Source organism: Cajanus cajan, chromosome 10, assembly GCF_000230855.2.
Source record: "Cajanus cajan strain Asha chromosome 10, NIPB_CcT2T_4, whole genome shotgun sequence".
NCBI classification, from domain to species: Eukaryota; Viridiplantae; Streptophyta; class Magnoliopsida; order Fabales; family Fabaceae; genus Cajanus; species Cajanus cajan.
In genome coordinates this window covers 36,738,061-36,810,149 of record NC_138526.1, presented here as the reverse complement: position 1 = coordinate 36,810,149, position 72,089 = coordinate 36,738,061, and the positions used below count along the sequence as shown (strand labels likewise).

At 35.9% G+C, this 72,089-nt stretch overlaps 5 protein-coding genes across 12 annotated transcripts; 2 read left to right on the top strand and 3 right to left on the bottom strand.

The window, feature by feature from the left end:
* Positions 1-1,034: 1,034 nt before the first annotated feature.
* LOC109797186 (putative glucose-6-phosphate 1-epimerase) lies at positions 1,035-4,156 on the bottom strand. Its single transcript, XM_083064966.1, is given in 9 exon segments — positions 1,035-1,509; positions 1,730-1,829; positions 2,052-2,118; positions 2,120-2,146; positions 2,447-2,581; positions 2,770-2,933; positions 3,010-3,066; positions 3,664-3,738; positions 4,007-4,156. Coding segments are annotated over 9 exon segments (969 nt in total). The 5' UTR covers positions 4,142-4,156; the 3' UTR covers positions 1,035-1,300.
* A 3,636-nt stretch (positions 4,157-7,792) lies between these two features.
* On the top strand, positions 7,793-10,203 carry LOC145952848 (uncharacterized). The gene is made up of 3 exons (XM_083065897.1): positions 7,793-8,752; positions 8,826-8,897; positions 8,973-10,203. The coding sequence occupies exons 1-3, from the start codon at positions 7,982-7,984 to the stop codon at positions 8,991-8,993; spliced, it is 864 nt and encodes a 287-aa protein (XP_082922023.1). The 5' UTR covers positions 7,793-7,981; the 3' UTR covers positions 8,994-10,203.
* A 7,191-nt stretch (positions 10,204-17,394) lies between these two features.
* On the top strand, positions 17,395-25,008 carry LOC109811951 (exosome complex component RRP41 homolog). Of its 8 annotated transcripts, none has more exons than XM_083064965.1 (15): positions 17,396-17,569; positions 17,682-17,774; positions 20,159-20,234; positions 20,541-20,595; positions 21,483-21,565; positions 22,079-22,125; positions 22,206-22,266; positions 22,440-22,478; positions 22,588-22,655; positions 23,370-23,448; positions 23,538-23,574; positions 23,722-23,840; positions 23,969-24,052; positions 24,582-24,671; positions 24,767-25,008. In XM_083064965.1, exons 5-15 carry the CDS (start codon positions 21,512-21,514, stop codon positions 24,812-24,814), a joined length of 726 nt encoding a protein of 241 aa, XP_082921091.1. In that variant the 5' UTR covers positions 17,396-17,569; positions 17,682-17,774; positions 20,159-20,234; positions 20,541-20,595; positions 21,483-21,511; the 3' UTR covers positions 24,815-25,008. The 8 variants fall into 8 exon arrangements, with proteins under 8 accessions (XP_082921090.1, XP_082921089.1, XP_082921091.1 ...); XM_083064962.1 differs by having other exon boundaries at positions 20,150-20,234; XM_083064964.1 differs by lacking the exon at positions 20,541-20,595 and having other exon boundaries at positions 17,395-17,569; positions 20,150-20,234.
* Positions 25,009-29,363: 4,355 nt separating this feature from the next.
* On the bottom strand, positions 29,364-34,819 carry LOC109811927 (protein GRAVITROPIC IN THE LIGHT 1). The gene is made up of 3 exons (XM_020375772.3): positions 34,543-34,819; positions 33,995-34,164; positions 29,364-31,182 (listed from the first exon to the last, which is right to left on the bottom strand). Exon 3 carries the CDS (start codon positions 31,150-31,152, stop codon positions 29,746-29,748), a length of 1,407 nt encoding a protein of 468 aa, XP_020231361.1. The 5' UTR covers positions 31,153-31,182; positions 33,995-34,164; positions 34,543-34,819; the 3' UTR covers positions 29,364-29,745.
* Positions 34,820-61,943: 27,124 nt separating this feature from the next.
* Positions 61,944-62,291, bottom strand: LOC145952475 (uncharacterized). Its single transcript, XM_083064834.1, has one exon. The coding sequence runs from the start codon at positions 62,289-62,291 to the stop codon at positions 61,944-61,946; it is 348 nt and encodes a 115-aa protein (XP_082920960.1).
* Positions 62,292-72,089: the final 9,798 nt, after the last annotated feature.

Genomic DNA, 72,089 nt, shown 5'->3' with positions numbered 1-72,089 from the left:
TTTTGGAGAAACGGGTACGCCAAAATTCGATAAAGAAAGCTCTGTTGTTTAATAGTTGTGTTGTAGTTGAGTCTTGATTTAATACGGTAGTTAAACTCATTAGCGTACCAAATAATCTCCTGAATTTTTCTATCCCTAACAATTATCGACTTCGATTTTTATATAACAATGATTTAAATATAAAAAATATATATATTTGGAAAAATTTTCAAAATGTTTTCTTGATTTGTTTTTGGATCAATTGTAGGTTCATTAAGTCAACATTATAACCTAAATTGTAAATGTTGATTGCTAAAAATGGCTATTAATAATTAATTCCAAAACTTTTTTCAATCAATTTTGAAGAATAAGCTTTTTATTGATGATGGTTATTTTTTTTTAAGAATAATACTTAATGAAAAATATCATAACCAAGTATTATATATATAAAACAAAGAATTTACGTAATAAGTTTGGTTTAGGAAATATGGATAGATAATGATATAATAAGAATATGAATGAATACATAATTTTAACTAGTTAAAATAAACCACTAGTGAATAATTAAAAATAATAATTACAAGAATGTAGATGAAATGAAATATGAAGATGGCATCAGTCATCTCTTCCCAACTTTAACCGTTTGATGCCTATCCCACGTGGTCCCGCCTCTGTCAACAATTGCAAAGCACGAGAATGCTAATGTTTCTTTTACGTACTTCTTTTCAAAACACTTTATTGAACAAATATAAGAAATTAATTAGATATCATCGACAATATAAGAAAAATCCTCGATATCATTCAATTGTAGATCTCACGTATGATATAATTATTTAACTTTTGTAATTAATTAATAGTGTAAGATTTTACACGGTGATAATATCAAATTAATCTCTAAATAATTATGTGAAAAATACCTAAAATTCACCTTTATAATACATGCATTGCTCACATTAATGTTCATTAACCACTCGTTTCAATGTCTCTCATGAAACGTCGATCATCATGTTCCAAATTAGCCTTTCAAAGAATATTGGCAAATTGGAACATGAAAGTAAAAGTTATCCATGCCGTGGAACATCATAAAATTCATGCGAAAAAGCAACTTGGCATCTACAAAACACAAAATCTAAGGCTTCAAAAGAAGGAGAATCCATAGCAGAAATGAACCAACTAACATTTGATAGCCATTCTCACAAAAACATAGGCCTCTCTAAAGCACTATTTCTAGCCACAGAAAACCTAAAGAACACTATTTCTACAACTTAATGCTACAGTGGATGTAGCATAGCATAATCTGAGACCGATTTTGTACAATTCCTCAAAGACCACTTCTGTCAAGACCCAGCCGGTCACTGCAAAAACTCGATGGCACAACCGATAGCTGCAGCCGCCCCGTCCATTCCTCTCCCGGCTTCAACCTCACCGGTTTCTCAATTACCGCCCCATCAACACAAAGCATCTGTTTATACTCCTCATCACCAAAGTCCACCATCGCCTTTGATTTCTTCTCCCATGGATTCCACACAGCTGAACACATCAAAAGGACTGCAATTCAATTTTCTATCACATATATATAGTGCTGCTGATTGCAGGAACTAGACATATATTGCAAACCACCTTTTGTCGTGATTTTTTTTATCAGTATACCAAGGGATTGATTACAACAACTCACACACACCACTTATCAATTGAGCTAAATCTCCTTAGTTCTCCTTTTGTCATATGTTTCTGAACAACTTCTACTTACCAACATCAGGGAGACCTTCCTTCCTAATAACAAATGTCCTTTTCCTCTCATGATCTAGCACTGCAATTATGTTTGGAGAGCCAAGATAAACTCCATCCACCTGCCACCAAGGAATGATGAATTTTCAAAACCTCTTTGTTCATAGTCTTCATCATGTCAAAACCTAAAGACTACAGTGAATTTGATATGTGATTGACAAAACTGCATAGGCATAGGCCTAGGCTAGATATAATGTGCTATAGTTACCACAATCTCAAGCAAAAGCTTAAATTGCATCATGGAACTATAAATAATATCTATCTGTTGTAAACATGAATATTACCTCAGATTCAAATGTTATCGCATCTCCTTGTTCTGTAAATCGTTCTTTTTGAAAAAGGTTGTCTATGTGTTTCCAGACCTTCAATCCTTATCTCACTACACAACATTGTTAATATGAGTACTGATTACTTGTTCTAAAACAAACAAAAGAAGGATAGCTCAATTATAAAAAATTATCCTTATAATATATGCAGAAAATACATTTCAGAACAATAAACCAAGTATTTGTCTCCAATAAATCCTGAAGAACGAAACATCATTACTGCTAAAAAAAAAACTTCAATTAAGTGTTCCAGAAGTCAATTTACAATGTAAAAGAAAAAAATGAGGTTGGGCATCATCCCACGGGCTTAGGAAAGGGAATGAAGGACAAGTATAAGAAAGAATTATCCAGACCTAATGTCAGAAACCAATAAGTATGTGTGATGTGCGAATGAGAAACTAAATGGCTTGCCATTTATATTCCTCACTCTAGATATCAAACTCAGGTCCCCATCTGTCGAAAGAGCCACCCGGAGACGGAATTCAAAACTGGTAAAATTAAGCAATCGTTAGCTTACCACTGCTTGAAATTTACTTCAAAACACACAAGAAAGTGATATCAAGTGCATATGTCAGATTCAAACGATCAAAACCGCATGCGGATATCCATGTGATTCTATCACACCGAGCTAATAGGCTAAGTGAATGATAATCCATGGTGGCATTCAAGTTCATACCTATGTGGCCAGCACTTGATATCTTCTTCAGATGACTTTAGTAGCAGGTCAATGAAGGATTTCCCACTGGAATCATTTGCATGCAGAGGAGGAGGATTATCATCAATTGTCCACATTCTATTTCTCGCAAAACCATGCTGCTCCGATGATCCACAATTTCCAAACTGTTTAAACAAGTTCAGCCAAGATATGTGAGTTATGTATGTTACAATTTATTGAAAATGAACAAAGTAGTTTTACCTGTGGAAAACATGCAGGAATTCCTCCTCGTATTGCTTTTGGAGCCTTGAAAATTGCCTACAATCAACTGAAAATATAAGACAAAAGAGTAAGTTATGACTACTTACCTCTTTACAGAGCAAAATTGATTAAAGTTCTATATTTCTACAAAATTATCATCTGTGAACCAAGGTACCAAAAAGGAAACTTGCTCTTATTGTTATAAATCAACATCATCAGTAAGTAAGTTGGATATCCCATCAGAGTTTTCACTGAACAAGTATTCAACTTTCAAGAGCATAAGAGCACTACATATCTGCTAACTAATAGTAAAATGAGTGAAATTGTTCACCCACTCCCCATAAAAATAAGTGCAACATTAATCAATGCACTCTTTCTTCCCTATTTGTCTTTTGCATTGATATGATTGATGAGCAACATAGAATGTTACGATTGATCAACATCCGAACTCTATCTGAATTTATTGATTATCTGAGCCAATGCCCTTCACATACTACCTTCAATATAATGCTATTTATCCCAAAATGAACTCATTTCAGAAAACAGGATTATGAAACGTTGACACATATTTTCCTTATCCGCACTGACATATAACAAATCCATATACTTTGAGAAAAATAATTAATTATTTTTAATCAAAATTAAAAGACATACCTTGCTGCTTGTGAATAGAAGTTCTTCCCCCTGCTCATTCCGCTAGGAAGTGACCTGCGCCCCATGTAAGCTTACCTAATTTCAAGGGGAAAAAAAAACAGTTAATCCCAATACTGCTAGAACTTAAATTATATACTCTAACTAGAAATGACTTTAAGAACTGTGTTCTCCTTATCATGGATTGGCATCAGATGTTATAATAAATGATAAAATCATAATTTTATCCCGAGTCTCGCTAACCAGTGTCTTTAGAACACTGATTATGGAATCAATATGTAGAAAGTTTTCATTGAAACTATAAATGTTAAAATGGATGCAAATACTGCAATCAACAAGTTCTCACCCGTGCTGAAGCACCCCTTGGGGTCCGAAGCACAATTTGATCAATTCCATTCCAGTCCTTTGTAATTTCCGGGGGGTGTATTGGTTTAGGATTTCGTAGGATTTTAAAAGACTTTTTTTGAGTAAAAAAGTCCATTGGTATTCAATCAGGATTTTATGTCACTTAAAAACAATCCAGTGGTATTCAATCTGGATTTTCAGGATTTTTTAAAGAGTCCATTAAAATCCACTGGTATTCATTTGAGATTTTTTACAACTTAAAAACAATCCATTGATATTCAAAAATTTAAGGATTTTAAAGGATTGTTGTGTGAGAGGGATTTTGAAAGACTTTCTAGTGTTATCTATAAATACCAGATTCATAAAACAATCCCATCCAAACCCATCGGATTTTGAAGGATTGTTTGAAATGATTTTTCAAGTGTTTTAAGAATTTTCAAGTGAGTTTTTCATCTTTTTTTTCTATGCTCCTGTCTTCTCCATTTTTTCTCTACTAATAATACTACACTATTGTTCATTGCTCATATATAATACTATTCTCATATCATTCTCCTATTTTGTGAAACTCTAATATGTAAATAATAGTGTCATTGACTTGTTTTATTTTTCTGTTCGTTCTCTTTAATTGACTTACTTTATTTTATTCTATGTAGTTGAATTTGTTCCTTTATATAACACAAAAAAATACTTGAAATTTTAACTTTTAAGTGGTAATTTTTTTTATGACACACGTTAAGAAAAGAAAAAGGTGAAAGATGAAATTGATATCATAATCTCAACAATATATATATATATATATATATAAAAGATGAATTTGTTAGGGTTTTTGTGAGTAGAATGAGATAAAAATGGATCTTAGTAGGGGAAGAACCCTCTTAGCATAAAAATTGCGAATTCTCTCTTTCCCTTGAATTTGTTACTCTTATCCCTCCTCTTTTTATGACTCAACAATTATTTTATTTTTTTTACTATGAATTTTTCTTTTTTATTTTTATATTATGAAATTAAGATTTTTTATATTTTAAAAAAAGAAAATTAACATAAGACATTGCAATATCTAATTTTTTAGGGTTTAGGATTTATGCCTTCATTAACTTATTTTTTAAAAAAGAAAATATTGTTAAAATATTTGTTAGAATAATTTATATTTATAAATATCGTTAAAAATTATCATATATATATATATATATATATATATATATTCTCTATATCTAAATACTTCTATTTATATAAAAAAAATTATATATCTAAATATTTTTTCAGTATCGAATATACTAATTTTTTTATATAAAAAATTATCTTATGTTTCTATATTTTCGTTTTTACATTTTTTTTTATAATAACTGAGGTATTTGATCCATTTGGATAGCAAAAATATATTTGATCTTGTATGATGGTGTGCTTCTAAAAATAATAATATAATTTTATTGATTTTGTCTATTATCCGTAATTATTTATATAACTATTTTTTAACATATATTGTTTTAGTAATTCAAATGGGAGATTCACAAGGAAATAATAAAGAAAAATGAAAAGAGAAAGAAAACTATGAAGCTTGGATTAAGGATGATTCCGATGAATTGTTACAATTGATAGTGGATGCTATAAAAAGATGATAGAATATTATAGAGAATTATTATTATTATTTATCTAGACATTATTTTTTTTATTTATTATTTTTATCTTTGATAGTGGATGCTACATCTGTAAGTAACTTTGTAATTTCCTATATTTTTCGATGTAAGTTTGTACAGTAGAAACAATGTACAACCAAAATTAAGAAAAATATTATATTATTTTTATTTTCTGGCAGACTTTTGCTTGATTAATGTAAGCATAAAGTTGAAATACAATAAGCCACATTTAAGGAAGAGAGGTGGAAATATTAGATGGAAGACTTGTGAAAAAAGGAAATCAAATTCACGTGGTGGGCACTGTACATGGGCTAAAATTAAAATCATAATAGGCTCATTGAATTGAACAAACTAAAATAGTTCAGAATTGGACTGAGACTGGGCCTGGAGGCCCGTGTTGAATCATTTACATTTTTATTCTCTAACGGTATGAAAACTGTGAAACCCTAAACCCCCAAATTGAGCCGAATACCCGTAACTTTAAGGGGGAACAAATTTCTATCACATTGATACGTGACGTGACGGAAACAAGGACTTCTTTTTAATAGATATAGATAGTAATAAAACTAAGTCAGTGGAACAGTTGGTCCATGTTTACCACCTAGACCTATCTATGGTGTTCTCCACCGCATCTAATTTAATAATTATTTATTTTAAAATGTTGGTGTGTAAATCTAAATTTATTAGATTCTTTTCTTGGATACAAAAACACTATTGTAGTAACATATGACGCTAACAATTAATATATATATATATAGAGGAAGGTTCAAATGATACCGATGTAATTTTTATTAAGTGTTACACCGCTTAATAACTTTAAATTAAATGTGAATTTTGTAAATTCAACCGTTAGACTGAAAATTCATATTACTTTACATGTATATATCAAATTTTGTTAAAATTGAACAACTTGAGGTAATTAAAATGTTCATATTTTAGTATATTTTAAAATAAATATATTACGTCAATTTTATTTTATAAGAATGAACTATCAAATCATCTTGAATTAATATAAAATTTTGTATATATGATCAAAGAGTAAAGAACTTTCAATCTAACAGTTGAATTTACAAAATTAATTTATAATTTAAAGTTATTGAGCGGTGTAACATTTAATAAAAGTTACTGGTATTGTTTGAACTCTCCTCGTATGTGTGTATATATATATATATATATATATATATATATATATATATATTGGGTGAATATAGTGGCTTTTTGACCTCAGTAAATTAAAAAAAATAAAAATACACGAAATAAATTAAAAAAAAAACTAATTACTGAAATAGGTGATTTTGGACAGGTAAGCATACACGTGGCACTGAAAACGCCTGGGGTGGACGTTTTTTAGAAAACGCCTCCACCCCAGGCGCCATCTATGCTGATGTGGCACGGTGAAGAGAAAACGCTGGGGGGAGGCGTGTTGTACACGTGGCAGAAGATTGTTGATGGCGCCTCCCCCCCAGGCGCCATGTAAGCTGACGGTAAAAAGAAAACGCTGGGGGAGGAGGCGTGTTGTACACGTGGCAGAAGATTGTTGATGGCGCCTCCCCCCCAGGCGCCATGTGTAGAGGATGGTACACACTGAAAGCGCCTCCCCTCCAGGCGTTTTGCCATGTCTGGGTGCACAGCTCAGTACAAATTTACAAAAACGCCTGAGGGCCAGGCGCTATCAAATTAGTTAAATGTATTGGGTTGCACAAGATTCATTTGTTCGGTTTGTGGTCCAACGTATTTTTTATTTGGTGGTCCAGGTGCTTCAAGTAAGTAAGGGTTTTTAAATATTTGTAAATTTAAAATTTAAATTTTATATGTTCTATGTATGTATCATTGTTAGGTTTGTATAGTAGAGTGGTATAAAAATTAAAAGATAATTTTTTTTTTAGTTTGAAGTTGAAAACGAGAATGAAACACGTGGAACGGGCCGTTCTGAGAAAGCACGTATTCAGAACGGGCCGTTCTCTTTTTAGCATAGGGTGTTCTGAATGAAAATTTTACCTATGATTAGTTCCCTGAGAACGGGCCATTGTAAATTCATAACGGCCCGTTCTGAAATCAGAACGGGACGTTGTGAATTCAGAACGGTCTGTTCTGAAATCACAACGGGTCGTTCTGAAGTCAAAACGGGCCGTTTTGAAATTCAGAAAGGCCCGTTCTGGAATTAGAACGGGCCGTTCCAGTGGCCCAATTAAAATTTTTTTAAATGAAAAAGCTATTTAATTTGATTTTTATAATTGAATATATGTATTTATTGCAATGTTAAAAGTTGTGATATTATATTGAATATTTGAAACCGGGACAGCATAAGAGTAATATTTAATTTGATTTGTATTTGATTAGGAATGTCTCGTAGAGGTATTGATTACGTACCTGATAGTGATGAAGAAGTAGACATTGTTCCATCAAATGAAGTATGGACAGATGAACAATTTTTGGCGTCAATGAGAAGTGCAATGGCAGCAAGACAGGCTGAAGAGGCTCAAGAACAGGAGCCATTGTCTCCGTTGTCACCCCCTACACCAAAACTTGGGGATGATGACGAAGAGACATCGAGTACACGTGACATTGGTCGTGTTATTCCTAGACCAGCTGGTTTGGTCCAAGCTACAATGAGGAACAGGGAAGCTGAAAATCCGTTGCCAACACAAGAGTTTTTGGCTGATCTTAATGGACCTGCGATGTTGGTGTTCAACTCTAACCCGTGGCGCTATGCTATGCATTATGTGAAATCTAGAGGTTTGTTTAGCATATTAAGTTTGATGTGTGTAAATTTAATGATGCAAATAATGTTAACTATAATTTGTATTTTTTTAACAATAGGTCTACCTGAAGTGACTTCATTGATTAATATCGACCACAATTTACAAAGAGTCCTAACAGTTGTTGCTTTTGTGGAGTCTATGACCCCAACTAGACAGGGAAATTATACTATTAATTTAAAGGTATGGTTAGTGAATTTGTTATACATTAAAAGAAAACATTTTGTAATTAATTGTAAATATTTATTTCAGGACCCAACTGCAACGATTGGTGCAAGCTTACATTACAAAGTTAAGCAACACCGACAATATGGGGAAGACATTGTTGTGGGGTGTGTGTTAATTCTGAAACAGGTAAAATTTGTTGTATAAAATGAAATTATATGTTATTTATGTGTTGAATTGAATTTGTTTGTTTTTTGTTTAGGTTGTCGTGTTTGCCCCCAGGCGTTTCCGTGATCCTTACTTCCTCAATATAACTAAAAATAATATAAAACGGGTGAGTAGTATTAGTTAAATAAAATTTATTTTGTAAGTAATATTGTTTAACAAATGTATGTTAAATTTTTTTCAGGTTATTCCGAAGGATATTTGATTTGATGACAAAAAGTATTTGTAATTTAGTTTTAGGTTTATTGTTAATTCGAATGGTTGTAATGTAAATTTTATTGTGAATTGCAATATTTAAATTTGGATAATATTGTTATTAAATATTCGTGAAAAAATAATTTATTTATTAAATATTTATTGTGCACTTTAGTTATATGTATTTGTTGTTGTTGTTTTATAATTTTGTAATGAACAAAAAAATTGTTAAATTATGCACTTCATATTATTTTATTATTTTAGTTAGGCTCCATCTGCCTATAAATATAAGTGTGTGTGTGTGTGTGTGTTTTATGTTCAGACACTTTCTCTTCAACTTAAGATAGAAATATTGTAGTAGTGAGTTCGAAGAATGGGTTTAGCAACAGTGTTTGCTCTTGTGTTTCAAAATGTTCAGATATTTCAAACTCAGTACGGTCTTGATTATGCCATACAAATGCCATCTAGTGGGAGAGTTATCAAACTTAACGAAAACATGACACTTGTTGATTTGTTGAATGAGGTACATAGGAGGTTGATCAAAGGGGATAGCAAACGCATAAGTCAAGTTCATTATCGTTGTCCAGTTAGATATGAAGATAGAGGAAAGCAATATACTCCATATCCTTTAACCTGTGATGAAAATGTGACATTCATGTTTCACAAATTTGCAGAAGACCCGAATGAATTACTACTTAATTTGTTTGTTACTTTTGAAGATCTGGAGCCTCAACAATTGCAGATGTGGAACATGGTCAATTAATTTGAAAGACAACTAAACTTCATGTAGGGTTTAGGGTTTAGGGTTTTCTTGTTTGTATCGTTGTTTATTTTGTAAACAGTCAATGTTTACTTTGTTAACTTCATGTATTTGTTGTCGTTGTTGTTAAACAATAGTTAAGTGTTTGTTGAAGTTTAAAAGTATTGTCTTAATTTGAATGTAGTAGTAAAGTGTTGAAGTATTAATAATATTTACGTTTGTGATTAACAAATGTGATAATATATTGGTTACAATGAAAAATAAAATTTGAAAATGTAAAGTATAAAGTAGGTTAAACGAATTTCCCTGATTGCAATGACAGAATCAACGGTGTAGATCATCTTAAATTTAAATTCAGTGTTCATTGGTCAGATTTGTTGTCTCCTAGTAGCAGGGGAAAAGAACGGCTCTGATCGCACCGACAGATTAAACGGTGTAGATCATCTTGATTTTAAATTCGTCACTGTTGATGGGTCAGATGTGTTGTCTCCTAGTAGCAGGGGAAAAGAACGGCCATGATCGCACCGACAGAATCAACGGTCTAGATCATGTATTTTTTAAATCTGTCACTGTTCATGGGTCAAATGTGTTGTCTCCTAGTAGCAGGGGAAATGGACGGCCCTGATCGCACCGATAGAATCAACGGTGTAGATCATCTCGAATTTAAATCTGTCACTGTTCATGCGTCAGATGTGTTGTCTCCTAGTAGCAGGGGAAATGAACGGCTCTGATCGCACCGACAGATTAAACGGTGTAGATCATCTTGATTTTAAATTCGTCACTGTTGATGGGTCAGATGTGTTGTCTCCTAGTAGCAGGGGAAAAGAACGGTCATGATCGCACCGACAGAATCAACAGTCTAGATCATGTATTTTTTAAATATGTCACTATTCATGGGTCAGATGTGTTGTCTCGTAGTAGCAGGGGAAACGGACGGCCCTGATCGCACCGACAGATTAAACGGTGTAGATCATCTCGAATTTAAATCCGTCACTGTTCATGCGTCAGATGTGTTGTCTCATAGTAGCAGGGGAAATGGACGGCCCTGATCGCACTGACAGATTAAACGGTGTACATCATCTTGATTTTGAATTCGTGACTATTGATGAGTCAGATGTGTTGTCTCCTAGTAGCAGGGGAAAAGAACGGCCATGATCGCATCGACATAATCAACGGTGTAGATCATCTCGAATTTAAATCCGTCACTGTTCATGGGTCAAATGTGTTGTCTCCTAGTAGCAGGGGAAACGGACGGCCCTGATCGCACCGACAGAATCAACGATCTAGATCATCTCGAAAGTAAATTTGTCACAGTTCATGGGTCAGATGTGTTGTCTCCTAGTAGCAGGGGAAACGAACGGCCCTGATTGCACCCACATAATCAACGGTGTAGATCATGTATTTTGTAGACAAATGCACTGTTCATGGGTCTATAAATATACGAATGCCATTGAAAATATTTCACCATCCAACTTTTCTGCCTTTAGTTTCTTTTGTTTTCTGATTTGTTGCATAGCTGCTGTGTTTGTTATTTAGTATCTGTTAAATTTTGTTTAAATCATGTCTTTCATTTGTGTAGTGTATTACAATGGTACAATTAACCAAACTGCTGAGGGTTGTTCATTTGTGGGTAGTCATAAAACAATACGTATTAGTCGTGGTATTGATGTTCAATATTTAAAGAATAAAATTCATGGAAAGTTACATCTTAATGCTAATCAAATTATCTCCAACATACAATGTAGATATTTACGTTGTCTTGATCCTGTATCATATGAAAGTGTTGATGTATGTGATGATGAAGATCTTGAGTGTATGTTTGATAGCTTTGAGAGACAATATAAAATGAATATGATTGAATTGTATGTTCATGTAGATGTGGTTGTGTCATCTTCAATTCATGTTAATGAAACTCAGGCAACCACTAGTCATCATGAATTTGAACAAACAACATCTTATCCGGTAACTAACATCCCTAATTTACAACCCATAAATGTTCCAATCTCACCACCAATAAATCATCCTGACTCAAACATTGATTTTGAGACAAACTTGAGTGACGATGATATCAATCTGGGACAAGGTGATGAAGCCGACGATTTGAATTCATCTGATACAGAGGATGAAGAAGATGTCAATGCAAACAACAATGTCAGGGTGCAATCACCATATGAAGTTGAACCTCCCCAGCCAACTGAATCAGGTTTATTTCAAGTTCTATTAGTTTGATAAATAATATGGATATTGAGTTAACAATTTTTTCCCATGTAGGACCTTCAAATAATCCATTTTGGACAGAAACTCCACATTACAGTTATATTGACTGGAATCATCCAGATCAAGAGAGTTGGTATCGTGGTTTAGATGTCCCTAATTCTTGGAGAGTTGGCGACGAGCTATATATCGGCCTTCGTTTTCATACAAAAAATGATGTACAGATGGCTGTTAAACATTATTCTATGAATGCACATCAAACTTTTGTTGTTGTTGAGTCTAGCCAAAGGGTTTTCTCTATCAAATGCCCTAATAGTAATGAAGGTTGTCCTTGGAAACTAAGGGCAATTATGTCTAGTAAATTGAACAACAAAGTTTACAGTAACTATTAAAACAAATACAAATTACTTCTTCAACATATTCTCGTCTTTCTGGAGCGTGTAACCAGCGTGGTCCGGTGGCATATCAACTGTCAAAAAATTTTAATATTAGTAAAGTTAACATTTAGGTAAATAATTAAATATCAAACAATGAATTAAGTTTAAGTACTAACAACTTATTATTCAAATTACCTATTCATTTCTCCTCATGTGCTGCTCATAGGGACTTAGGATACATTGCCGTTGTCTATGGCGAGCACCACGATCTGGGTTCCTCCGAACTAACTCATCACCATCTCCCTCAGGGCTTCCAGCTTCCGCTGCTAATGCTGTATTCAAATCATGCCCTAAACCTGGATGATGGGAAGACGAACCCCCACCATAAAATCCTACTCCCATAAATGACGGCTGTCCAAATCGATAATCTCGATAATTCATCATAGGTGCTGATGGAGAGATCATGTGTGGAACATATGGAGAAGGTGTAAACTGGAACATACTACCAGCCGACATACTCGGGACATCACCCATCGACTCCGATGCTGGGAAATTACCTGCACCAGACATTCCTGCTGTGTCAAACCCAAAAGATGTGTCTTGTGCAGTACCATACACATATTGTGTCACATCTGCATCCGGGGTCAATGTACTCGGATAATATGTCCCAGTTGGTGGCTCAGTCGGAGGAACTGGTATCTGTAAACCCTAGTGTTCAACTCGCCTTCGCCGACAACTTAGTCCCTTTCCTTCTCGTCGACCCGCCCCAATGTGCTCCACCTGAACTTCGTCTGCTTGTGGTAATGTTGCAGCTGCAGCCGGTGTAAAAGGGAAACTGACCCTGCTCACCTCGTCTCGCAACTGCAAGCAGTGACCGATGCTCTCATGCATCATGGTAAAATCAAAGGCATCCCTTAGTTACTAACCTTGCCCCTAGAGGAACATGAAATGTAGATAAAAATGGATGAGGTGGTGCAATAAATGGAAACCGATACCATGCCCATAATTGCAGTAAAATACCTGACCCAGCAATTTCCTTGTGATCATAATTCGTCGCCACACACAACTCCCTGTACAAATTTGCCAGGACGCATGACCCCCAACTCATTTGACCACAAACATCTAGGTCTTCGAGGAAACTCAAGTATCTGAGGGATACAAACGCGCTAGAGTGATCAGTTAATAAATATCCCCCGATCATGCGTAAAATGAACGCTCTAGTATAGTGTTCCAACTGTTCCTGACTATGTATATGCTCAGAAACATCCGAAAACTGTTGGTCAATCCACCTCATCCTCAATCTACCCCCAACAAGCATTGCCTCAGGTGGTGTCATCCCAAGAAGGTGCTGCACAAGAGCTCCCCAATCCATACTTGCGTATCCAGTAATGGGTGCCCCAGAGATCTTCAACCCAAGTAAAATTGCAACATCCTCCAACGTGATAGTACACTCGCCGAAGGACATGTGAAACGTGTGGGTCTCTAGTCTCCATCGCTCAACTAACGCAGATATTAAATGATTATCCACAAGAAAGTAACTAATCTGCGCCATCCCCAGAAATCCAGCCCTCTGTAAAAGATCCTGAACAGCAGCTGGAATGACACCACCACGCAACTCTGATTGTTTTGCACTCCTAACCTTCAGAACCCTATCCTCAGCTCCATTCCATATATGCTCAGATATATGAAATGGCTGAAGCCTTAATAATGAATCATCCATAGGTCCTGCATGAATAATCTGTCTAGACATCCTGATATAATTCAACAAACAAACAAATTAAATTAACTCAAACAACAATTTATTTCTAAATTTTATAAATACCTAAATACCTAATTTAAACCCTCATAATAATTCAACATTTTAAATTGAAATCATTCATTACTGCAATGAGAACGGGCCGTTCTGGTTTCAGAACGGGCCGTTCTCATTGCACAAAAAGTGTATAAATTTGGGTTTCGGAACGGGCCGTTCCGAAAACAGAACGGGCCGTTCTGAACCCATCCATACTTCACTAAATGAAACAACGAGAACGGCCCCACAACGGCCCGTTCTACTTTCAGAATGGCCCGTTCTAAAAGTAGAACGGGCCGTTCTGAAAGTAGAACGGGTCGTTCTGATTTCACAACTGCCCGTTCCACATCCAAAATAACACCCATTTACTTTATCCAGAACGGCCCGTTCCAAAAACAGAACGGCCCGTTCCAAAAACAGAACGGGTCGTTCTACACCCACAAACGAGTGACGAAGACCCCTCAACATTTTCTATTTATATTTTTTTCTTACTTTAAAATAATTAAAATTCAAAACATACCTGATAAACGTCTAAATAAACTTGTGTGAGCAAAAAATGTGAGCAACACAGGTACTCTAAAAGCACCGGAAGCGCCGGAACCTCAAGCGTTTTTGCACAAATATTATCAGCACCTCCGCCATCTCCCACCCACGAGCATCATTTAAACGAATGAGGGAAGGAGGAACAATGCACAAATGGCGCCTGGGGGGGAGGCGCGTTCAGTGCATGCCACATAGGCACACATGGCGCCTGGGGGTGGGGCGTTTTCAACACAAACGTGCCACGTGTGCATGGTGCCTCCCCCCTGGGCGTTTTCTTTGCACAATGCCACCTCAGCATGGATGGCGCCTAGGGGGAGGCGTTTTCTATAAAACGCCCAACCCCCAGGCGCCATCCATGCCCAGTCAGCGCTGACATGTCCAAAACTACCTATTTTAATAAATTGTTTTTTTTTTAATTTATTTTGTGTATTTTTTTTTTAATTACTTGGGTCAAAAAGCCGAATATAGTTCCATTTTATCCGCTAATTTGGTTCGATTATAAGTTAGTTTGAATAAATTTAAACTTTGATTTTGTAACGTAGTTATTTCATAAGGTTCAAAAATTTGATATATCGGATTTAGCTCAGAACGGGTCGTTCCCAAACTGGAACGGGCCGTTCTAAACTATTAAACTGACTTGAAAATTGTAGCTGAGGACGGGCCGTTCTAATGGGAGAACAGGCCGTTCTGGATGGAGAACGGACCGTTCCAAAAATAAAAACGGGGCGTTCTAAATGGAGAACGGCCCGTTTTGGATGAGCACCAGAACGGGCCGTTCTGATGTCAGAACGGGCCGTTTTGAATTAGATTTTTGTACGTGATGAAGGGGTCCAGAACGGGCTGTTCCGCATTTAGAACGGGCCGTTCTGGCCATTCCGAAAATTCTATAAATAGGGGTTGGTGGTTGAGGAGAAAGTGAGGTTTTTAGAAAGAAGTTTTTAGAGAGAAGGACTCTGGGTCTGTGAACTCATTTCTCTCTCAAATTTCTCTGTATGATTCATTTTCTCCTCTAATCACTAATGTTTTTTGTCTTTTCTTGAAATTCAGTTTAGGAAGCTTGCTTTGTGAGGATTGAAGTTTCGGGTTGAGCTTCGGAAGGGAATTCTACTTCTTCTCAATTATTGACTATTTTGAGTCAATCTTCAGGTGAGGGAAGCTTTATGCATGGTATTCTTTTGTTGAAATAGTTGAGTTGTTGGGTGCTTAAGTTGATTTATGCTGTTGACATGATAGATGAATTTTATTATTATAACCTAGTAAGTTATTTTAGAAGGCTCAAAAGCTCAATATGGGTGATTTAGTAGCCCAGAACGGGCCGTTCCCAAATTGGAACGGCTCGTTCTCCCTCCAGAACGGCCCGTTCTCAACTACAATTTTCAAGTTAATTTAGTATTTTGGAATGGCCCGTTATGGACATTAAATCACCCATATTGAGCTTTTGGGCCTTCTGAGATAACTTACTACGTTATAGATTTAAACCTAATATATTTTTATAACCGAATTAAATTACGTTTCAAGTCATCCAATTCGACCTAATATATAAAATTTATTTTAAAAAAGTATAAGAGAGAGAATCCTAAAATGGTATTTGAGATTTGAGGGAGGTTAGTATTACGAATGGAAAAGGTAAGGTTGTGGAGTAATAAGAGGCTGGAAATGAGGAGAGAGAAAGATCCACGCGCAGTTTTTCGTTTGCTCAGTGACATGTAGAGCCGTCAAAGTGGGCCGGCACTACTAGAAAAAGATTAATTAACATCGCCAATTTTACATCAATTTTAGTATAACTGATGTAAAAATAAAATGTAGTGGCAGTTTTGTAATTATTTAAAAAAATTAAAGCAAATTTACATCAGTTTTAAAGGGAAACGATGTAATATTAAGTATTCTACATCGGTTTATTGGGGACCGATGTAGTTCTGAAAGCACGGTGGTAATCTCGTAAATAAGAGAAAAAACTTAAATATATTTACATCAGTTCACTTTATGACCGATGTAGAACCTAGAGCTGTCAAAACGGGCCAGTCCGACCCGTTTGGCCCGACCCACCTCAACCCACTTTTTAAGTGGGCCAACCCGGCCCGGCCCACCAAATTTATTATGCAAATTTTCTAGCCCGGCCCGGCCCACCACGGGTTGGTGGGCTAAACGTGCCACCTGCCAACCCACCTGATTTAAAAAAAAATTTATAATTTAAAATAAATTTTAATATAAAATAATATTTAATCCAAAGTAAAAATTATTAAACTAAGTATCATGGATACAATATTAAAATTAAATTAATAAGTGTGCAACTTAAAAAAATTAAAACAAAAAAAATAAAAAATCTTTTATGAGAGTGATTATTCATCAATATTAAATTTTATTAGAGGTTTGGATAGATAAATTTATAGTAATTTCATATTGTTTAACATTAATTTTATCTTTATCTATAAAAAAATAATATCTTATTAAAATAATGCATATATAATAATAAATAGTTAAGTGAGTTTTTAGTGGATTGTTAGTAGATTTAGAGGATGGGTTGGTAAGTGGGTCAGGTGGGCCGGGTCAAAAGTGGGCCGGGTTACATTTTTTGACCCATTATAAATTTTTTTATTTTTTTGGCCCGGCCTGGCCTATTTTCAAGGTGGGCCGGGTTGACCCACTTGCTGGAACCTAATTTGACGGCTGAACCCAATAGCTTTCCCTCAATTGCGCGTGTGCCACCACCAAAGAAAGCCTCGCGCGCGGCATTGTTAAAGAACTCCTTCATCGTCTCTGAAGAAAGCCCTTTGCTTCCCATCGTTCTCCAAAGCCCTTTTGTTTTTCAGATTCTGATTCTGCAAGAACGTTAATCGTAAGCACCCAGAATCTTCTCAGTTCGTGAAAAGCATCATCATCGAAAACCCTAACTCCGGCAGGTATGTTCTCTTCCGCTTTCAAACTTCTGATTTTACGATAGTGATGATTGGAAAAAATAATGTTTCTTTTTTTATTAATCATTTCTCACATTGAGACTCAAAATCGTATCAGGGTTTGATAGTGATAATTTAATAAAGGTTGCAGTTTTGCAACTTCTCACGATGGCAAAGAGATCCCAATCCTCATGATTTGATAACATTACCTGTAAGTCACCATTATTAATTCTGAATCTCTGAGAAAGTTTGGTCAAACAACAGGTGAGAAAGTCTAGTAAAAGTTTCATATTTTAATGAAAATCCCTGAGCAACCAAACTTGCTTTAAGCATTTCCACATGTACTTCTTGTCTATGGTTAATTTAATTCAAAGCATGGTTTTAAATTAAGGTTGTAGTTGCAGCAGTTAACAATTGTTGAAATGACAGAAAATTATGAGAAAATGTGCAATGTCATTGTGGATACTTTAAAGTTAAAAAAGTTGCAAACTACAATTTAAAAGCATGGTTGATCATCTGCATTTATCTTTAAAGTACACCGCATTCTGACCCTTCAATATATTTTCTTATATATATATATATATATATATTAAATTGTTATTTCGTAAATTAAGTCCAAATCATGAACACACTATCCACATCAGTAGTTTGAAACATGGATGTAGGGCCTAGTGCTACATCGTCATTGGGAAGTGGTGACACCAATGTCCAAGTGTAATTTGCAATGAGGGCAGCATATTTCTCTTGCATGGCTTTAAGGCAATTCAAATCTTTGGTTGCTTGTTTGTATGTGTACAGGGTTCATTTGAACTCTGAAAAATGATTACAGAAACAGAAGACCTCGAATGATTACATCTTGAAAAAAGGCCATTAATTGTTTTTGGTTGTCTATTACTACCGTTTAGAAAAATAAGACAGCTTATTGATTGATGATGTTTATGCATGGTATGAATATAAAACTGCATCCTTAATTAACTGTGAAATATCAATTGCTCATTATACCCTGTTACTTGCGTGAAAGTAAAATATTTCAAATTGGGGAGCTCTATATATAGAACCTTTTTGATGAAAAAAGTTTGAATGAAAGATTTTGCGTGATTGAATTGGGTTCATGTATTTAGAAATAAATTAAATAGTGAGAATTCTTAATCTCTCTTAATATGAAAACCCATACTTAATGAGCTCTAATCAAATTCTCCTCAATTATATTAATTTTGTGAAAGTTTTTCCTTTATGTATTTAGTTTAAGCTTTTGAAATAATTAGTTTATGAAGCTTTAATAATTTAGTGGTTAGGACTTTCTTTTACAGTTTTTCTTTTCCACTTTGTTTAAATAGAAGATTAGTTGCTACACAGGATTTGTATTTGTAGTTTTCTATTTAAATAGTTGGTCTATTAGTTGTGACTCACATTCACGGTTTTATAGGATTAAGTTAATTGGTCTATTAGTTGTCACTCATATTCATGGTTTTGTAGAATTAAGTTAAGTCTAAATCCATGTTCTGCTAAGAATTTAATAAATAACTCTAAAGGGATTAAAGTGATATAAGTTTAATACTTCAAAAGAAACTTGCAGATATCTTTTAAAATAAATTGAAAAGTGTGGAAAAGTTTATTTGAGATTAACAAACCTTCTTTTCAAACATCCCTTTTTGGGCTGTGCCATTCCAATGGATGTCAGAGGCAGCCTTTGGATTCACAACCGGCAATAGGGAATTTTTGTGTGGGGGCATAAACTGAATCATCCTTGGCTAATAGTGTTCCAAAGTTAGGCAAGTTTTCAACAAGGTTGTTGGTGACAGAGGGTTTTGGAGGTTATTGCTTTGGTAGCATTACACATTTGAAGTCTAAGCAAGAGAAGTTGCAGAAGTTGGACTTGTCCCTTAAGCTCTTAGTTACTCTCCAACATGTCATACCCCATTACCCCAGTTTTTTAAAGTTGTTCTTAGAACTCTTGTAATTTTTAGAAAATCTTGCAGACTTCATTTTTAAGAATTAAAAGCATATCTAAAAGTGGAAAAGGAAACAGATATTAATACTGTTTCCCAAGCTGTTGAGACTAGTGACAACCACTTAAACAAAATTAAGGATCTTAACAACAGAAAATTAAGGATCTAATATATATGGGCTGAAATAAGATAATTATATTGTTGTACATATAAGAAATAATATTGAGATTTGAAAAAGGAAAATGTGTTTAAAAAATGTCTTATGTTGCTTCCTGATTCAGCAACAGGTTTAAACTTCTAAATGGAATTCAACAAGATAACAAAATAATAATCTAATATATATTGGGAGGAAACGAGGGAAGCAGTAAGTAGCATAAGATAAAAATGTTAATGCTCAAATTACTAACTATTAAGCATGCCAGACAACAATAAATTTAAATCCATTCTGCAACCAGCAATTCATAGATCGACTGTTTATTTTCTAATATTTACATTGTTTTTCATTTGATACTGTTTGGGTAGTCTTTTTTTAGATACATTTTTAATAGAGAAAATAGGAAGGAAAAATAGAATTACTAACTTATCTTTGTTTGATAAACTGCATTCATTTTACATATACTGATGGATTGCTTTTCAGTTTTCACAGTTACTTGTGGGTGCAGTTCTTGTAAATCCTTTTTCTCCCAGCAACTGGCCATTTTTAAGGAAGCAAAACTTGCTAGGTAATCTGTTTGTTTGACATAAATGTAAAAAGCAAAATGTTTAACTTAAAATATAATATGCCTTTTAATTTTGTAGTATGTCGATTTTTAAACTGGTGTGATATTTAGCAATTGGTTGCTATATTAAGGATATTTATAACTACTTTCCAGGCATGTTACATGTATAAACGTATGGGATTTGTATTATTTAATACACGCAGCTTTCTATTCGTTTTATCTGATTATCTCCTTATATGTCAAAATATTTGTGGCACTAAAACTTACAAAGCAAGTATACATTCATATGATTCTTTTATGATATTGAAGATGTTTATGCTTATGAGACAAAGAATCTACTGATATTGTCACAGCAAGCTCTCAAGTAAGTTTACCTTCAAGGGTCCTTTTAAAGATTGCCTAGTTTCATGGACTAATTGGCTTATGTATGTTATTTTGTGTCATGCTCTTGTAGAACCACGTACTTCCTTGAATCTTGCAACTTGTAACTTTGATTTGTTTTAATTGGGTTCCATTTTTCTCTCCCATTTTTCTAAATTAGTACTGTTAGTATTTTCTTGATGATGTTTGCTCAATGGCTTGAACAAGAGAGTAATGTAGTTGCTTTTTTTCCCCTGATATTCATATAATGGATTCATTGATCTTCTCTATAATGATTTGGCTGCAGATTCTTAATTTAGATGTTTGGAAAATATGTATATTAATCTAAGTAACATACATAAATGTATATTAATAAAATATGTATTAAATACAAGTTTATATTATCTAGATAAATCTTTGATTATAATTAAAAAACAAGACCAATAATATCTTAAGAAATGTATATAAGTTTTATCTTAGTTAAAAATTAAAAGCTAAAATAAACTAACAAAATAACTCAAAAATGTAAACATTTAAAGTGATATATTTATATGACTTTTATATTGTGTTTGATTGGAACAAAATAAAAGTGATAAAATGATTTTTATAGTTTCATTAGATTTTTAGGAAGGGAGGAAAATAGATGGAAATAAAATTATTTTTCATCTAATTTTAACTTTCATCTAATATTATCGAAATTTGAAGTGAAAGAGTCTTAAGAAATTTTTAATATAATTTTTAAATTATTTTTATTTATATTTTTAAATTAAATTTATAAAGATATAAAATAGGAACGGGCCGTTATGGATTTGGAACGGTCCGTTCTGCACTACATGGAATCTGATGCTCCCACTATAAATACACCCTCTACCCTTCATTCTCTTCATTCAGCTTCAACACTGCACCGATTGACCCTGAGAATGGAATACGTTAGCCCAGAAGGACTTCGCTTGGATGGTCGCCGACCCATGGAGGTACTACTATTATTTTCCACCCTTTTTTATTCTAATTTTAAAGTTTCATTAGCATATTAAATGCTGAACTTTATAAGTTCTTACATAGACACAACTTGTAGTAGCTTTTTGTTCATAGTTGGGCCATAGCTAATGGAAATGTGTAAGGGGGCATTGAACTAGAAAAAATGTGTTACCAAGTACACCAAGGACACATTTGGAATCAAATTATATTAGTGGAATTCGAAGAGGTTAGAAACAATAATCAACAAGGTCTGGCTCACCGTAAGTAGACAAGAACTTAGGTGATGCATTTTAGAGGATAAGGATAACGTGAAGTTATAACCGTTGATTAAGGATAAGCAGACAATACATGTATCACAAACTATGATGTTAAAATCTAAACAGCTATTACTGCACTATAGCCTCTATTGTGCACTTCCCTTCACTTTAGGGTAACCAAAATATATGATTTGTGTTTCTTTTTCTTTTGATCTTTGTCCTTACCATTTCCCCCTTCTTGGTATATCCTAGATGCGACAAATCCGTGCAGAGATTGGTGCCGTATCCAAAGCAGATGGGTAAATGAATTTTAGCTTTTTAAAAAATTAAGTTGTGATTTCATTTGAAGCATTTAACCTTTTTTTCATTGTGGAATTAGTTCTGCCATTTTTGAGATGGGTAATACAAAAGTTATTGCTGCTGTTTATGGCCCTAGAGAGGTACTTTTTAATTATTTACTTTGCTTATTCATGGTTATCTACATAAAATGAAGAAGGGTTAATATCTTTTATCTATGTTAATCAACTTAATGTTTAAAAAAGTGTTGAAGTTGCATTTGAGCTTTAGATAATTTTCTGTTTTTCTTTAGTAACTTCTATGCATTTCATTTCAGGTGCAAAATAGGAGCCAACAAATTAGTAGCCATGCTCTGGTAGATTTTTTCTTTTAAGTTATAATATATTGAGTGTATTGTTAGTGGATTTATTATATCCATTGTAATGAAAGCTTAATTTCTGTCTATGAGCTTTGTATGTCTGTAGGTTCGGTGTGAGTACAGCATGGCTAATTTTAGCTCTGGAGATCGCATGAGGAAACCTAAGGGTGACAGGTTTTGGTTATTTACTTGTTTAACTTTGTAATCTTTTTGCTTGATTTTTGTTATATTCGTACTTGTTGAAATGATATAGGAGTATTGACTAATAGGATAAGAGTGAATTTTGCATTAATAGAATCAATCTTAAGAATATCTTATAATTGTAAATGGTCTGTTTCATCTTTTGACAAAAGTAGGAATTAAACTGCAAAAGTAGAGATTGCGTGTAGACTTTTAGACTGACTTTTGGTTATTAATTATGAATTGTTTTATTTTTGGGTATTATTTATTTAACAATTATGTATAAACTATACAGTATAAATTATTCATCATTAAGTCATAATTTTTGGTATAATTTACTAGAGTGTTTTTGGGGTTGGTTGCTTCATGCTGTCATGCTTATGAGATTGATGATTACATGCTGAGCAATGGGCTATGTATCACAGAGCTGTGAAAAGTAAAACCCTTAGCATAATTACTGCCCCCCTCATTTTTTTTTATCATTTCTTTGAGCCTTAACTTTTATAGTCATCTGTGGCCAAAGTTTGCATATATTTTTCAACTTGCTTAACCATCAACATTTATGGATATAAATTTTATTTTAGCTTGTTTTGCTTCTCCTTCAGAGTTTTTAATTTGGTTTTCCTTGTAAGGTACTCTTACACAAGAATAATGCGATGACCTCTTATTTTTACTACTTTGGTTGATTGAAGTTTTCTCATGCTACAGGAGATCAACTGAAATTTCTCTGGTTATTCGCCAAACCATGGAAGCGTGTATATTGACACATTTATTGCCGCGTTCCCAGGTTTTATTACACATTCAAAACTTTTTTTGTATAAATGTAAATTATCTTTTATTTTTAAATTTTATATGCTTTAATTATTAAATTTGCAGATAGATATTTATGTTCAAGTTCTCCAAGCAGATGGAGGTAGCTAAGACCTGATAATGGGATATTGTGATTGTCATTTTATATTCTCTCTTTTCTACTCTTATAACATGTGGGTTAATTTTTGGCAAGGTTAAAATATGTCATTGTACTTTTATATAACTTTTTTTCTCGACATGCCTTTGACAGGAACTAGATCTGCTTGTATAAATGCTGCAACTTTGGCCCTTGCCGATGCTGGGATCCCTATGCGTGATCTTGTAACTTCCTGTAGTGCTGGATACCTTAATAGCACCCCTCTGCTCGATATATATATCTTTTACTTGAAACTTTAACTGGCTAAATCCAAGGGTGGTGGGTCTACTTTTATTTCAGTCAATATTTGAATCTTGGTCTATCATAATTATTAAAAGTTGGTCAATGAATATGAACAGATTTGAACTTCATAGAAGATAGTGCTGGAGGTCCTGATGTAACTCTAGGAATTCTGCCGAAGCTGGATAAAGTGACACTTCTCCAGGTTAATCTTCCATGTCTTGTTATTTTCTCTATTTCTTTCGTATCCAGAAAAGTAAATTAATTCAGGAAAAAGGAGAAATTTTATGCTCCCTTGCAAATTCCTGGATAAGTGATGGAGTGTGTTGTTGTTGCTTGTATATTGTGAAAGTTTCTACCGTCCTTACTCTGGGTATTACCCTTTTGAGCCCTTGAGCTGTTGACCCATCTTTTTTCAACTATTGCTTTCTGTCATTGATAAACCTTTTGGTTTTCAAGCTGTTATACCTCTCCCTCCTTCCAAAATTGTTGTGTGCAAGATTTTGGATTTGACTCATTTAAAGTAATGGCTGTGCTTTAGTGGGAATAGTTCAGACTTCAGAGTTTTAATCCTTGAGCAGCATTATCATGAGCAGCATGCAGTGCTTTTCTTTTAAACTCCAGTTTATTTTATCAAATTTTCTCAAGTATTCACTGACTGTCATTCCGTAATTTAGAGGGAAAAAGCTTTTAGTTTAATTTTATTTGCACTAATTTCTTGTTATTGGCTGTAGATGGATTCTAAACTACCAATTGACCTTTTGGAAAATGTAATGCAACTGGCAATTGAAGGCTGCAAAGCAATAGCAAACTACATTAGAGAAGTAAGAACTATTGTCAATTGTGATTATACTAAGAGGAGTCAAAACATAGTTCACACTCATTTCATTACTAAAATCCCGATTTTGTTGGCTGGCAGATTTTACTGGAGAACACAAATCAACTCGAGTATCGACGAGGTGTATAGTTTTGTAGCAAAAGTATTGTTTCTTATTTGCTTCCATTTAATGCTTTCTATTTATTTCCTATTTTACTGGAAACATTTATTTTGGTATACGGTGCTGACTAAAACGTAAATTGTAGTCTGTAGGATTGGTTTCTCATTTCTTCCAACTTGCCTTGTCGACTGAAGTAGCAAATTTATAAATTATTTTGAGTTCATGTTCGTTGTTTACCAAAAATCCCCCAAAAGTAGAAGGCATGTGGAGTGGAACTAGGGATCTGAATCTGGCACTCTAACAATTAGAGAATTAATTATCTAAAGTTAGAACCAAAATCTTATAGTGGGTTGGTTGCGTATGGTCGTTGCTAAAGAACGTTGATGTTTAATTTCATAAGTTGCCTTGAATTTTGGAGAAATAGGTACGCCAAAATTCGATAAAGAAAGCTTTGTTGTTTAATAGTTTGGAATGGGCCGTGTTGATTTTGGAACAGGCTGTTCTGGATTATTAAAAAGGCCTTAAACCCTAGTTTGGAACGGTCGTTTTGGTTTTGGAATGGGCCGTTCTGGGCTACTAAAAAGGCCTTAAGATGCTTGTTTGGAACGAGCCGTTCTAAAATAGGGTTTCAGGCCTTTTTAGTAGCTTAGAACGACCCGTTCTAGTTTTAGAACGGTCCGTTCTAGTTTTAGAACGGCCCGTTCTGGGCTACCATGGAATTCAATGCTCCCATTATAAATACATTCTCTACCCTTCATTCTCTTCATTCAGCTTCACCTTACCTTCACGATTTCATTCGTTTTCTCTACCCCTATTAGGCCTTTTCTCTGAATCACATTCATACGATCGCATGGAAGTAGCACCAGTTTCAAATGTTGTATAAGTCCTTCGTTGAATTGTGTGTAGACTTTTAGACCAACTTTTGGTTATTAATTTTGAATTGTTTTATTTTTGGGTATTATTTATTTATCAATTATGTATAAACTATACCGTAGAAATTATTCATCAAGTCATAATTTTTGGTATAACTTACTAGAGTGTTTTTGGGGTTGGTTGCTTCATGCAGTCATGCCTATGAGATTGATGACTACATGCTGAGTAATGGGCTATGTATCACAGAGCATTGAAAAGTAAACCCTTAGCATCATTACTGTCCCCCTTCATTCTTTAATTCTACATAATTCTTACATATAAAAATTTCATAAATAATTTAATATTGAGAGGGATAAATAATTCTTCACAAATTTCATCATAAAATTTTTTAAGCTATTTGTGACGGAATTTGTGACAAAATAAAAATGTTAACAAAAATTTCGTCACAAAACCCATTACTGACTTATTTATTATAGTATTATGATGCATTTTTGTGGGGAATATTTATAGAGAAATTTAATCCGTCACAAAATTCGTCACTAATTTTATTTTTCTTTAGTGACGGATTAAATTTTGTCTCTAAAAAATTCGTCACTAATTTTATTTTTTTATTCAATGACGGATTAAATTGTCTCTAAAAATCTGTCACAAAATTCGTCACTAATTTTATTTTTTTTTGTGACGGATTTTTTAGAGACAAAATTTAATTCGTCATAAAATCCGTCACTAATTTTATTTTTTTATTTAGTGACGGATTAAATTTTGTCTCTAAAAAATCTGTTATTAATTTTATTTTTTTATTCAGTGACGGATTTTGTGAAGGAATTTTTAGAGACAAAATTTAATCCGTCACAAAATTCATCACTAATTTTATTTTTTTTATTTAGTGACGAAGAGAAGCTAAAACATAAATTGAGAATATTTAAATGGACTAAAACATAAATTAAGTGATCTTACATGAACAACATTCTAAAGTTTCCATACTCTACAATATCACACTTAGTCTCAACATGACACTATAATAATATGTCATCTTCCACACGTATAAACCAACACTATGTAACCAAAGCATACTACACATAAAATAAAAGTGATCAACCATATTGAGATCAACCGTGATGTATACCATATTATAAGAAATCATGCACTCAAACCATGATTCATCCAAATCATCACGGATTCAAAATATGGTATGTACAACTTTTAAGTAGTTTTTGTTGAAGTAAAATTTTTTAGTATACATGTTATGATTGAATGAGAATAAAAGAAATCTTTATATTGTTTATACAAAGGCTATGTTCTCTCAAAACATCCAGAAAGTTTTAGCTCCTATACAATTTTTTAATATATTTTAGTTCCTACATTTTTCAAAAGTCTTGATGTTTATACCTTAATCAAAGGCCAAAATATGTGTTATATCAAAATACAGAAACTAAAAATATATTAAATTTTCATAGAAATTAAAACTAAATTTTCAAACATTTTAAGAGAAAAAAAAATATGTTTTACATTTTCAATATCATTATAATATTTAAGTGGTCCAAAAATAAATACATTGAGCACATATGCTAGAGCCCTTTATTGTTTATATTATTAAAATCAACCGTTCATTTTCCTCTTTAATTTATTATTATCAACAAGATGGTCATTATTTTTATTATTTTATTATTTTTAAGCATAGGTGTCTTAAAGGTATTAGTTTAAAAAAAAACTAATAAATAGAACTTTTTAATTGAGAATCACGGTGAAAACATATCAATAACACGTTATATATATTCAATTTCTTAATCAGTATTACAAGAAATTAGTATTCCTTTTTAAAAAAAAAAATAGATTACAAATTAGAAAAGAGAGTTAACCAAAAAGTTTAACTCAATTGATTGAATAAGATGTGGCAAGTTTAATTAAATTATCATTATGACAACACCATACTTCCCTTTGTTCTGTATATAAATTTAAAGGAGTGAATGAGGAAAAAAAATCAATTAATAAAAGAGACAATTGTAAGATAAAACAAAAAAGAAAAAGAAAAATACTATATATTGAAATTTGTTAAAGACAGAATTAAGGAGAGGGAGTAAATATCAAAGAGTCATCCAATATTTCCGAAAGCCACAAGGCCCATAAACAATATGGAACTGTTTGTTGCCCCCATCAATAAGTGTCTCAATTCTACATACTAGAAATGCCTAATGATCTCACCCTCTTCTTTTTTTCTCCTTCAACTTCATCATACCTCAAAACAGAACTATATGATCCAATCATAAAGTCGAAAAAATATTATGTGCAACCGTTTTTTACGAAAAAGTGTAACATTATTCCACTATCTTTATATCCACCCAACTTTTTATTTGTCAGTTGTGTTATTACAAAGAGCTTGCTGTCACACCAAAGTAAAATATCTCTATTCAATGCCCCTGAACAAAATGATGATAAGCTGATCGTACCCTTTCACACGAGAAGAAAATAGAAAACCAACCCATCTAATAAAAATACATCAAGTGAGGAGTAATTATAATTTTATGAGTTAGTGTTGTAATGTTAAATTAGGTTATAAACCTGCATTTAAATAGGTAGCAAAGTCTATTCTTACAATAATTATAGGGTCTATCATACTTCTAACTATCAACCTATTATTAAACTACTCATAAATATTAAATTTCATAAATTTTACATTTGAGATGTGATTAAGATGTTACATAGACTAATGTTATAACTATCAAAGACTTAGAATTATTATTTTTCAAGTTAGCTCAAACTCCCTAAAACCAACCCAAAGTGAACTTTTCAAACATAATTGTCTTGAGTAATTAAAAAATAATAATAATAATAAAATAAAGGAATTTAACTCTACCCCTCTACCCTTGCCACATGGAGCAGACGTTATTAATGGAGAGAAAGTTTGACCTTCAATTATTTTCCGGTAAAAGGGGACTCCTTTCCAAGATTTTATAGACATGAATAGGCCCTTATGATCTACATGGTCCTCCCCCACTTACCACTTCTACCATGTGAGCCACAGCCCAATTTGTACCATTACTTACATTACATTACAGATATATTTGTAACGGTTAGGAAGCATTACACGAAGATACTTAGATACAAACCCATCACGAATCACATCCCCTTTATGGGACATAGATAGAAGGGTTTGCAAATATTGTCTTCACATGCCCTTCCCACACCGACTTCCTTCAATAAAGTTGGCAATGCCATCGTGTGGGACCCTATTAGCTTTCAATACATTTACAAACCCAATGTGCTCGTACAACAATACCAGTCCCATAAATTAATTTCCCCATTAAAAGATATTCATATCTCTACAAGGGCAAAGTTGGCATTAGACTATTTGTTTATAGACAAAGTTTGAATATAATACCTATAGTACTATAATACTATTGATATTTTCCAATAAAAGAACTTCTTGATTATGTGTATAATAAATATATTTACGAGATCTACATTAAACGTGCATAAATATATGAAACTTTAATTCTGATTAAAAAGTATTTACATTTTGTCCTCTGTTTATTTGTTTTCCTTCTGGTTTAACCTCGACAAGCAGCATTCCATAAGAGGAATGAAGAATAATTTATAGCTAAGTTGACAACACATAGATTTGGAGGCATGCATAGCCACAGCAAGTGGCATTATAATAAACTTGAGGGTCTCAAAAATAGAGGAATTGAGATGAACCAAGGCTCATAGAAAAAGGGAAAGAGGAATATAAAACTCCCACCTATATATCATTATGTACATATTATAGAATGCAATGTCTAGTAAAGATGCATAACAGCTAGACAATCCCTGTCACTGGCCTGATAATAAAATTTTGGGGGGATGTCTTTGATAAATCTGGCATAAATTAAAAAAGATTCTAAATAAAAGGGTTGTTCCCAATGCAACGGTCCAATAGCTTTTCTTTTCAAAATGGCCAAAATACAAATGGACAAAGATGCCCCATTGATACTAGCCAGAGGTAAGTCCCCACCACAAGGCCACAACCTTCATTTCCCTCCAAAAAGTTTCACTAAGAAATAAAGAACCTGTGTTGTGGGGTCAGTGCCTCCTGCTCCTCCTGCTACTGCTACCTTTGCTTTGTTGAAGTGAATTTTTTAACCTTGCTTTGGTGCTGTGAGAGATACACTTGACACTGTAGAACAGTTTTACCAATCCTAAACCCTGGAACCACAGTGAAAGCAACATGTGGATCTGATTCCACTGAATAGAGGAACATTTCATCATTCACACTTTCCATGTACACATCAGAGAATCTACACCCTCTCCCCACTTGAAAGATTGAGACCTGAGGCTCAAATGAGAAGGCCAAGCAGTGCAGGAGCCATACCCTCTTGGCCATCTCAGCAAATGATGTGAAGAATGCAGTGTCTGGAAACCCTCCAGCATTCACAATGTTCCTATGACTCATGTTGCCAAAAAATGATGACTCCATCTTGGGGTGAACAAGCCTCAAATACTTGACCCTGCAAAACTTTGCAAATGATGATCTTGGCCTCTCAGCAAGGAAGTCCTTGGCTTTCATTGATTTCACCTCATTGAACTTCCCAAAGAACCACTGTGGCATCCTGCTTCTATCAGGGAGAGACTCATTTGCAAGGGAGAAATTTGGGAAGTGAAAAGCATCAAACATTTCCCTACAAACAAAGGCCTCAATTGCAAAACACTTGTGATCTTCCACCAAATAAGCCACATTCTGCTCAATGGCATCAACTGCAGCATCAACATCCCAACCAGAAGATCTCATCTCATCCACAATCAACCTCACAAAGTTCCGAATTGACCTAACCGCGTGGCGAAGAACGGTTACAAAATGGCTAGGATTTAGTCCTGATATGTGAAGATTATCAAGCACAGAAGATAATTGCCCACTTTGATTCAACCTCTTCTCAATTGCCTTGTTCTGCTTATTAGCCTCCTCTAGCTTCTCCCTAAGAAATATGATCTCAGAATCCTTGAGCCTCACCTGTGACTCCAACTTCTTCCCCATGATCTCATAGGTCTTGATCACACCCTGCAGCTCCTTCGACTCAGCCGCGAGAATCTCCGTCTCCGGAGAAGAATCAAACTGTTTCTTCAAGTAACATTGCTTTAGCTCAGACAAGTTCTTCAACTCAGACACCAGCAATTGATCAGCAGCTTCAATTCCATCAGGGTCAAAGGGTGACTGAGAAAACTGAAGCTGTGCATATGCAGCCTTAACAGATGAAATGCTAGCAAAAAGCTTTGCTAAAAGAGCCTCGTTGGCCACTCTCTCTTGAAGCTCTTCATCTTCATCTCTTGACCAATTATTATTCAGTGCAGTCTTATTATTCACCATGCCCCCTTCATCCTTGAGATTTGCATCAGATATAACAACATTCTTCAAACCATCAACTGAGGCAATTCCAATCAATGCTTTCACATGAAGAACCTTGGCGAAACTCCGAGCCAACTTCTTTCGTGGGGTCACAGCCGAGGGCTTCACTGATTCCATCTGCACAAGAAGCCACCACCACACCAATGTCTGCAAATGCAGATCAGAATTGTGAACTATTGAAATGTGTACGCTGTATGCAAGTGGCAAAATCTTTAAAGGAGTCAGAAGAACAATAAAATAAAGCCATAACACGATGGTTATCATGATGAGCATGTTCAACCAAAAGCTATTAACAAAACCAATATTAAAAAAAAAAAAAAAAAAGTGATGCTTTAACTCATAGATCGAGGCACTTTAGTAGAGGAGGGAATTTTTCTTTTTGTACTACTCCATCTACTAAAATTTTATTGCGTGCCCAATTTAAATAATATCCAAAAATTGTTTCTTTTTCTTTTCATAATCATGTTATAAGATAAGTACTAAATATTACTCGTCTCTATCAAAAAAATCTTGTTGACCACATTCAGCAGAATTTTTCTCTCTAATCATGTTTTCTCATGAACAAAATTTAAATTCAAGATTTTATTTAATAAGATGGAGTCTAATATCATTTAAAGTAATGACATGTTAATCGAAAAGTTGTTCTAACACACGGCGTGTAGGAACCAAGAGAATAGAAACCTAAGGACAAGATCTAAAGATACATTAAAAAGCTCAAAATTGTAGTTTATCCACGTAATCCTAGGCACCTTGTCCTAGATGGCAATTTTCAACATTATTCTTAACACAAGATTCAGTAATTAAAAATACGTAAAAAAATAAATAAAATGTTTTATTATTATTATTATACCGTGAAAATTATTATACCGTGAAAAGGGAAAACTTTAGGCCCTGATTTAACACTACCACCTCCCAGCAAGAAAACAAGGTCATCATTTCTACAAACTTTATCCTAATTTGGCTTCAAGGAGCGTAGGAAAAATAGGTCCATCACTCAATTAATCATACCCTCTCTTTAGTGAATTAGTTTCTTTGCCATGAATTATTATGTAAGTTATAATGATTAAAGACGGTCAACATCAACCCTAATTGCATTCACTTCCCATATTTTACAATGGAATGGTGAAATCCAATTATAAATTCAGTTAAATTATAACTTTTGTAGGGCAATCATTGGATCTAGGTAGATCATAGTTGAATTTGCCACTCTCAATGTGACCAATAAAAAAATACTGACAATTATTTTCTATTAAAGAATATAGATTAGCCTGATTCATAATCCTTAAGATTCCCTGAGTTTTGCATATCCAACACCTTTATCTCTAGCTATGCAGTAAGAACCCATATAAAAGTGAATAAATCTGACATGGAACAAGGGGTATTAACAAAAGAAAAAACAAAAATCTAGTAAATATTGTTCCACAAACAAAGGACCTCAATACAACAAACATTTTTTTTAATCACATATTTTATTTATAATCTTAAAACAGATAATTAAAGGATAATTAAAGACTAATTTATACTTGTAGAGTATAATTTTCATTAACCAAACATTATTTTAAATCCAACATGTTACACCAAATCAACTCTTATGTCTCAATACAAGCCTTCCTTCCAACTACCGAATCAAGAATTACGAAACATTTAAAATAGTTTAGAAACAATTTTCTAAAAATTAGTCACTAAAAATCCAAATAAATGATGAAAAATCATTTTTGTCACACCAAAATTGAAGAAAAAACATGTCACTAAATTTAGTTAGTCATTAATTATTTAATTTTCTGCAGTTCCTGTAAAAATAGGCCCAGGTAAAATAACCTAACCTAAACAAAATAGCTTTCAGAAAATTTATCACCCAACACATGGTAGAGAAGACATTTATATCACCCAACAGTATGCGTGCTTAGTAGGCCGGCAAGAGATTAGGGTAAAAGAAAAGAAAACATGAAAATGAAATGTCTTCACAAAGCATCATTTTATATATAAGTTATTTATTTTATTTTTTATTTTTTTTTATTAATTTAAGTTTAAACAATTAAAAAAAGCTGGTCATTTTTTCTTGTCTCTAAAAAAGTTAATTATTCTCAAGTATTTTATAATCCTACGGAACAAATAGACAATAATATTTTAGGTAAATAGACAATGTGATGATTGTACGTAATAGTTAAGAGAGATAATTTATGCTTCCCGTGACTAAAATCACGGCCTCTGAGCACTTGTACTGCGTAAAACTGTACATAACGTCAAAAATCAGAAAGCTATGGAAGAATATTATTACTGCACTTAATTACCACTTAACTATTCTTTTGTAATAATTGTTAACATAAAAAATAAACGTAACGTTTCTTTGACAAAAGAAGGTACTACTACCATTATTAAAAATTGAAAAGTAAAAGAAAAAGATAAAGGTGAACCAAAAATTCAAAAATAATGGCATGATCAAAGAAATTATGAGAAAATATTTTTCGGACAGAGAAGTTACAGTACCACACACTAACACCTTTGCAGGTTAATGTCATTTCAACATCCATTATGTCAGAAGCTCACATGCCTATCATTAAAAAAGGTCAAAATCTTACAACATGAGATTCTTCATGCTCTATAAAATCCATGTTTTACCTTCCAAAAAATAAAACACAGGACAAATATCGAGACCCAAAAATTATATTCTTCCAAAATCAAAATTGAATGAAGCATCATGCTTTGAGAATTGGGATGAGAGCAATCAATGGCTCAATAGAGACAAGAAAGAACCAATAACTATGCATGAATGAAGCATGCTTAAACCATTGCTTTCCCATAGTCACGGCTAATTTTTCTACTAATGGTACATACACTTTCCGAAAGCATTTTCTTATATACACACACCCATCATGAGAAAATATTCTTGTATGATTACATGAGTATGTACTATTAGATTAGGTTGTGTAAAAATCCCAATACTAGAGATTAAACGTACCTTGAGAAATATCACGAGAAATTGAGGGTGAAAGAAGGTGTCAACTTCTCGTCATTGGGAAACGTAAATCTCAAGAAAACAGACAGAGCAATTAAAATACGATGTTATTATTTGTATTATTTCTTCTTGTTCTCTAACTTCACAACAAGTGCGACCCTGGTAGAAACACCCTGTAACCAAACACAAGCATCAACCATCAAGAGAAAGCAAATACAACAAAAATCCAAAAGGACTTTTCTCCAAACACGAAAAACAACACCACACCCGAAAGTGGCAAAACAATGAACGCCATTAACAACAACAACAACAACAACCCACATGATCAAAAACAAAACAAAAAAAAATGATCATCAAAACGTGTCTTCAACCAAACCAAGAGACCCAACAAAGCAAAAGGCTTAAAAATGAAAACTTTTCCCTCGGGGGGTGATAAAAACACCATTTTTGGCCTTCAAAATCCAACCATGACCCCAAAAGCCATTCATTCAGTTTCATGGGAAAACAACATAAAAGGTAGAAAAATGGGGTAGCGTTGTTTCAAAGTTTACCTCGATATATTGAAATGGTTCCTAGAGTGAATGGAAAAATGAAGCAGTTAGAAGAAAAGTTGAAGAGTTTGTGTTGTTGAGGCTGTGTAGGAGAGACTAGTTGGGGCGTTTTGCAGGGACAGAAAAACCACAGCTGGAGGACAGAGAAAATTCTAGAAAGAGAGAATTTAATGAGAATGAGGAGAGAGAGAGAGAGTGGGAACTCAGGAAAGCAGAGAAGAAAGAAAAACAGAGGAAAGAGAGAGAAAAAGAAATATTTGAAGTGACCAAAAGAGACACCGATTGTAAAACGTCCCAACGAATATGACTTTTGAGATTTTAGAGCGCCACGAGGGTCGACTCAATTTATTATTTTTTTTATAAAATTATAAGGTATAAATTTTTTAATTAAAATTAATTTGGGGATATATTTTTAGTCAAGTTGGTGTAAAACTTATTTTAATAAGAATGAAAATGAATATACTTAAATGTTGAGTTTGACTTTCACTCATCTCGTTTGATTTCAAATTAGAAAAAAGATTTAAATAACTTTTTATTGACTAAAATAAAAATTTGTATTTTAGTTGTTTTAAAATAAAATATTTTTGCCTTTGTAAATGTGCTTTTTATTTTTGTTCTTATCATTAGATTAATGGTTAAATTTAATGAAAAAAGTCAAAAAAATATTATAAAGATCAAAATCTAAAATAACAAAAAATTATAACAATCAAGATAAAAAAATAAATAAATAATATTTAAAATTTGAGAGGATCAAAATAAAAATATCAAAAATTTGAAATAATTATAGTAAAAATAACTAAAATTAGTGGAGTCGAGACACTTCATATCTCTATTAAAGATAAAATAAAAATAAAAATAAAAATATATTGGTCTAATTAATATCATAATTAATTCATTGGTTTCAACTTCTTGAATTTGATTAAAAATATTTTTTTAATCTTTTAAAATAAAAGGATATAATGGTAAAAAATATAAAAAGTAAGGTGATTACTAAAAAAAGTATCCCATTTATATATTAGTACAGATAAAATTATTTTATTTTATAAAAGACTAAATATTTATTTGATACAAATTCATAAAATTTAAACTTTAATTACAATAAATACCCTAATATATAATAATAAAAATAATTATAATAAATATATCGATGAATAACAAAATAAAATTATAAGAATTAAACATGAGTTTTGTAAAAGTCATAATGGCATAATTACCATTACAAGTGTAAAAAAAATATATAAAAGTAGAAAAAGTACATATAAAATTAAGTTGAGATAGATGAATAACAAAATAAAATTATAAGAATTAAACATGAGTTTTGTAAAAGTCATAATGGCATAATTACCATTACAAGTGAAAAAAAAATATAAAAGTAGAAAAAGTACATATAAAATTAAGTTGAGATAGTTAAACAAATTGTAACTGTAACGACCCGCCATGGTCTCTACATTTAGTGGAATCGCACTACTGCTAGTGAAACTAAGAGAAATATTAAGCTGAATAACTCATACATACATGTACAAATAAAAATGAAAATAACTAAGTTTCCAGTAATAAAATAAAACTCCATATATGTACAGTCATCCCAAAAATAATATTCCTTAGTGCCGGTCAAGCACAGACAAAACCGCTATCCAAAATGGTAACTCTAACACGAGGATCAAAACTCCCCGTCTCGCAGCGGACACCTCAACTCCAAGCTAGTCCTGACCTGCTCCCATACCAAGTATGATCATCGCAGTTCCACCACATGGAAACATAAGGGTAAGCTAGAGTTCAAAACCAATCATACAAGTACAGAATAAAATCTATACTACACATCATCCAACTATCAATCATATTCATAGAGTCACACCATACACTCTATCCAATACTACTCATGCATAAAATACAATCCACCAATCATGAAGTTAAACACCACACTTCATGATATTAATAATCATCCAATAAATGCATCTCATGACAGATATCAATGCATATCAATCATCTAATGCATTGTCACGTATATACCTAGGAGATCTCCATAACAATAGAGTTGTATAAGTGACATTCCATCCTACCGAAACCACCCCAACCGTTTTCACGCCCAATGCGCCCGCTCAGTCACAGCTAAACAGGATATAATTCTCACTCGGGTTTACTCGGATGATGTCACTTACACAATTGGAAGTCCAGATCCACCGTCAAGTATAGCACAGCTGGGTACGGGCTTACCACAACCTTGGCATGCATAACCAAGTCAATTATGGAGTTCGCCCACCGACTATCCGCAAGGATCCACGCACCTTCCCGAGTACTTGGTTAAGGAAATAACCCTCGACCTCATACCCCGCTCCAACACTAGCTAAGGACTTAGAGGAGACTCACCCAACCTAGTGGCCTATCTGAGCACCACTCTCCCAAATCCAGTGGCCTCCCTGAGCACCACTCTCATATCAGTGGCCTATCCAAGCACCACTCTCAAGAGACTCTATGGAGCTCTTCCAGTTCGAAAATATTTTTCCTCTCCTCAAGTCCTAGGCTAGACTCATGCCATAAGGCATCACATGCAATTATGCATCATACATCATACATTGTCTGCCCACCATCATGATCAACAATCATACACATGTCATAAGACATCACATGCAATAATGCATCATACATCATACATGGTCTACCACCATTATGATCAATAAACATACCCATATGAACATATACACATGTCATATCATATTCAAACATTCATACGTATCATCACAAAACATACATATGAATCACACTGCACTATACATCATATATCATACATACATGATCTAAAATTTCAACTTTAAACATGCACAAGCATCAATTTAAATCAATTATTTATAAACATATTCACGCTCGGCGCAGCCTGAGCTCGCCTAGCCTAATCCCAACCTGAGAGTCCTAAATCTCATCCATGCCCGTCGCGTTCAACTCACGCTCAGTGTCCTTGAGACAGAGACTCCTAAGAGTCTCCATGCCTGACGCAACCAAAACACGCCTGGCCTAACATACAACCCGAGAGCCCTAAGCTCTTCCACGCCTGGCGCGCTCAACCTGCGCCCGGCCTAAATCTCAGTTAGAGAGTTCAAAACTCTCATCCAAACTAACAAATTCAGCCACATGCAAACACAAAACACAATGCATAGGCTCCATACGACTCAAAATAAACTTAAATCTCACATGCATCCAACCTATGCATCAAAATCATCAAAAATCCTCCTTTTTCTCAAAACCCCAAAAATGAGATTTTCTTCAATCCATTTATGGATTCTCAACATTCATGCACCTATTGAGTTTGTAAACTCACATGCAACCTAAATAACAAACATTCTTGCTTCCCTCACCTGAAAATTGGCTCAAAATAGCCAACAACTGAGACAAAATAGAATTCCCTTCCAAAGCTCAACCCGGAACTTCAATCCTCCCAAAGCAAGCTTTCTAATCTGAATTTCAAGAAAAGACAGAAGACATTAGTGGTCTAGAGGAGAAAAGGAATCATACAGAGAAATTTAGGAGAGAAAGGAGCTCACGGACCCAGAGTCCTTCTCTCTAAAACTTCTCTCTAAAAACTCACATTCTCCTCAAGGCCCACAACCCCTATTTATAGACATTCCAGAGTGGCCAGAACGGCCTGTACCGAATCTAGAACGGCCCGTTCTGTATCCCTTCGTCATGTGCAAAAACCACATGCAGAACGGCCCGTTCTAAAATCAGAACGACCCGTTCTAGAACTCATCCAGAACGGTCCGTTCTCCATCCAGAACGGCACGTACTCCCCTCCAGAACGGCCCGTTTTCCATCCAGAACGGTCCCTCCAGAAAGGCCCGTTCTCAACTACAATTTACAGTAACACATAAACATGAAATAGCAAAATCTTTTGAAGAATAAACAAAATTTCATTATAAACTTTTTTCTCTCTATATCACACTCCTGGATTACATTAAACACGCACCAAAAAAATAAAAAATTTTCATCATAACATTTACATTTGTGTGTTACCACTCATTAATTAACGTGTTTCATATTTCATTTTCTTCCTTTGTTGTGTTTAAATTGAAAGTGATTCCAACTATATTGAATGACTTCTATGAAATTTTATGTTTCAAGCTTAAATTTTTTTAGATGGTCAACAAAAATTAAGATTTTTACTTAGTATAATTGCAACTTAAAGTTTAAATTTTATAAATTTAGTTTAAATAAAAGTATACTCCTTTTAAAATAAGATTATTGTTAAGTCTCAATTTTACCTCTCTTTGGATGAGACTTATTGAACAAATTCCACTCATCCTTTGAACCATTGCAATATAATTGTTCTCTTTTTGGTTCATTTTGTGTGCAGATATAACTAACCCAAATTCATCTAACAATACCTTAATCCACCTCATTTTTTGTGCAGGTATTGAGGAAGAGTGGAAAGTTGAAGACTCTTAGGATTGGAAATCTAAGAAGCTAAGGAGCAGAGAAGAGGTTCTGCGCCGGGCGCAAGGTGATCCGCGCCAGGCGAGCAAAACAGAGTATCTCACCTCTGGGAGCCATTGCGCCGGGCGTAATGTGAATTGCGCCGGGCTTGTCCTAAGGCAGAGAGTATCTGGAAGGCCCCGCGCCGGGCGCGAAGACTTATGCGCCGGGCGCGAAACCCTAATCTGACTCCCCAAGCTCGTATTTGAAGCCATTTTCGGGGGAGAAACCCCCATTCTCACATTGGGCGCCTCCAGGAGCTGCGGAAGGGATTCCCAGGGCTTGGGATCGTCCGTGTGCGGATCTTTCCTTCGGTTCTTCACTTCCTCTTCCATCTCTATTTTGTATTTGCCCTCTTTGTTGAGTGGTTTCACCCATTTTGTGGGGTTAGATGTAACCAACGTACTCTATTGTAATCTTTACGGTTTTAATGATATATATACATGTTGTTTTATTCTTTGTTGTGTTTGTTTCTATTCTTAATGCTTGCTTTGGATTGATCACCCTTTGCATGATTTAAGGTTCCATGGGTATTGGAAAATAACCTTTGAAACTAGTTCTGAAACATATGCCTAGTGGTGATTGTATCTAGGGATAGAGCTTGACCCATTAGTAGTCTTAAACCCTAGCCCGTAATGCGGGTGTAGATATTGGGTACTCAAGGGATTGATATTCAATATCCGCACCTAGGCTCTTTCTCTAAGGGATTAGGTTTGAGTAAACTTATGGATTGATTAAGCAATGAATTTAACAAGAGATTAAGGATACATTAGTGTTACGTTTGGTGAAATCTGACCCCCACAACCTCACAATACCACAATACCATTCCTTACCTTTTCCACTCACAAAACAATATTTATTTACAGCTTTCATTCCAATAGTCACAACTTTGAATTCACTGCACAAACTATGAAATTGGAATTATTCTTTAGTCACGAATAGTCAATAAATGCTTATATTACCTTCTAATCCCTGTGGATACGATATTTTTACTACTTGAACGGCCGGTATACTTGCCGTGTTTGAGACCGTTGATAGAATTAAACGAATTTACAAATATTAACAAAAGTGTTTCAACGGAAATCTCAACAAGTTTTTGGCGCCGTTGCCGGGGATTAGAATGGCGATTTAGTATTTATAGCTATTTGTGACTTATTCTTTTACTTTTATTTTCATTTTATGGTAGCAATGAATTGTTGAAGCTGACCTGGGCGCTCTAGTCCTCTACTTTCTCTTGTATGCTAGGTGCTATGAACAAGATTGACCAATCCCTCTGAGTCATTGTTGAGCAATCATGAGATTGCACACGGGGCAAAAAGGAACAAGAGCAACAAGAGGAGAAGGAGAATCAGAGCACTTCAAGTTGGTCACCGTCAGGCTCGGGACAGTAAACAAGCGCTTCCTGGGAGGCAACCCAGAGATCTGACTTTGTTTATGTGTTTGTCCTTTCATTCTGTTGTAGATTTTAGTGTTAATGTTTGTTATGCATGATTGTTTTGTGTACACGTTGTTTGTGTTATATGTTGGTTTGTGGTATGTATTGTTTTGTGTTAGATGTTGATTGTTAGAATCATGCTTGAGTGGGTAAATATAGGGTACATCTTGTTGGGAGTGTGAGGAAGAGGTAACTCTGTATCTAGGTGGAAATCAGGCCTTATCTCAAAGTAAATTTAGGCAAAACTGACCATATCAGGGTTATGCGCCCGGCGCGCTTCACCTCGCGCCCAACACAAGACTCGAATTGTGGTCTCTGGAACCCACCACGCCGGGCGCGTTTAACGCACGCCCGGCGCGATATCAGATTTTGAAACCTCGTTGATTTTTACTGATATTAAGCCCGGCGCATCTGTGTTAAGCTCGGCGCACCACATTCCTGACAGCCCATATTTATCTGTTTCCAATCATGTTTCTTTATGTTCTGTTGTATGTTGTATGTTTGTGTGCTTTATGTTGCATTGTTATAGTTCATTTCCGTGTGCATGCATGTTGTGCTTAATTTTGGTCTAAGGATATTCTCCATTTTTGCTATATTTGCTTGGTCATCACTGTGTATAATTTTTGTGCTCACCATGTTCTTTCATGAGTACACTCTACAATCACTTCTGGTTACCAGGACTTTCAGGCGTATACTGGTTGGCCTGGGGACCAGGCTCCTAAGTTTGGGGGAGTGGAGCTGTTGAGGTTGATGGAGTTGATGATGGTGGAGCAGCTCTTGGAGATGATGATGACCAGACCCCATAGATGGAAGCAGATGAAGCCTACCTTAGTTTACCTTTGTCTATTGCAATTTATTCTTCTGTCTTTTATTTTCAGTATTTAACTATTTTTATATATAGTCTTTTTGATGATTACTTTGTTGGTTCTTTTGTGAATAGTCTGCCTTAGCATGGTTTTTAATCTTGTTGATACTTGTTCTGCTTGTGATCGATTCTGGATTATAGTTTGCTTGATGTTTATGGTGTGTGTACCTTAGACATTTTCAAGTCACATTAGATCTTTAGTTCATGACTAGTTGCATACGGGTTTCAATGTTGATCATAGAACTGAGCTGAGTTCGATAATTTATGGATGCATAGCCGGGTGAGGTTTGAGCCTAAAACACTTATGAGTGAACTACGCTTAAGTTGCATGATAGACTTTGCTTGAGTTTCCCTGGTGGTTTGCTTATGTTGTGCACTTATATGATCAAGGCATTCATACTCCTCTATTTTGTAACCATCTAAGCCAAAAAGCCATCTCCACTCTTCACTTGACCCATACCTTTCTAAGCCTAAACACCACACCTTCCACTTGTCCCAAACCATGAAAAATTAACCATAACCCTTGCTTTGGTTAAGAGAGCAAAATGATGACATCAAATAAGTTTGGGAGAGTTGAAGAATGAGGAAATTTGGGAAGAAGAAAGTATGTGGTCAGCCATTACAAAAAAAAAAAAAAACAAAAACAAAAACAAAAACAAAAAAAAAAAAAAAACAAAAACAAAAACAAAAACAAAAAACAAAAAGCAAAACAAAAACAATAAGGCTAATGGCTTGGATCCGGTTAGGGGCATGTGCTTAATTGTTGTAATGGGGTATGGAGAGGGACATCATTGTAAAATCTTATTTGCTCTCTTAAGCTATAGCACCTTCAATCTTTGAAAAACCATAAAACTGCTACCGCTTGACCCTGCTTGACCCAGATTGCCCTAATAAAGACCTTGTGATAAGTGTCTGCATTTGTTTTACCACTGGTTTCATTTGGAAACGAAGAGCAAAGTTGAATTATGTGGCGTGAGTAGTAGACTAGAGAGAAACACTCACCCTGATACACTAGTGTGCATAGAGAGAAACATTTTCCTAGTGAGGATGCATACACAAATAGTCATTACTCTTCTCAGCTCTTTGATCTCTTTTGAAACCTTTGTTTGCACCTTGTCATGTTCTATTGCAATAATTGTGATTGGAAATTCATCTGAGGTTCATGCTTGCGAAAAAAAGATACAAGTAAACTAGGATGTAGAAATTGACTCACTTGCATTGCTTGTTATCTGCTAGATTAATTACCTTTTGCTTGAGGACAAGCAAGGTTCTAAGTTTGGGGGAGTTGTTAAGTCTCAATTTTACCTCTCTTTGGATGAGACTTATTGAACAAATTCCACTCATCCTTTGAACCATTGCAATATAATTGTTCTCTTTTTGGTTCATTTTGTGTGCAGATATAACTAACCCAAATTCATCTAACAATACCTTAATCCACCTCATTTTTTGTGCAGGTATTGAGGAAGAGTGGAAAGTTGAAGACTCTTAGGATTGGAAATCTAAGAAGCTAAGGAGCAGAGAAGAGGTTCTGCGCCGGGCGCAAGGTGATCCGCGCCAGGCGAGCAAAACAGAGTATCTCACCTCTGGGAGCCATTGCGCCGGGCGTAATGTGAATTGCGCCGGGCTTGTCCTAAGGCAGAGAGTATCTGGAAGGCCCCGCGCCGGGCGCGAAGACTTATGCGCCGGGCGCGAAACCCTAATCTGACTCCCCAAGCTCGTATTTGAAGCCATTTTCGGGGGAGAAACCCCCATTCTCACATTGGGCGCCTCCAGGAGCTGCGGAAGGGATTCCCAGGGCTTGGGATCGTCCGTGTGCGGATCTTTCCTTCGGTTCTTCACTTCCTCTTCCATCTCTATTTTGTATTTGCCCTCTTTGTTGAGTGGTTTCACCCATTTTGTGGGGTTAGATGTAACCAACGTACTCTATTGTAATCTTTACGGTTTTAATGATATATATACATGTTGTTTTATTCTTTGTTGTGTTTGTTTCTATTCTTAATGCTTGCTTTGGATTGATCACCCTTTGCATGATTTAAGGTTCCATGGGTATTGGAAAATAACCTTTGAAACTAGTTCTGAAACATATGCCTAGTGGTGATTGTATCTAGGGATAGAGCTTGACCCATTAGTAGTCTTAAACCCTAGCCCGTAATGCGGGTGTAGATATTGGGTACTCAAGGGATTGATATTCAATATCCGCACCTAGGCTCTTTCTTTAAGGGATTAGGTTTGAGTAAACTTATGGGTTGATTAAGCAATGAATTTAACAAGAGATTAAGGATACATTAGTGTTACGTTTGGTGAAATCTGACCCCCACAACCTCACAATACCACAATACCATTCCTTACCTTTTCCACTCACAAAACAATATTTATTTACAGCTTTCATTCCAATAGTCACAACTTTGAATTCACTGCACAAACTATGAAATTGGAATTATTCTTTAGTCACGAATAGTCAATAAATGCTTATATTACCTTCTAATCCCTGTGGATACGATATTTTTACTACTTGAACGGCCGGTATACTTGCCGTGTTTGAGACCGTTGATAGAATTAAACGAATTTACAAATATTAACAAAAGTGTTTCAACGGAAATCTCAACAATTATATTGATTTTAATCCTCTTAATTCTAATTATTTTTATTTTAATGCTCTTAAATTTAGTTATTTTCATTTTAGTCCTCCCAATTTTTTTTGTTTTAGTCCTTTTCTATTGTGGTCCTTATAATTTTCTCATTTGTAACACTATACGTCTTAGTAATTGTTGATGAATTTATTAAAATGTATATTGTTATGTTGATTTTTGTTTTTATATTGAGAAACTCTAGAACTAAGGAATTCCTTATGAGTTTTTAGTTGTTTAAAATGATTTTTTGGATAGATGTCCAGTTTGACTATGAGGGAAAAGTATAGATATAAAGTTTTCCTTAAAACTTCAACTTTATAAGTTTAATTTTTAAGAAAAAATATAGGGAAGTTAGAGAGAAGATCTCTAGGCAGAAAACCTTCTTCTTCCTTTTTTTCTACTAAAAACTGTAACGACCCGCCATGGTCTCTACACTTAGTGGAATCGCACTACTACTAGTGAACTAAGGAAAATATTAAATTGGATAACTCATACATACGGGTATAGATAAGAATAAAATAACCAAATTCTTTAAATACAAAATAAAATGCCATATATGTACAGTCATCCCAAAAATAATATTCCCTAGTGCCGGTCAAACAGACAAAAATCGCTACCCAAAATGGTAACCCTAACACGAGGATCAAACTCCCCGTCTCGCAGCGGTCACCTCGACTCCAAGCTAGCCCTGATCTGCTCCCATACCAAGTATGATCATCGCAGTTCCACCACATGGAAACAGAAGGGTAAGCTAGAATTCACAAATGAATCATAATAATCTATACTACACAATCGTATTCATAGAGTCACACCATACATTCTATCCAATACTACTCATGCATAAAATACAATCCACCAATCATGAAGTCAAACACCACACTTCATCATATTAATAATCATGCAATAAATGCATCTCATGACAGATATCAATGCATATCAATCATCTAATGCGTCGTCACGCATACACCTAGGAGATCTCCATAACAATAGAGCTGTATAAGTGACATTCCATCCTACCGAAACCACTCCAACCGTTTTCACGCCCAAAGCGCCCGCTCGGTCACAGCTAAACAGGATATAATCCTTCCTCGGGTTTACTCGGATGTTGTCACTTACACACTTGGAAGTCCAGATCCACCGTCAGGTATAGCACAGCTGGGTACGGGCTTACCACGACCTTGGCATGCATTAACCAAGTCAATTGTGGAGTTCGCCCACCGACTATCCGCAAGGATCCACGCACCTTCCCGAGTACTTGGTTAAGGGAATAACCCTCGACCTCATACCCCGCTCCAACACTAGCTAAGGACTTAGAGGAGACTCACCCAACCCAGTGGCCTATCTGAGCACCACTCTCCCAAATCCAGTGGCCTCCCAGAGCACCACTCTCATATATCAGTGGTCTATCCAAGCACCACTCTCAAGAAACTCTATGTGAGCTCTTCCAGTTCGAAAATATTTTTCCTCTCCTCAAGTCCTAGGCTAGACTCATGCCATAGGCATCACATGCAATCATGCATCATACATCATAATGGTCTGCCCACCATCATGATCAACAATCATACACATGTCATAAGACATCACATGCAATAATGCATCATACATCATAATGGTCTGCCCACCATCATGATCAACAATCATACACATGTCATAAGACATCACATGCAATAATGCATCATACATCATAATGGTCTGCCCACCATTATGATCAACAGTCATACTCATATGAACATATACGCATGTCATATCATATTCAAACATTCATACGTATCATCACAAAGCATACATATGAATCACACCTCACCATACATCATATATCATACATACATGATCTAAAACTTTAACTTTAAACATGCATAAGCATCAATTCATTCATAAACTTATTCACGCTCGGCGTAGCCTGAGCTCGCCCAGCCTAATCCCAGCCTGAGAGTCCCAAGACTCATCCACGCCTAGCGCATTCAACCTGCGCCCGGCCTAAATTCCAATAACAGAGTTCACAAACTCTCATCCAAACCAACAAATCCAGTCACATGCAAACACAAAACACAATACATAGGCTCCATACAACTTAAATAAACCTAGAATCAACATGCACCCATCTGATGCATCAAATTCACCAGAAACCCCATTTTTTTTCCAAAACTTTGAACAATTAGCGAATTCTCCGATCCAGCCATGGATCCTCAACTTCCATGCATCAATTGAGTTTCTAAACTCACATGCAACTTAAATAACAAACATTCTAGCTTCCCTTACCTGAAGATTGGCTCAGATAGCCAAAGACTAAACAAAAGTAGAATTTTCCCTCGAGGCTCAACTCGGAACTTCAGTCCTCCCAAAACAAGTTTTCTAATCTGAATTTCAAGAAAAGTCAGAAGGAGTTAGTGATCTAGAGGAGAAAAGGAGTCAAACAGAGAAATTTGGGAGAGAAAGGAGCTCACTGACCCAGAGACCTTCTCTCTAAAACTTCTCTCTAAAAACTCCAAAACTCCTGAAGGCCCCCAACCCCCTATTTATAGACTTTCGGATTGGCCCAGAACGGCCCGTATCGAGTTCGGAACGGCCCGTTCCGAACTCCCAAATCACGCACAAAATTAACGCCCAGAACGACCGGTTCTGAAATCAGAACGGCCCATTCCGGGACTCATCCGGAACGGCCCGTTCTCCCTCCGGAACGGCCCGTTCTCCCTCCAGAACGGCCCGTTCTCCCTCCAGAACGGTCCGTTCTCCCTCCAGAACGGTCCGTTCTCCCTCCAGAACGGTCCGTTCTCCTTGCCAGAACGGCCCGTTCTCAACTACAATATGTAGTTCAATTCAGTAGCTTGGAACGGCCCGTTCCAGTTTGGGAACGGCCCGTTCTGGGCTACTGAATCAACCTCTTCTTCTTTTTTTTTTTTTTAACAATGTTACAAAGACCATTCCTTACTCTTCCATATAGCTGATTTGAGGTGACTAAGTGGTAGATTCATGCTTTTGAGCAATAATTTGTTTATTGTTGGTAGTGATGCAAAGTCCTTGGAATTTTGACGTTATTCTTATTCCTTTGACTCTCTTTAAGTTAGAGGTAAAGGAAGTTAGAATCTTGTTCTTTGTTGTTCCATGGTGTAGTTGGTTGCATGAATTCATTATAAATCCATGGTTGTGTTGATATTTGAGGGAGAATTGTTATGTTGTGATGTTTTGGTAATTTTGAGCATATTAAAGTGAACTTGGTGATTCTAGTAAATCTTTTGTTGCATGTGGTATTTTTGGTTGCAAATGAGTTGAATGTGTTGTGTATATGTAATATATGTCCTTGCATGTTGGAGATTTCTATGTTTTAGGTGGATTTGGGCCAAAATGCAAGTCTGTTGAGTGCATAACTCATCGTCATGTTAGGCATGCCTTTATAGTGTCAAACATGGCTCAAAATAAGGGTTTTTGTCTTTCTCATATCAGGGCATAAGATTGGTGACATCAAGTGTAAGGAGAGATAATTGTCTCTAAAATGGTCACGTTGAGCATTGAGTTAAATGGTGTCGGACATGAGGAGGGAGAATCGTTTCTATTTGGATTGGCATCGAGGGCTCATGGAGTAGCGTTAAGTGTGAGTCAGGCTAAAACTTTCTACCTAAAATGGGGTTGGTGTGAGGAGAGAGAATCCAAGAAATCATGTTGTGTTGTGGATTTTATCCAAATTGGTTGTTGATCTAACTGGATTGAAAAGATTGTTTTGTTGGTTTGGTAAGATCAAACCATTTAGATTGCTTACTTATGTTGTAAAAGATCTCCTAGTTGAAATGTGTAACGATGCATGTAATTGTTGTGTTGTGCAAATGATATGTTGATTGAGTTGTGTTGTCCATATACGATGTTGATTTTGATGAGATGTGTTGTTGTGGTGTAAATTGTAGTATTGTTCAAGTTGAAAAATGTGTTGTGTTGTATTTAAAAGTTGTAATTAATGATTAGGGATATCAATGAGGTGGGATGAGTATGGATACGGGTAGTAGCTTCCTATTACCCTCCCTATCGAATAAATATTTGTCTCATGTCTGTCCCTATATTCATGTTGGTATCTGTTGAGTGGATATCCAAATATTTTTTCAATATTTACAGATACCCATTGATACACATGGGTATTTATTTAAAAAAAAATCTTAAAAAGATTTAACAAAATATTTTAATCATATATTTTAATTATTTGTAATCATTATTTTTCTTTTAAAATTTGTAAAAATCTGAATGAAAAAATTTGAAATTATAAAATTAAAATTCAAATATTCTCCAAAATTATATTAATAATAATAAGTGGATTTAAAAATTGAATATTAAATTTTCAATCATATAAGTTTAAAGTTCAAATAATAATTGTTAAAATAGAATATTTTTATTACACATAAATCAAAATAAAAAGATAATAAAGTTTAGGGTTTAATTTGTATGATATCTGTAAAAAAAAAATATGAGTAAATGAAACGGTTTAAAAAGTAACAATAATTTAGTTAACTATATTTAATTTGTATTTTATAATTTTTAACTTCTTAAATTTTGGTTTAATTTTAAAATTCTTAAATATTATTAAATATTTATTAAATTATTTAGTAAATATTTTTAATATGATTTTACATTAAAGGATAAAAAATGTGTCTCATAATAAGTAATTATTATCACCCTTCTTATCATATTCATCACCATCATTACAATAATTATCATTATTATAGTCATCATCATTATGATTATGATACCATCACTTTTATCTCATAGTTACGCAACCAACATTCTAGTTATCAACAAACGTGTGGCGTTATGCCTAGCTTAGTACCACAATAGTTGGATGGAAGGGTGAGAAAAACATGTTATGCCTAGCTTAGTACCACAATAGTTGGATGGAAAGGTGAGAAGAGCATGAAAAAAAACATTGTTTACACATGTTGGAGTGGGTGGAAAGAGTGATAATCATCGATGGGACCTACAACAAAATTTTTCCTCATTAAGAAGAGTTGATTTATGTATAGGTTAATCACATACATATATAGGGGTGGGTCTACGGACCACTTTGACTTGTTTAAGACTCGGCTCGTGAAACTCACATTTTATATGAGTCAAACAAGTTCGATCTGTAAATTAAGTAACTGAATTTGTTTTTTCAAGTCTATACTTGGCCTGTCAAAACCCAAGGATGAACGGATTAGTCCATGAGTCTAAATAATGATTTGAAAAAAAAACATTATTTAAAATAATAAAAATGCATAATGTAACATTATTAATTTCATAACTCTTGTTATTTAATTAACAAACACTGTCGAGAGTTCTGGGGCCGAGAGACCCTTAGAGTAAGTTGATCTCTAGGAAGCTTGATTAGAGATAGGTGGAGTCAGCTCAAAAAGGTATAAAAGGATTTTCTAAAGCTTTAGACCTCATAACTTATGTTTTCAAAAATCCTAGAGAGAAGTTAGTGAGAATTTCTCTAAGAAAATAAAATCTCATCCTTTTATTCTTCTGAAACTCTTCCTTTTCTACTTCTTGTAGATGATATGAGTTGTTGTGTTGAAAATTCAAAAAATGGTAGAGTTGAAGTTCCCGTGTTTGGAGTCATGCAATTTTATTATTCCCTTCCTCTTTTCCTTGATTTCAGTTCTTCAAGCGGTAAGGGAAGATTGATGGTTGGATAACCTTGTTGTAGGATGAATTATGTTGATTAGAATCACTAGATTCCTAACTAATGTTGTTTGAAATCCATGTGTGATGAATAGTAAAGTTGAGATGATCTAAAGGGTTGCTTATGAAAGTAGATGGTGATTCTTCTAAATTCTTAGTTGCATGTTAATTTTTATGTTGTTTTTGGACTCTATATGATACAATTGTGTTGTTTCATATTGCATGTTGTTAGATTGTTGGATTTCACATGGAATGACCAAAATTGGGTTTTGCACAAGTGCAAAATTTGATATCGCATTAAGCATGTCTTCAAGGCGTCAAACATGATTCTACAGAGGGATATTTGTCTTACTTATATTAGGCGCAAGATTGGTGACATCGGACATGGGGAGAGAGAATCATCACAGATTGAAATCACGCCAAATATGGACTATTACAATGTAGTCAAGTTGTATATAGGCATTGACCACCAATGTAGGGTCTACCTTGTGTGCATTTATGTATTTATATAATGTATTTATATTTGTAAAATGTATGTATATACTTGATGAGAGTTTTTATTTTTAATGGTTTATCCTTCTTCCCTTTATATATATGACTTACATATTGTTTATATAACTATTGTATAATCACCTAGATATGTTGTAAGTTGTATATATATATATATATATATATATATATATATATATATATATATATATATATATATATATATATATATATATATATATATATATATATATATATATATATATATATATATATATATATATATATATATATATGATAAATAACTTAATATATAAATAATAATAAATAAAATTATTATTATAATATAAATAAATAAATAAATAATATTTAATTATTTTTAAATTAATTTTTAAGAAATTAACTCTCTTTTTTTTCCTTATACTTGTCTTATAACAATTTTTTTATGTATATTCTATTTTTTATGTACTTCACTTCTTTTTTCTTCTCTTTTATATTTTTCTATTTATTTTTTTCTGCTTCCTTTCCTTTTCCTTCTGTTAGTTCAATAAAAATTGAGAAAAGAAAAGTCGGAAGAAAATAAGTGAGACCTAATTTTTTTTTTGAAAGCCGACTTTTTTTCTTCTTCTTTAAATAATAAGGGTGTGTGTTAAGTTTATTTGTCCATATATATAAGGCATTTCTCTCTCTAGTCTCTATATATAACCTAAAGTATGTATTAAGTTTATTACAAGAAGAAAAAATCTTTCCTTTCTCTTACACTTTTTTTTCCAATCCAAATATCCTTAACATCAATTCATTATTTTTTTACATATTTTTTCTTATCTCATGTTTCTTTCCTCCCATTTCTCTCTTTATTCAAACAGTGCATTAAGGTATGTTTAGCTCAACTTTTTTGAGCTTAATTTTTTCCTTAAAATAAAAAGTTAGATCAAACATTTTTCATAAAATGTTCATAATTGACTTTCGTACAAAACATGTGATTTATATATGTTGCAGCCTTGCAGGTAGACTTCTCAGAAATTAACGCTCAAAATTTTATACTGATATGAAATTATGAATATACTTTTTTTTCTTGCAAGAGGTTTAGATCCACATAGAACATGACATCATATAAAGTTGGAACTGTTCTTACCGAAAATCTGTCGTAGAGATGATCCTCCGAGTAAGATTGGTGAGCCTCCTTCGCTGGTACGCTTGATGTTCCAAGATGGGAGTGGTACCTGCAAAAGAGACTCTGATGCTAAAGTTAGGGTTTGTATGAGTGTATGTCTCGTATAAGTAATGCACGTACCTTAGTATGGATTAGGGTTGTGTTGGGCCTTGGGCTTGAGATCAGTTGTGATCTAATTAGATAGCAGATCTCGTCTGGACCGAGATCTCCTTATATCAGTTATGATCTGGTTAAGTGACGAGCTGACGTCACGCAACGCGTATCCGAGGTCATCATGCGCTGCGATGCTGAGCTGAGAGCTCGGCCTTGCAGTACGGATAGTACATTAGCCCCTCGAGCTCCGAAGACCGTAGGTCGAGGAGTTAAGACTGAGCTCGTCAAGTGGCTGTGACCCCTCGCGTACGCGTGCTTGTTGAGATGCCCTGTGTCATAACTGATCATCTCCCGAGAACGTGCAAGTGGCATGTTAATGGGAGTGACGGTTATGTAATGATGGTTTGCCTTTGTCATAATTGTTCTTCAATTAATGTGTCACCAGACGCGTCCCTGGGATGACACGTGGCATGACCATTTTGAATTTGGGAGAAACCCTTTTCTCTCCCTCGCGCCTCTTCCCCTTTCACTTTACTCTCTTTCTTGCTTTGGCTTCTCGAGTATGATAGCTCTCTTTGCCTTCTTGCTTCCGTTCGTCTCCATTTTCACAGTTTCTGTCATCGTTTCCGGTAACCCCGTCATTATTAGGGTTGTTTTCTGAGGAAGAGTACCAGGTACTTCCTTTCTACAGTTTTCTTTTTTCTTCTTCCTAAATCTTCTTCGAGTCTTCCTGTTTCTTTAATGGCTGGTGGAAGTGGTGCCGGTTCTTCTGCGCCTGCCAGGGGCAAGGCGCGCGAGAAGGAGGTGGCTACCGGGAAAGCCGCTGTCGAGAAGAAGGACCCGCCTCCGCCCAAGGACCTGGAGCCAGGCATCCCTGGTTATGACTGGGTCAAGCGCGAAATAGGGGGGTCCAAAGTGTGTTCAGATCATTTCTGGAGGTCAACACGGTTTGGAGAACGCACCGAATAAGTGACCCTTCCATTTCCCGGATGATCCGGCTCGAACCCTGCCCGGCCGGTGAGGGTGTGTACATGGGGAGGTCTACTGACCCTCCCCATTTTTATGTCTACCAGTGTCTCTTCAGGGACCTGGGCGTCTGTCTTCCTTTCACTCAGTTTGAGTGTGATTTTTTTAATTACATCAACGCGGCTCCTTGCCAGCTGCACCCCAATAGCTAGGGTTTTTTTAGGGCATTTCAAGTCTTGTGTACAGTCCTAGGGATAGAGGTGTCCCTTCATGTTTTTCTTCACTTCTACTGATAGACTATGGCCAAGGCCAAGGAATCCAAGAGGTGATATACTGAAAGAACCAAGAGGAATGGGATGATCTTAAAGACCTTTTTCATATATTTTGTAAATAGTCTCTTGTATAGGTTATTTTGCCTTTGTATTTGTGAGGCACTTTACTTGCTTTTTCCTAGTGTTTGTATATTGTTTTTGAGGTAGGTTACTTGGAGAGTTTAACTCCATTTAACCTCCCTAGTTGATACTTTCATTTTGTATTTTTTCAGTAGGGAAAAGGGGGTGACATTTAGCAATGCTTGAGAGTGTAACAAGTAATTGGGCCAGAACTGGGCCTAGGCAAAATTTTGCATATTGGACTCATTTTGCTCCTAATTTTTCATAGATTTGATTTAGCTAGGTCTCATCATCATATGATGAACCTAACTAAACCAAATCAAACATTTTTGAATTAATTCAAGGAGTAAACATGAACCAAGACCGCCTAGCTCTTTTCCTTGTTCTTGGTCGAAATTAGCTTGTTACTCTTCAAGGTTTGAAGCTTGCCTTGCAAGCTTCTAAACCTTGGAAGGTTAAGACAACCTTACCATGGTTCTTAAGTGAACCATGGTCAAGGTTAGCTTCTCCTACAAGCTAGCTAAACCGTGGGAGTTAAAGCTTACCTTACCATGGTTCCTAATGAACCATGGTTAAGGTTAGCTTCTCCTAGAAGCTACCTCTCCCTATATATTTGTAATTACCTCATTTGTAGACACTTTTGAACATTTTTGAGAATGAAATCAGATTTTCTCTCAACTCAAGTGTCCCTAAAACCGTAGAGAACCTCCACTCTAGGTTTTCCCTCAAAGTTTCTTCAAACTTTTTTTTGGTTCATCAAGCTTCTACTCCAAGCTTGAAGTAACCGAACCTCCTTCCAAGGCTTCTCCTCCATTGAAGACTTCTTCAAGGAGAATTCGAACTTATCATAAGGTCAACCTCAAGGCATTTCGGTCCTTAGCATGGAATCATTGAAGGAATCACAATCTACTTCAACTAGTTCCATCATTTTTGGTATCAAAGCCTAGTGCTCTTGAGGTTTTGTTTCCAAACTTTTCTACTTGAATCCGTGTTGTATCTTCCTCCTATTACATGTCTAAATTTGTGTTTGCTTCAAGGATCTAGTTCTAATAATTTTTTTGATGGATCCTATATGTCATATGTGAACTAAATTGATTCATATTATTGCTTGTTCCTTTGAATCCGTGAATCAATTGTTTTGTGCTTTAGGTACTCTTGTTCTTGTGCGTTTTTAATTTTTGCTTGAGTCTCTCCATTCTATAACATGTGTCCGTGATTGGACAACATTCATATTGCATAGATTTTGTTTTTGAATCACTTGTTTTGTCCTAGAAAGTCATGTGTAGTCCTTTGTATGTTAAAACTTCCTAGACTAGCTTGTTTGACCTAATTTTGTTTTGTGTCTTTGTATCCGAAAATTTGTGTGTCTTTTCTTATTAAATCTGTACCTTACTATATGTGCTTTTGTTTTACATAATTGAGTTCCTAATTTGCTATTAGTTCTAGCAAATTTCCTAGAGTTAGGTTTCTATTATGTCTTAATAAAAGTTTTGTCAAGAAAAGTTCATAAACACTTTCCTATTAGGTTTTCTTGAGTCTTGTGTTGTGGCTGACACCTTGTGCAAATTTTTGAGCCTTAAAACAGAGACAAAACAGAGGTGTGAGTGTCTTAAATGCATGAGAAAAACAAAAGAATGAGTGCTTAAAAGTTTGACCTAAAAACAATACAAAATAGTGAAGCACTAGTTAAAAAAAATGCATGAAAACACCTCTTGTTTTGTGTAAAATTTTTGCTGCAGTATTTTTACATTAAATCCGAGACTTCTAAGTGTTTAAAAGGCATTGAAACTCCTGAACATCAAAAGAAAAATAAGAGAAAAATATTTTGCAAAAGAAAAAGAAAGAAATAGCAAAAGAAAAAGCCAAAAAGGAGTGAAAATTTGTGATGTATAGCTCTCGGATTTAGTAATATTTTGGCATCTATATTTTGTGACCAACCACATCAATTGTGTCTTATTTTTGTTGTTAATCTTAGCTTTTGTTTTGTAATCCATTCTAGTGCCTTTCCTAGGTTATTCTTTGTGTGCTAGCTTTCAAAATTTGCCTTAATTTTTGCTTGTCAAATTTGTAGAATTCTTTCTAGTCTTGTCTCATTTTCTTCTACCATTTGGTGTAGCCATTCTAAATTGTTCATTTTCAGTTTTAGCACTAATATTCCAGTCTTGAAGGTGGTTGAGTGCTTCTTAAAAGGTGTAGAAGGCCAAGGCAAAGGACATCCACTTGAAGGCTTTGGTGGTTGCTTAGGGAGTTTGTTCTCTCTTGGTGGCTAGGCTCTTGAAAACACCTAGAAGTGACTAACATCAAGGTTGCTTCTAAAAAGAGGAGTGAAACACCTTGTGAGGCTGCAGTTGGTGGCTGAATTGGAGCAAGAAGAATTAAAGCTAATTGTGAAAAAATTTTGTGAAAATTAGTGACAAATTTTAGTGACGGAATTTTTGGTTACTAAAACTTGTTTTCCTTACAAAATCCGTCTCTAAATTTGTTTCTAAATTAGTGGCTAATTTGTTTTCCTTGAAATTTAGTGCAGCCACTAATTTCATTTGAATGTGAATTTACATTTCATTTGGAGTGTGAATTTGCATTTCATTTGAAGAAAATTTGAATTTCATTTTCTTGTAATTTTGTTTTTCCAAATTTTTTGTACAAGGCCTTTATTAAGGAGTGTCTTGGAGTGCCTTTGGTGTATCTCCATCTCTCCTTAAAAGTTCTCATAGTAAATTTCGTTTAGTACTTGTGAGAGTGGTCCTTGAAGGTCTTTGGTGCCTTTCAAGCTCTCACTTAGGTTTAATTGCTTTCAACGCCTAGTTTATGTTTTCAAGTCATTTATGTTTTAAGCAATTTATGTTTTCAGTCATTTAAGTTTTCAAGCAAGTTATGTTTTCTTGCTCTTTATGTTTTCAAGCATCTTATAAATTGTACACATAGGCACTTGCTTGTTATTTTCTTTAAGAAAATTTCTTTGTGAAAATTGTTTTGTGCAAGACAAAAGTACAAGGGGGTTTAGAGATTTTTACTTGAAGAGACTTGGTTATTAAGTGGCTCTTTAGTAGCTCACCTCCCTCCAAAGTTCAATTTGTACTCTTAGACCTCCAAGTGCCAAGTCTAAAGCACTTCAAAAAAATATTATTTTCATAAAAACTATTTTTGTGTGAAAAATTTTCTTGAATTAAAATGTCTCAAGATTCCTCCCATAGTGAAAGTGATGGCTCTCCAAAAAGTCTTTCATATATCACTAAAGAGCTCAAATCACTTAAACTATGGAAAAAGCAAGAGTCCATTCAAAGAGAGAAGGAAAAGATTGAAAGAGAAGGACAACTTGCTTATTTAGAGGAAGAATTGAGGATTTTAAGACAAGAAGAAGAAAAATTGAAAGAAGATATGAAGAAACAGAAAAAAGAGTAGGAGCTCACATTCCCAATACACATCCCCTAATGAAAGCATGAATCAAGGGGATCACTACCAACATACTCCTAGGAGGTTCACAAGGCCAAGGAAAGTCAAAGTTGACCTTCCCCAATTTTTTGGCAAAGATGATGTGGAGTTATACCTAGATTGGGAAATGAAGGTTGAGCAACTCTTTGCTTGCCATAGGGTGAGTGAAGAGAGAAAAGTCCCTCTGGCTACCCTTAGCTTCCAAGGGCATGCCATGTATTGGTGGATAGCCCTAGAAAGAGAGAGACGCCTCCACAATGATCCTCCAATTCAATATTGGAATGATCTTAAAAGTGCAATGAGGAGGAGGCACATTCCCACCTATTATGGAAGGGAGCTTATGAATAAGCTCCAAAGGCTCCAACAAAGGGATTTGTCTGTAGAACAGTACAGGCAACAAATGGAGCTTTTAATGATGAGGGCTTGTATTAGGGAAGAGAAAGCCACCACTGTAGCTAGATTCCTAAGTGGTCTTAATTTAGAGATTAGAGACCAAGTGGAGCTACTACCCTACAGGGACTTAAATGATTTAGTCCAACTTTGTGTAAGGGTAGAACAACAAATGTTGAGAAAATCTTCTTTTAAAAGAGAAGGCTCCCACTCTAGATCTCTTAAGAAAGACTACATGGAGGAGGAAAAATCTTTTGAAAAGAAAAATATTTTAGAACCCTCCAAGGAATTAGCTAAGAATAAGGATAAGAACATAGAGAAGGGTAAAGGTGCCCACACTCCACACACTAGCACAAAGACTAGTGATATTAAATGTTTCAAGTGTCTAGGGAGAGGCCACATTGCTTCTCAATGCCCTACAAAGAAAGTCATGATCTTAAGGGGGCATGACACTTATAGTAGTCAAGAAGAGACTACTACCTCCTCTTCTAGTGAGAGTGAGGTTGAAACAAAGCTTCAAAGGACCAAAGTGGAGCCAGTTTATCCTTATGAAGGAGAGCTCCTAATGCTTAGGAGAATCCTTCATAATCAACCTAGTGGTACCATATCACAAAGAGAGAACATCTTTCATACACGATGTAATATTTTAAATAATGCTTGTTCACTCATTGTTGATAGTGGTTCATGGTGCAATTGTTGTAGCACTAGGTTGGTTAAAAAGATGAGTTTAATTACTATGCCACATCCTCAACCTTATCATTTGCAATGGCTTAATAAGGATGGCGACATAGTAGTTGACCAACAAGTGAAGGTCAAGTTTTCCATTGGGAAGTATGAGGACCAAGTTTTATGTGATATAGTACCAATGGAAGCTTGTCATATTTTGTTAGGAAGACCATGGCAATTTGAAAAGAAAACTATACATAATGGTCTTACTAATGAAATTTCCTTCACTCACAAGGAAAAGAAATTTGTACTTTATCCTCTTTCACCTCAACAAGTGGCTGAGGATCAAGCACAAATGAAAAACAAAAGAAAAAGAGAAAAGGTAGGGAAGAGTAAAGAGGAAGAAATATCCTCTAAGGGAATTATGTCTAAAGAGAATTGCTTTATCACTAAAGAATCTATGAAAACTACTCTTTTTATTCATAAAGACCTTAACTCTTACCCTCACGCTGCCACTAGTCTTGAATAAGAGATTCACAAATCCATTATTTTTAAAGAAAAAGAATCTCAACTTCAAGATTTTGTGAAGGAGAAGTGGACTTCATTTAGTTCTACTTCTCATGCTACTTCCTTGGTGGTGCCCAAGGTAGATAGCCTTCCTTTTTGTAGGACTTGTCCTACCTTAGTTGTGTCAATAATGCACCCAATTTATGGAATATATTATTTGTTGGATATAACATATGAACCTTCAAGGTTCCTTGTGACGAATTCTTTTCATAACTATCCAACAAATAATATAATCCAAAATTGTTTAGGAAATTTCTTAATAGTATTTTCCTTGTTTTCTAGGAAATGCCTAGGTTACCACATAGGGTACTTTAGGCAAGATATTTTAGTTTTTGGGATTAAGTCTTTAGTGTGCTATAGTTTTAGTTTTAGCACATTTTTAGGATTTAATAATATACCTAGTCTATGTTTAGGAGAGGATCCTATTCATTATATTAGTAGGTCTAGTGTCATTGATTTCTTTAGGTTCCATGAAAGGATTCCTTCTAGGATATTCCTTTCACATTTATTTGTTGAAAATATCACCTCTAATGAATTTTATTATATATTTGTAGGTATGGCCAATAATCATGAGGACCCTCGAGATTTGAGGTCAAATCCTTTTCAAGAGGGAGGGGATGATAGACTATGGCCAAGGCCAAGGAATCCAAGAGGTGATATACTGAAAGAACCAAGAGGAATGGGATGATCTTAAAGACCTTTTTCATATATTTTGTAAATAGTCTCTTGTATAGGTTATTTTGCCTTTGTATTTGTGAGGCACTTTACTTGCTTTTTCCTAGTGTTTGTATATTGTTTTTGAGGTAGGTTACTTGGAGAGTTTAACTCCATTTAACCTCCCTAGTTGATACTTTCATTTTGTATTTTTTCAGTAGGGAAAATGGGGTGACAACTAGTTGAAAATAGGTGTTCCGCCTTACGGCGTGCTGTCGCTGAGTGGGAGTAGGGATGGGGGTCTATTTACCCTTTACGCCCAATCATATAAAAATTTTAAGCAAGAGTTTTTTCGGGTTGCCCTTGTGGATGTCGACCCTTTAGAGGATGGGGGTTTCTACTTCGGCGGGTTGCCGAAGTTCCCTTTCTATTGGTGCCCCAAACCGTCTAGGTTTCACGGGGTGGACCACTTGCAATTGACGGCTTCGGTGGCGGCCACCATTGAGAATCTTTCTAGGCTTCCTCGTCCGCTGGATTGCAAGCTCGTTCTGTCGCTTGCGAACTCGGTGTACAGGGAGAGGGGCTTGGAGAGTGAGTATTTTGTCTTTCGGTAGCTTGTTGGAGTTTGTGTAATTTTTCTTCGCTGATGTGTTTTATTTCCTATCTGTAGGCATCATGGGGAAGAACTTGTGGCGTGAGCTAAAGCATCGCTACAACGTTACCGAGCTCGTGGTCCCCGAACCTCAAGAGGAGGATGTGTTCCCCCCTGAAAGTCAACCGAAAAAGAAAGAGGGGAGAGAAGGAGGTCGGGGGGACCTCTGTCCCTCTAGACGCCGAGGAGGTGACCTCCAAGGCTGCTGATGCTGGTGCGGTGGACCTTACTGAGAGTCCGCCGCCCAAGGAGGCTCCTCAAGTGGCCGCTGAGGAGATGGCTCGGGTCGCTGAGTCTGTTGCTCAGGCTGCCAAGGTGGTGACCCCGGCTGCTGAGCAAGTTGCTCCCTCCACCGAGGTAAGTGTCTTGTTTTCTTTAATTTTTATTTTATGTTGATTTTGCTTGGTTAATTGATGCGATGTAGTTCTTTGCAGGCGGGGATAGCTGTCGAGGTGGAGGTTCAGGTTGCTGAGCAGGTCGCCCAGGCCGCCGTGGTGAGTACCCCAGTTTTCGTGTTTTCCTGTATGTTGTTCTTTTGTCCTCTAACATGTTGTCTTTTTGAAGGTGGGGGATGCTGTTGAGACCCTAGCGGCTCTGAGCTCGGTGATGCCCGAGGCAGGTGTCCCTGTTGCTGAGCAGGGGATGTCGGCTGCCGCCTCTGTTGCTACCGAGGTTCAGGGTAAGGGGTCGGGTTCCGAGGTCCCAATGGCGACGCTTGCAGCCTCTGTGCTGTCGTCAGGTCCATCACAGGGGGCCTCCCGGAGCCGATATATTGCTCACCGCTTCGGGAAGGACCGCTCTGATGTGCGCCTAGACCACGTGAGTGCCTTCGCCGACATGAATTCGCTGTGGAGTGCGGGGGTGACTGCCGAGAGGTTTTTCCCCAAGGGCTCGCTAAGCTCGGAGGATCAAGAGATGATCGAGGAGGTCGGGCCCGTGGAGAGCTTTGATGCTGCTCAGGTCCTTCTGCAGAAGGCTACGCCCATTATGGACCACTGGAAGCATAGGTGGTCTAAGCAGTAGGAGGATCTGGTTAGACTGAGGGGCCGAGTTCGACCCCTGAGGGACGAAAACAAGGTCCTGAAGGAGGAGAACAAGGTCCTTAGCGCTGCTCTCAGTGAAGCAAAATTGCAGGGTGCCAAGCTGCAAGCCGCGAGGGCAGATCTCGTCAGGGTTCAGAAATCGTTGGAGATTACCCTGCGCTCCAACGTGAATTATGCTTCCCAGGTGGGTGAGCTGCAGGGGCTCATCGCGTCGTCCCGAGGTCGGGTGCGGAGCTTGGAAGATGAGGTGACGTCTTCCCGAGGTCAGGTTTGCTCTTTAGAGGACGAAGTGACCTTTCTGAGGGGCGAGCTTGTTGTGGCAGCTGAGGAGCATCTCCGCGATGAGGTCATTCTCGGTGGCAGGGAAGAGGAGATTGCCGCCCTGAGAACAAACCTCGCGAAGCTGGAGGCGGAGAAGGCGATGCTGGAGAAGAAGCTTGAGGAGACCGAGCGCTCGGTTCTGATTGAGCATAAGAAGGGTTTCCTCAAGGCTGCTCGCCAGGCTAGGCTCCTCGTGCCAGGATCTGACCTTTCTGCCATGCACGTGGAGAAAGTCATTCGCTTCGGGAAGCTTGTCAAGGAAGACGATGTCGAGGACAACTCCAGCGAGAATGTCTCTGTGTAGGCCAAATTTGTAACAGCTTAGCTACATTTTTTCTGCTTTATTTTCCTGTTTTGAATTCAAGTGTGGAACTGTGAAACATTGCTTGTATATGTATATTTTTCTTTGTCTATTTGCGTTTGCGCTTTTCTTTGCCTTTGTGTTTAGGCTTGATTTTTGCTGTTTGTGCGTTTTGAGACACACGTTCGATGTTTGTTGTATGCTTTTATACTTGGTGATACTTCACCTTGAGTTGATCATGCCGAGGTTCGAACGCGACCTCGGTTTTTTGTCAAGTAGTTTTTTTGTGAAGGTTCGAACTCGACCTTAATCATACCGAGGTTCGAACTCAACCTCAAATTTTTCGTTAAGTAATTTTTGTGAAGGTTCGAACTCGACCTTAATCGTACCGAGGTTCGAACTCGACCTCAGATTTTTCGTTAAGTAATTTTTGTGAAGGTTCAAACTCGACCTTAATCATACAGAGGTTCAAACTCGACCTCAGATTTTTCGTTGAGTAATTTTTGTGAAGGTTCGAACTCGACCTTAATCGTACCGAGGTTCGAACTCGACCTCAGATTTTTTGTTAAGTAATTTTTGTGAAGGTTCGAACTTGACCTTAATCGTACCGAGGTTTGAACTCGAGCTCAGATTTTTCGTTTACGAACTCGACCTCAGATTTTTCGTTAAGTAATTTTTGTGAAGGTTCGAACTCGACCTTAATCATACCGAGGTTCAAACTCGACCTCAAATTTTTCGTTGAGTAATTTTTGTGAAGGTTCGAACTCGACCTTAATCATACCGAAGTTCGGACTCGACCTCAGATAGACGTGTTAAAGTTCGTACTCGACCTAAAACAAACGTGTTAAGGTTCGTACTCGACCTCAAATTTTAGCGTAGAACGTGTTTCATCAAGGTTCGAATTCGACCTCGGATTTTGGCGTTTTAAGGTTCGTACTCGACTTCGAATTTATAGCAGAATGTATTTCACCAAGGTTCGAATTCGACCTTGGATAAGCGCGTTAAGCATAGAGCATTTTGTGGTAAAATGATGAAGGTAAAAGAATGTGAATAGGAGAGAATGAGTTACTTTATTGACGAAAATATGTGCCTCGTTAAAAACCCTCTCAGCCAAAACTCATTTTTCTGTTTTTTGGGACAAAAGACTGAGGCGGGAAAAGAGTGCATAGCTCATTCGTACAAAGTTTAACTGAAACAAAACTTGAGATGCGTAGCATTCCAAGTTCACGGTATAGGTTTCCCGCTGAGTTCTTCCAGTCTATACGCTCCATTTTCCAAGTCTTCTATAACTCGGAATGGGCCACCCCAAGTGGGCGCAAGCTTCCCATCTGACGTGTCTTTCCGTGCTTCGCCTAGCAATCGCCACACCAAGTCACCAACTCGAAAAGAGCGAGGTCGCACTCGTGTGTTGTACCTTCGGGAAGCTCGGAGCTTGCAGGCTTCTTTGTGGATTTGAGCTTCATCTCTAAGCTCGTCAACCAAGTTGAGGTCGGCTGCCAACTCTTGAGCGTTCTGCTCGCTATTGAAAACTTGACGTCGGTGGGATGTCTCTCCGACTTCCACTAGGATCATTGCGTCAGTTCCGTAAGTTAGCCTGTAAGGCGTTTCTTGCGTGGTTGATTGGGGAGTGCAATGATACGCCCAGAAGATGCTGGGAAGTTCGTCGGGCCACTGTCCTTTGCCTGGTACGTCCCACTGAGTTGTTCCACCATGAGCTTCGAGTCGCTGTTGCAACTCACTCTTCGGGCTCTGAGGTCCCGGGCTAGCCTCAGTCCTGCGAGAAGTGCCTCATACTCCGCCTGGTTGTTGGTCACCTTGAAGCTAAACTTGAGGGATTGCTCCAAAGTGACTTGGTTTTGCCCTTCCAAAATGACACATGCACCACCACCTTTAGAGTTGGAGGACCCGTCAACGTGTAGAGTCCATACCTGGGGCTCCTCGGTAGTAGTAGGGTGAGCTCGGCTACGAAGTCGGCCAGACATTGAGCTTTCAGGGGTCCGCGACTTTTGTATTGGATACCGAACTCAGATAATTCGACTGACCACGCAATCATTCGTTCGGCGAGCTCGGGCTTTCGCAGAATTTGCTTGATAGGGTAATCAATTTTGACTACCACCTGGTGACTCTGGAAGTACAGTCAGAGACGCCGAGCTACGGTGACGAGTGCCAGTGCCAGCTTCTCGATCATTTGGTACCGCTTCTCCGCGTCTTGGAGGACCTGACTGATGAAGTAGATCGGTGTCTGCACTTTTTGGTGCTCTTGTACTATAACTGCGCTGATGGCGCTTTTTGCTACGGCCAAGTAGAGGAGGAGGTCGGTTTTGTGATCCGGCCTTTGTAGGACTGGCGAAGTCGTGAGGAAAGTTTTGAAGCTTCGGAAAGCTTCTTCGCATTGATCTGTCCACTGAAAGTCTTTTGGCTTCCGTAGCAGAGTGAAGATCGGCCCTGCCTTTTCTGCGAGTTTGGGGATGAAACGGGACAGCGAGACTAACCGTCCGGCTAGGCGTTGGACCTTTTTCACCGTTTGCAGACTTTGCATCTGGATGATGGCTTTACATTTCTCGGGGTTGGCCTCGATTCCTCGGCTAGTGATCATGAAACCGAGGAACTTGCCTCCCTATACACTGAAGACGCACTTCTCCGGGTTGAGGCGCATGTTGTGCTTTCTGATCTGGGCGAAAACCTCGGCGAGGTCAGAAGCGTGATCTATAGCCGAGGTGGTCTTGACTACCATGTCGTCGACGTAGACCTCCATGTTCCGCCCGATCTGCTGGTGGAAAACCTTGTCCATCAGCTGCTGGTAGGTTTCTCCCGCATTTTTTAGGCCAAAGGGCATCACCCGGTAGCAATAGTTGGCGTGGTCGGTGATAAAGGATGCATGGACCTCATCGGGCGGGTACATCATTATCTGGTTGTACCCGGAGTAGGCGTCGAGGAAACTGAGGAGGGCGTGCCCTGACGCTCCGTCAACCAGCCTGTCAATGTTTGGCAAAGGGTACGAGTCCTTGGGGCATGCTTTGTTCAAGTCTGTGTAGTCGACGCACATGCGCCACTTCTCCCGAGCTCTTATTCACCAAGACCACATTCGCCAACCATGTGGTGTATCTGACTTCACGGATGAAGCCAGCGTTCAGCAATTTCTGTGTTTCGGTGACGATGGCCTCCCGCCTTTCACCGCTGACCTTCCTCTTCCTCTGGGCCACTAGCCTTGCCTCCTTATGTATTGCTAACCTGTGACAAATGAATTCAGCGTCTATACCTGGCATGTCAGCGCTGGACCAGGCAAAGAGGTCGACATTCTGGAGAATCTCCGCTTCGAGCTGTTGCCGCAAATCCGGGCTCAACTGCTTGCTGATTTTTGTGCATTGCCCGGGGAGTTTTTCGATCTAGAGGTCGTCAAGCTCGTCAATGGAGCTTGGCCTCTCGTCATGGGAGTCAGATCTCGGATCGAGATCGGTGATTTCCACGTGGGTGATGTGAGCCACGGTGGGGGGATCCTTCTTGGTTTGTTCGCCGGACGAGGATATCTTCAGACTCTTGGCGTAGCACTGCCGAGCTGTCTTCTGATTTGCCTTGACGGAGATGATCTTACCGTCGTTTCCTGGGAACTTCATGGTGAGGTGTGGAGTAGACACTACTGCTCCGAGCTGATTCAACGTCGACCTCCCAATGATGATGTTATAGGAGGTGTTGGCTTCCACTAGGAGATATCGGACCATAATTCTCCTTGTGTCCGGAGAGGTTCAGAAGGTGGTCAGCAGGTCCACGTATCCCCGAGTGTGTACTCGCTCTCCTGCAAAACTGACTAGGGGCTCTGTGTGAGGTTGGATGAGAGAGTGGGGGATATCTAACCTGAGGAAGGTTGGCCAATACAAGACATCTGCCGAGCTCCCCTGGTCTATCAGTGTCTTGTGCACCTCCCAATTGGCTACCTCCACGGCTATGACCATGGGATCATCCTGGTTGGGACTGACGCCGGCGTAGTCGCTGTCGGTGAAGATGATCGGCGGTGAACTTTGTTGCGAAGCCAAGGTAGCGGAATGGACACTGTTGATATTGCGCAGGTGTCTCTTCCGGGCTGAGCTGGTGGCACCTCCTCCTGCAAAGCCACCTGTAATTTTATTGATGACTCTTCGTAGGGGAGCTGATCCTGTTTCTTGGCTTACCTCGGCTTGCACTGCTCTGCCAGCATGCTGCTGAGAGCTAGAGGGTTGGTCCGTGCGAGCTCCTGAACCACGGCCTCTGCCTCGTCCTCGTCCACCATAGCCTCCTCGGTGACCCTATTGTCGCTGGACATATTGGCCGAGGTGGCCCGCCTGGATGAGTTCTTCAATACGGTCTCGTAGTGTGACCGTGATTTCTGTGGTACCGACAGTGCTTGGACTTGTCGACATTGTTAGGGGTGTGACCTGGTGATGGCAGAGTGAGCAGGTTGTTGTTGCTGGCTTCCTCCAGTATGTGTACGCGGGGCGCATTCAGGGGAGTGTAGAAGTCATATCTTCCCCCTCTGTTTGCCCTAGCCGACTTCTTGAACTGGCTATCGTTGTTGACCTTGATTTTGTCTTTGTGGCCTTGTTCTGGCTTCATTGGTCCTTTGCCACGAACCTGGTCACGGAAAGCGAAGTGCTCCTCCATCTGGATGTAGCCTGCTGCTCGGGCGCGAAGCTCGTCCATATCGTGAGGGACCTCACGGCATAGGTTGTCGACGAAGGGCCCGGGCTTGAGTGCCATGAGCATGGCATGCATGGCGACCTCGGGGTTCAGATTCCTGATCTTAACCGAGGTGGCTGCAAATCGCTCCATGAACGCCCGAAGTGGCTCGTCGTCATTCTGTCTGAGGCTGGCCAGGGCGGCCGAAGTGATGTGGTGAGGTCGGCTCGTTGCATACTACGCTGTGAACCGCCTAACCAGAGTGCTGAAGCTATCGATTGACTCAGCGGGAAGCTGGGTGTACCAGTTGAGTACGGCCCCCTTGAGCGAGGTCGGAAAAACCCTACACAATATAGCGTCATTGTTAGTGTAGAGGTTTACCTGTGTCGTATACAGGTCAATGTGCTCATCCAAGTTTGTCGTGCCATCATAGCGATCGAGGTAGAGAGGCTTCCACCCGTGAGGGAGTGGCGTCTCCATGATGCCATCCACAAAAGGGTGGCGGTAGAAGGTTACCTGATCCCCTACGTCGTGAGTAGGGGCCTTGCTGACTTCATGGGCCGACTTGCGCATCGGTGCCTGAGACCGGTGCATGGCAGGTCGTTGAGTCGGTGCCCTAGTTGCGGTCCGGGGTTGAGAGACTAAATGTTCCTCTTCCTCGTTGTGGTGGCTGGTATGAGGAGGATGATCAGAGTGGCGCCGAGGGAGTTGAGCGCGAATTCGCTCGTTCTCGGCGCGTAGCGCCGCCAGGTCGGCTTCATTAGCGGTACGCATTGCCGCTAGGTCAGTGTCGTGCTTGGCACGCATGCTTTGTAGGTCGGCGGCGTGTTGATGCCGCATCTGTTCGACCTGGTCGATTAGTCTCCTCAATGCTGCTTCGTTATCCATGGTAGTTGAGTGATTTGCGTCGTCTGTTGCGCGTCTGCTATGGCTTCTGGTGAATACCATAAGCGTGGCCGATAAGAGCTGTCTCGATCGGCCCCACGGTGGGCGCCAAATGTTCTTACCGGAAATCTGCCGTAGAGATGATCCTCCAAGTAAGATTGGTGAGCCTCCTTCGCTAGTACGCTTGATGTTCCAAGATGGGAGTGGTACTTGCAAAAGAGACTCTGATACTAAAGTTAGGGTTTGTATGAGTGTATGTCTCGTATAAGTAATGCACGTACCTTAGTATGGATTAGGGTTGCGTTGGGCCTTGGGCCTGAGATCAGTTGTGATCTAATTAGATAGCAGATCTCGTCTGACCGAGATCTCCTCATATCAGTTATGATCTGGTTAAGTGACGAGCTGACGTCACGCAGCGCGTATCCGAGGTCGTCATGCGCTGCGATACCGAGCTGAGAGCTCGGCCTTGCAATACGGATAGTACAGGAACCAATCACCAATTTTTCAGTAAAATGGAATCTGAATTTGATGAGATAGACAGAACAAATAAAATGAATTGACGAACTAAAATACGTAATGCAAATAGCTTATACCTTGATGTATAGCGATGGTGCTTAAATACGTAATAATACAAACAAGATGTATATAGTCATATTTCTCCAACTAGATAGCCCCCACTCTACTTACAAGACCCACAATAAACTAACAAAATACAACACTTAACTATATGAAACACAATCTTAATATATACCAAGAAGAGTAAAGAATTCAAAACCTCAAAAATTATATGTATTCCGTCGATAATTCTCTAGTTAATTATTTTTTTATTATTCATACATTTTTTAATTTGATTATTATACACGGCCATTAATTAAAAATATTATATAATAAAAAAAACTTATACAAAATAAATTTAAAAGATCATACTAACATTTATCATAATAATTAGAATTTAACATAAATTTATTAGTGTTAAACTATTCATAATTTTAAACAATATTTAAAAAGGTTAAAATGACAAATAATGCATATTCTTAACACAATCTAATAATTAACATAATTTGGGGAGTTTTTTTGTTGTTGTTTTTTTCTTAAAATATTGTATTAGTATTCTTATTACTTATTTTATTGATTGTGATTATTGATTTTAAGTGTGAGAATGAGTCGGATTAGGTCAAATTTATCATTGTCCAAACTTGATCCAAATTTTTGTTCAAATTATTCTTCAAAGCCAAAAATTGATCAATCAAAATCAAAAATATATGAACAAGGTTGGATTGATTTGACTTTGTTAATACTATATTAATTTTAACATTATATAAAGTTACATTATAAAATAAACAAAAAAATAAATAAATTAGGATATAATTTACAATATATACTTTAAAATAAATAATTACATTATAAATAAAATATCATGTTGTAACAAATATTATTAAAATTTTAATACTAATGCATAATAATGCAAAAAAACTTATATTTTAAAGGAGAATTTATATTTTAAACTCGGTTGGACAACCTAAAACGTAACTCAAATCCTTCTCAAAATGCACTAAATTCAATTTTAAAACTCAAACTTGTCCAAATCATTGTCGGACAAAGCTAAATTAGTGGGTTTGGTTGGGTTCGACCATGCTCACCCCTAGTTATTTTATTGTTGGTTTTGTTTAAAGATATTTCATACATCCAAAAGTAAGAATTGTATGACAATTAATTGAAAATGTTGTGATTCACAAATCACCTCCTTACTTTGTGCAAGTTCTTGTTTCAATGAGATAATATCTTCTAAATCATTTAAACTACTGCAAGATACTTTCGTTTTAAACGTGAGATTATTATCTCCACCTTTATAATTATAAGCGATCTTCAAACTGATAGAGTCATTCCTTATTTTTCTATCAACAACCTTAGCTTAACACCTCACATTAAAAAATGAATTATCTTCATTCTTTTAATTAAAGACTTTTAACATTTTTTTCATCTTATTATTGTAATTAAGAAAAAAAAAATTATTTCTGTTAATAATCTTAAACTACTAATTTTTCATCAATATCAATGCCGAATTGCTTTAAATTTTATTTTTTAATTTAAAATAATTTATATCATGATTTAAATTATTATTTACTATTAATTTAAGATGTAATTTATGTATTTTAAAATATATTTTTTTAATTTAATTATAATATATTTAAAAATAATTATTAAAAATTATAATTACATTTATATATAAATAAATATTTATATTATGAAATGTAAAAAATTTCACTTTAATAATTTTATATTAAATATATTTTTTTTCAATTCAATTGTTTATTTATAACTTTAAATTATCTTAATTATGTATGTAAACTTTTGTTAAAAATGAATAATAATAAGAAAATAATCAAATTATACATGTTTCAATATACTTTCAATAGTATATATATATATATATATAATATTATTTTTATCTATATGATTGAGATATATAATAATTTAAAATAATATAAAATTTTGTATATGATTTAAATTTTAAAAAAAATTCAATCTAATAACGAATTTCTATTAAAACTTTTTTCAATTAATTTTTTTCAATAATATAATAATTAATAAAAAAATCATATCAATGTAATATATATATATATATATATATATATATATATATATATATATAAATAGACAATTATCTTACCACCATCTTTGTGGAACGCACGTTATTTCTGTTAGTTAGGAGCATTAACTATTGTTGTCTACACCTACCATAGTGACCTAAAATGCTTACAAGAAAATGTTTGACCAGAAGTTGTTGACTGTTAGACAAAATTTCATTCCATGTTTTTTCCATTTTAATTCAATATTTGTCCAAATAACGAAAAAAAAAAACTTATGACGACCTAGTAAATAAAATTTGATACTTATAAAAATTTATATAAATTATATATATACATATATTTATCTATACTATTTATAAATGGAATTATGTCATTTATGATATATACATTTTTTGGGATAATATTATTCTTATAATTATTTTTTGAATTATACCTCTTAAAGTCCCAAGCTACTTTTTATTGCTATACCATTTAAAAAAAATTATCCTTAGAAATATACTTATTTAGAAACTTATTATCTATATTTTATTTTATTTTTAAAATATACATGAAGAATAAGGTATTTTTTTTACGTCAGTACTATATAGAAAGGAAATACCCTCTATTTATGTATATATTTTTTAGGCAAGTTTTTTTTTTCTTCTTTTTATAACTACCACCTATCGAACCATTATTTCTCTTTATTTCTTCATTTAGTTTTTATTCTTTTTCTTTCTTTCTTTCTCTCTATTTTTTTTCCCATAAAATTCATATTTTAAAACTTTAAAATAAACTACTCAAAAACTATCTTTACAATTACAACTATCCAAAAAGTTACTTGGTGTTCATAATCTCTTATTATTAACTGCATACTTTTATTTTATTTTATTTTTTAAAGATACGTAAGCATGAAATGTCTTTTTTTTTGTTAGTATTTATAAAGTTTTTATTTATTGAATAACGTGTCACTAATTATGACCAATGAAATTAGTCTTTAAAGTTAATAAAATAGAAAAATGGTCTTTAAATTTGTAAATTCAATCATTTTGATCTTGTTATCTAATGTTGATAATTAACATGTTAAGTGCCTAAATGATAATTTAGTAAGCACATGCATGACTGTCACATAAATTCAATCAAAATTCCATTGTTTGGTACTAGACTTGTGGTATTGGTCATGAGACCAGGGTTTGCAAATTTGGTGAGGTGCAAGTGGTGGGCACAATTAAACTAGTAGCGAAGATGACTCAAGAGTAAAGTTACTAAAATTCAAATTTAAAGTCTATTAACAAAAATATATTTGTTATTAATTTTGTAAAGTAAAAAGCCACATATATTAATAAAAATGTTCAATATATAATTCTCTTATTTAAAGTAAAAAAATCTCTTTTAAATTTTAATTTAAACTTCGCTTATTGTTAGATAGTCTTGTCTTGTAAACTCTCCAATTTATTATGTCAATAGATGATATGTCTATGATGTTATTTCTATGATTGTTGGATAATGTCATCCACCATTAAAAAAAAAAGTGCTAGGTCTATAAAACCTTTCTTAGAATGATTTAACTTTTGGTATCAATTGTGACGAGATATGAGTGATTTTTGAAAGATACAAAAATACAAAGTTATATTTTCTTAGCCACATGGTATAAAAGATAAGGAATCATGGATGGTAATGATAGGTATAAAAGATATGTCTTTGCTAGATGTACAACAAAAAAGAAATAAGCACAAAAAAAAAACTTTACCAAAAAAAAATTGTAATAAGAATTCATCAAAATCTATAAAAATGGAATATGTTTAAATTAAAGGACACAACAAAATAAAATTTTCAAATTTATTGAATCAATAAAAATGGAATATGTTTAAATTAAAGGACACAACAAAATAAAATTTTCAAATTTATTGAATCAAGACACTTTGACAAAGACAAACACACAAAAAAAAAAAGATAAGAGATATCATAAGAACTTTGTGCACGAAATAAAATATGCATAAAATAAAATATACATTTTATGCACCTCTAAACTAATTGAATGATTAATGATAACAATGATTGAATACTCATAGTATAAACCTTAAGCACCATCGTGGGCCAGCAAAAATGGTCCAAGATCCAGTCCAAGCTTGTGTTCTCCATGAAGAGAGTTTGACACCCATGCAACCATTAAAATTCCACTTTGGTGACATATTTACTTAAAGAGATCCCTTAGCATCATAGATGAAATTTTTCTAGTGAGTCTTTATTGGCTCTCAGCTTGACAAGTAAAGTCTTAAGTCAAACTAGACATTATTGAGCTTCAACTAACCACTAAATGGACAGTGATACTTGGTTTGAGGATCTCTACCATGTCATTGACTTTTTGTACGACAATCATGGGGCTGTCATCTTTATATACCATTTTACTAGTAAAAAATAGTATAAACCTCTAACATACACAGATGCTTTTGTTGTTTATTCCTTCTTTTAAGCTATAGAGATAGCTCAATGTTATAGTATAACATGCAAACCAAGGTAGTTTAACGTACAAGCACCAGCTCAAGTTAAAAATTGTTCTAGATATTGAGCAAATCAACATTAGGGCACCTTTCTCTCAGCATGTAAAAGGTAATTATTTTGGGTGTTCCCTACTACAAGTCAATCTTAGAAACATGCCAAAAGTTTGTTACCTTATTAGCTCGTTATGGATGTTCATAATACTTACATGAGATCACTACAAAAATGATAAAGGTGTAGGGTTACCTTTTGGAAGTTCAAGTTTTTGACAAATCTTTGTGGGGCAAAGCTTCAATAATGTCTTGGGCTGGTTGTGGGTTTGACAAGGTGGTGATTGTAATGGGATCTTGCGATAACAAGTGAAATCAAGTTTTGAGTAGGGATTTATGGTTTTGTTACGACAACAATGTGGAGAAGGTGGCTTACAATGTTTAGTGGTTATGCACGGTTCTAATAATGATGGGTGTGCCATGATGGATATGGCTCATAGTAATGTGAGTAATAAGAGTGTTTGTAAGTTTTCTTAGCTTATTAAGACTACATTTTTTATTTAGTGGCTAGGTGTGCATTTTACTGTAATATTTGCAAATGCTTTTGTCAATTTTGTACCTATTACATATTGATAGCCACATGGGTGCTTAATTTGTTCTCATCTATGTACTTTGTCAACTCTATTTTTATTTTTTTTTTATGATTTTAGATGATACTATGAAGAAACTAAATTAATTGAAAATTTGTAAATTTAAAAGTCATTTTTTTGTAAAGAGAA

What these genes read in the sequence shown, in the direction of transcription:
- LOC145952848 (XM_083065897.1), top strand. Translation starts at nt 7,982, where the DNA reads ATGTCTCGTAGAGGTATTGATTACGTACCTGATAGTGATGAAGAAGTA. An exon ending in GTGTGTTAATTCTGAAACAG is followed by an intron (nt 8,753 to 8,825) that starts GTAAAATTTGTT and finishes TTTTTTGTTTAG; the next exon opens with GTTGTCGTGTTTGCCCCCAG. An exon ending in CTAAAAATAATATAAAACGG is followed by an intron (nt 8,898 to 8,972) that starts GTGAGTAGTATT and finishes AATTTTTTTCAG; the next exon opens with GTTATTCCGAAGGATATTTG.
- LOC109811951 (XM_083064961.1), top strand. Translation starts at nt 21,395, where the DNA reads ATGGATTTGGAACGGTCCGTTCTGCACTACATGGAATCTGATGCTCCC. An exon ending in ATTTATTGCCGCGTTCCCAG is followed by an intron (nt 23,449 to 23,537) that starts GTTTTATTACAC and finishes TTAAATTTGCAG; the next exon opens with ATAGATATTTATGTTCAAGT. An exon ending in TAGCAAACTACATTAGAGAA is followed by an intron (nt 24,672 to 24,766) that starts GTAAGAACTATT and finishes GTTGGCTGGCAG; the next exon opens with ATTTTACTGGAGAACACAAA.
- LOC109811927 (XM_020375772.3), bottom strand. Translation starts at nt 31,152, where the DNA reads ATGGAATCAGTGAAGCCCTCGGCTGTGACCCCACGAAAGAAGTTGGCT.
- LOC145952475 (XM_083064834.1), bottom strand. Translation starts at nt 62,291, where the DNA reads ATGATCCTAGTGGAAGTCGGAGAGACATCCCACCGACGTCAAGTTTTC.